At 39.3% G+C, this 53,382-nt stretch overlaps 1 protein-coding gene and 1 pseudogene across 1 annotated transcript; one reads left to right on the top strand and one right to left on the bottom strand.

The window, feature by feature from the left end:
- Window positions 1-6,023: 6,023 nt before the first annotated feature.
- LOC100050933 (heterogeneous nuclear ribonucleoprotein A1-like) lies at window positions 6,024-7,181 on the top strand (annotated as a pseudogene).
- An 8,940-nt stretch (window positions 7,182-16,121) lies between these two features.
- Window positions 16,122-53,168, bottom strand: ABHD3 (abhydrolase domain containing 3, phospholipase). The gene is made up of 9 exons (XM_023647511.2): window positions 52,809-53,168; window positions 52,119-52,282; window positions 50,917-51,099; window positions 38,569-38,614; window positions 26,245-26,357; window positions 21,833-22,006; window positions 20,431-20,479; window positions 19,937-20,102; window positions 16,122-16,983 (listed from the first exon to the last, which is right to left on the bottom strand). Exons 1-9 carry the CDS (start codon window positions 52,968-52,970, stop codon window positions 16,805-16,807), a joined length of 1,236 nt encoding a protein of 411 aa, XP_023503279.1. The 5' UTR covers window positions 52,971-53,168; the 3' UTR covers window positions 16,122-16,804.
- Between the last annotated feature and the right edge of the window lie 214 nt (window positions 53,169-53,382).

Below are 53,382 nucleotides of genomic sequence, written 5' to 3'. Positions count from 1 at the left end.
TTTTCTAACATGTATTTTCTTCAAAAGGCGCATGACAGCCTTCTTGTGCCTAGGAACACTAAACAGCACAACACTCGGTGACCATTTTAAACCACAAAGTTAGCAACAAAAATAGAAAAACATAAATTATGGCACTAAATAGACCATGAAAAGGACATTTGTTTGCAGTAAGAGAGCTGAAAGGAGACAGAGTGACGCTTTGTTCAACCTCCGCTGGGAACATGCACATCAGGTGACATTTTTTGTTGCTCTCTGCATGTCCATGCATGACCATGAAAGCAGCATGAGTATTGATTTTGGAGTTACAAATAAATTTTAGCAAGAAAGTGACTTCCCAAGTACAGAATCCGAGATTAAAGAAGATTGACCATACTTAACATATTTTGGTAAGATTATACCAAAGTATTTTATGTATCTTGTTACTGTAGTGAAAGGATATTTTATCCCACTCTAATTGAATTCTATTTCACCTAAGATGGATTTTTAAAATATATTTTAATATCTGTGAAATTGAGATGCATCTTAAATGCTATAAATTTAGCTGTAGTATCAAACTTAAGTCAGGAAGCATTTTTCTTTGTTAGTAGTAGATAAAATAACAAGTGCATCTAAAAATTGATTTGATGAACTACGGAAATTGTAGTGTGATTCACATGGCTCTTAAGTAGAGCCATGTTACAACCATTTTGAAGGACGACATGCATTGTGAATCTGCAAGGAGTAAAGATTTTTCGTGGTTTCCAGAACTTTGTGATTTCCCCCTCTTTAAGCACTTGTGGAAAAGTGGCAAGAATCAATTCCAGCTTCCAGCTTTTTAATTCCTGAGTCATAAAACCAAGAATAATGCCATATTCCAGGGTGGGAAGACTGAACAGTGTAAAGATAAAAATTCTCCCAATTTATAGGTTTAATGCAATTGGTGAATTTTTAAGTAACTTTTTTATTGATCGTATGTCAACTAATAGGTATTTAATGCTCGTTCTGTGCCAGGTTTTTCTGATTATAATTTAGTACAATTGCCAAAAAAATATTTTTTAGTGGACAATATTAACTATGCCTGTCATTTGGAATGCTTACTCTCTGCTAGGTCCTATACTAAATCCTTTACATGTTATTTCTTTAAACCCTCAGAAGAAGACTGTAGCAGACGGTGTTTTCTGTTTTCAGAAAGAAAACTTAAGCCCAGAGAGGTTAGGAAACTTCCTAAAGTTCCACAGTTTCTAAGCAGCAACGCTGGGAATTGGATAACAAGTCTATGTCCAAGAACCCTATGTTCTTACTGGTAAATTGGCTCTGACGTTCATTCTGAAGAATGAAGAGGCTGTAGGAGATTCATCATTTTTCTAGCAAAGACTTAGAAAGGAGTGGGGGAACTTAACTTTATGACATAGCAAACATTGTAAAATATTAAAATCAGAGGAAATTATCTTGATAGTCATGCAATTTCAGCCAGATTTCATTTTTGATTTATCAAGTAACTTTTTAATAGTAATTACTGCTTTTGAAGGCAAGACCATTTGAAGTAGGTTAATGGGAAGGTAAATTTGAAAAACTAAGCAGTTTGTCAAGATGGCTCAAAAGTCTTAAAATTTTTTTCTCTACTTTGATCCAAGATTCCATTTGAGTCCAAGTGAAAAAATTGACAAAAGTTTAGTCATAAAGGTGCTCATCACATTTCTTAATTAAAAAGGAAAGCAACTCTGTATGTCCAAAATTAGAGGAATGGGTAAGTAAATTACTTACAGAATAGACCAACAGTCACCAAATTTTTTCTGTAAAGGGCCAGATAGTAATATTTTAGGCTTTGTAGCTCATATGGTCTCTCAACTATTCAACTCTGCTCAAAGCAACCATAGACCATAGGTGAATGAATGGGTATGCCTGTGTTCCAGCAAAACTTTGTTTACAAAAACAGGGGCAGGTCTGGTGGCGAAGCGGTTAAGTGCTCACGTTCTGCTTTGGTGGCCCGGGGTTCACCACTTTGGATCTTGGGTGTGGACATGCACCACTTGGCAAGCCATGCTGTGGGAGGCGTCCCACATATAAAGTGGAGGAAGATGGGTGTGGATGTTAGCTCAAGGCCACTCTTCCTCAGCAAAAAGTGGAGGATTGGCAGCAGATGTTAGCTCAGGGCTAATCTTCCTCAGGAAGAAAAAAATAAACAGGCCTGGGTTTGGCTTGCAGACCTATTTTGCCAGCTGCTGACATACACTAATGCAATTGTGGAAAAAAAAAAAAAGTGTTTCAGCAATTCACTGACTGAAAAAAGGTACTTGCAAAGCATATGACCAATAAAGAATTAATATCCAAAATAAAGTCAGTGAGAGACAATCCAATAGAAAAGTGACTAAACAACATAGACAGGCCATTCCCACAATAGGAAAGCCCAATGAAAGGGGAAAAAAGATATCTAGCATCCTTAGAATCGGTGAATGCAAAAATTAAAAATTTGCTGCACATTTACTCAAGGGGGTATATTCAAGGATGTTGCGGTATTCTTTATAATAGTAAAAAAAATTGCTATCTAAATGTCCAACAGTAAAAGTTAAGTAAATTGTTTATATATATAGTAAAATACATCAATGAAAATGAACTAGAGCTTCATGCCTCAACATGGATGAGTTTCAAACAATAGTGGGCAAATAATGCAAGTAGCAGAATACATATAGTATTATATAAAAATATATAAATAGGGAACATATAAAACTGTTGTTTAAGGATGCTGACGTGTGGTTAGAGATGTGCACAAGAATGGTTGGTAAATTCAGGAGAGTGGTCACTCCTGAGGGTGGGAGGAAGAGGGGGACACATGAGTTTTAACTGGGTAATGTTCTGTTTCTTAAGCTGGGTGATGGGTGTGCGTAAATTAATCCATATGAAATTGCTGACATTTGATTGTCTTGATCTATAAAAACATCAGTTTCATGTGGTGTAGCTTACTATTTCTGTGTACTTTTTAATATAAAATATAATTTTCAAAGCTGTGCTCTGTGCTATAATTTTTTTCCTGCAAATCTTGTTTGTTCAACTAACTTGATAGAGACAGGATGAATCAAGGTAATGATCCTGTGGCAATTAATAAAAGAAACCTTGACTAAACTGGAGTTGAGGAGGCCTGTAGGAAGAGCTCTCACACTCAATCATATTTTGTCAATTACTCCAAACAGGAAGAGATAGAATCTTGCATCTCCAGCAGGAAGCGCAACTACTTGACTACGGAAGGAAGATTTCTCTCCCCTCCCTGCAACAGCACAGTCAATGAAAAGCGCCACAGCTGAGCTAAGGAGAAGCTGGCGCCACCCTGAAGTGCTACTTTCCTCCAATGGACTTTCGTTTAGAACAGCCCCTCCCTGCTCCCCTTTAGCTGTATAAAGGCAAGACCCTTCCTTTGTCTCTCCTGATTTGCCTGTGGTTCGCCTTAGCACGTCCCCAATTGCGGTTCTTTGCTTATGCCAAATGAACCCATTTTTGCTGGAGAAATAAGGTTTCGCAAGCTTTTGTATATGTGTCAAAGAGCACGTGAGATTATAGCAGAGCAAGTTGGTTGCGACAGTGCATCCCCAGGACTTTAAGGAGTGAGGCGCCTGTGAACACCGGCAGTGTGCTTGTATCTACTGGATGAATAGTTTCATTGTCCTGCCGCAAGGACTGCTCTCAGCAGGATTTTGAAGTATTTTGGTAGATGGTGATTAATTACATTTGCCTTACAATAGGTATCCCCTAGGGGAATTATATGCCGGTTTTATTATTGCTATATCTTTCAAACGTATGCGAAGTAGAATGGTACATTGAACACCCATATAGCTATTACCCACCTTCAGTGGTTATCAACTTACAGCCAAACTTATTTCATCTATACTGTCACCCATCTCCCCACCCTTACCCCCCAACCATGAACCACTGGATTATTTTGAAGCAAATCTGAGATATTTCATCTATAAATATTTCGGTATGTATTTCTGAAAGATAAGAGCTGTTTTTAAGATATAATCACAATATTCTCATGCACAAAAATGCTATCAAATATCCAGGCAGTGTTCATATTTCTCCAATTGCCTTATAAATGATATTTTTGCAGTTTTGTTTTCTTACTCTGTTTTGGTTTTTTCCTCACAATTTATAGTTTCCTGACTTCATTTTGTTAATTGTACCCACATGTGATCTTTTAACATGTTCTTTGTCCCCTGAATTTCCTGTAAACTGAAAGTTCCATCAAGTTGGACTGATCTGCTTCAAGTTTAATGTTTTGTCAAAAATATTTCATAGGCGGCATTCATATTCTTTTTCATTCTTGTGTTCTTTACAGCTTCTTGTGTGTAACATAGTGATTAAAAAGGGGAGTCCTGGAGCCAGACTCTGAGTTTGAATACTGGCTCTTCCCTTCACCTTTTTTTTTTTTTGGTGAGGAAGATTTGCCCTGAGCGCACATCCATTGCCAATCTTCCTCTTTTTTCTGTTTGAGGAAGATTGATCCTGAGCTAATATCTGTGCCAATGTTCCTCTATTTTGTATATGGGTCGTCACTATAGCATGGCTTGATGAGTGGTGTAGGTCCACGCCCGGGCTCCAAACCCATGATCCTGGGCCACCAAAGCAGAGCATGCCAAACTTAACCACTATACCACCGGTCCGGTCCTGACTGCCCTCACTTTTTGAGTGACCTTGGAAAAGTTACCTAAACTTTCTCAGTTTCCTCATCTATCAAACATGAAAGGGAGGATTAAAATAACAAATACATGTGAAACACTTAACATAGTATTTGGCATGAAGTGAGAGGTCCATAGAAATTATTATAAATTCCCTTTTTTTTAACTGACCTTCAGAAAGCAAGGGTAATAAATATTAATTTTTGGAGTATTAATACTTCAATAAGAGTATTACGGGGCCAGCCCCCTGGCCGAGTGGTTAAGTTCACATGCTACACTTTGGCGGCTCAGGGTTTCACTGGTTTGGATCCTGAGCGCAGACATGGCACCACTCATCAGGTCATGCTGAGGCGGCATCCCACACAGCACAACCAGAAGGACTGACAACTAGAATATACAGCTATGTACTGGGGGGCTTTGGGGAAAAGAAAAAGAAGAAAAAAAGATTGGCAACAGATGTTAGCTCAGATGCCAATCTTTAAAAAAATAAAAAATAAATTTTGAAAAAGTATTAATTAATAAGTAACATTTTTAATAGCACTCTTCTGGTTAATAAAGATTTTCAAGTACTTGATATAATTTGATGCTCATAATAATTCTCAGGCCCACCCAGTGGCTCAGTGGTTAAGTTCAAAAGTTCTGCTTGGCGGCCTGAGGTTCACCAGTTCAGATCCCGGGTGCAGACATGGCACCACTTTGCAAGCCATGCTGTGGTAGGCATGCCACATATAAAGTAGAGGAAGATGGGCACAGATGTTAGCTCAGGGCCAATCTTCCTCAGCAAAAAGACGAGGATTGGTAGATGTTAGCTCAGGGCCAGTCTTCCTCAAAAAAACAAAAAAAAAATCACTGTTATTGTAAGAGCTATTTGTATTGTTGTACACATGTGTGTAAACTGTTTGTCCATGTCTTTGCCCATTTTTCTCACTGTGCTTTTGGTTTCTAAAATTCTAATATATATAGGGTCTTTTTCTAATTCTTTATTCTGTTTCAGTGATCTGACAAGGTTTGCACCAATACTTGTTTAAAGATATTGTGACCTAATTCACCTTTCAATATCTGGTAGTACAGGTACTCATTCTTTTAAAAATATTTTTGCCTATTGTTTCTTCTTATAGATGACTTTTAGAATTGCTTTATTGATTTCTAAAGAAATTCTACTTGGATTTTCACTGGGATTTCATTAAACCTGTAAATTAATTTGGAAATAATTGACAACATTCATTTTTTTTGCCATGCTGAAACGTGTTTTTTGGTTTATTCAAGTCTTTCTTTCTAGATCTTAGAAAGTTTTATAATTTTCATCACAAAATCATTCCATTTAACATTTATTTTCTTAGCATAGCTGAAGACCTATAAATAATTTCTTAAAACATAAGAGAATTTAGCTTTCTGCCCGTGGACACCGCCGAGTAAGCATCGTTAGTCTCCCCTCCCACTGCAGTCATGTCTAAGTCAGAGTCTCCCAAAGAGCCCGAACAGCTGTGGAAGCTCTTCATCGGAGGTTTGAGCTTTGAAACAACCGATGAGAGTCTCAGGAGCCATTTTGAGCAATGGGGAACGCTCACGGACTGTGGGGTAATGAGAGTCCAAACACCAAGCACTCCAGAGGCTTTGGCTTTGTCACGTAAGCCACTGTGGAGGAGGTGGATGCAGCTATGAATGCAAGGCCACACAAGGTGGATGGACGAGTTGTGGAACCAAAGAGGGCCGTCTCAAGAGAAGATTCTCAAAGACCTGGTGCCCACTTAACTGTGAAAAAGATTTTTGTTGGTGGCATTAAAGAAGACACTGAAGAACATCACCTAAGAGATTATTTTGAACAATATGGGAAAATTGAAGTGATTGAAATCATGACTGACAGAGGCAGTGGCAAGAAGAGAGGATTTGCTTTTGTAACTTTTGATGACCATGGCTCCGTAGACAAGATTGTCATTCAGAAATACCATACTGTGAATGGCCACAACTGTGAAGTAAGGAAAGCCCTATCTAAGCAAGAGATGGCTAGTGCTTCATCCAGCCAGAGAGGTCGAAGTGGTTCTGGAAATTTTGGCGGTGGTCGTGGAGGTGGTTTTGGTGGGAATGACAACTTTGGTCGCGGAGGAAACTTCCGTGGTCGAGGTGGCTTTGGTGGCAGCCGTGGTGGTGGTGGATATGGTGGCGTGGGGATGGCTATAATGGATTTGGTAATGATGGAAGCAATTTTGGAGGTGGCGGAAGCTACAATGATTTTGGAAATTACAACAATCAATCTTCAAATTTTGGACCCATGAAAGGAGGAAATTTTGGAGGCAGAAGCTCTGGCCCCTGTGGTGGTGGAGGCCAATACTTTTGCAAACCACAAAACCAAGGTGGCTATGGCGGTTCCAGCAGCAGCAGTAGCTATGGCAGTGGCAGAAGGTTTTAATTACTGCCAGGAAACAAAGCTTAGCAGGAGAGGAGAGCCAGAGAAGTGACAGGGAAGCTACAGGTTACAACAGATTTGTGAACTCAGCCAAGCACAGTGGTGGCAGGGCCTAGCTGCTACAAAGAAGACATGTTTTAGACAATACTCATATGTATGGGCAAAAAACTCCAGGACTGTATTTGCGACTAATTGTATAACAGGTTATTTTAGTTTCTGTTCTGTGGAAAGTGTAAAACATTCCAACGGGTTTTAATGTAGATTTTTTTTTTTTTTTTGCACCCATGCTGTTGATTGCTAAATGTAATAGTCTGCTCATGACGCTGAATAAATGTGTCTTTTTTAAATGTGCTGTGTAAAGTTAGTCTACTCTGAAGCCATCTTGGTAAACTATCCCAACGGTGTGAAGTTAGAATTCCTTCAGGATGATGCCAGGTTCCATTCGAAATTTATTTATAACCTGCTTGGGCACAGAAGCCATTGTCTTCAGAAACCTTGGTGTAGTTGAACTGACAGTTGCTGTGTTGTGACCTGGAGTTCACTGTTAGAAGGGTCACCCAAGCAAAGTCATGGAGTTCATTTGGTTATTAATATGATTGTTGGCACATCCTATGCAATATATCTAAATTGAATTATGGTATCAGATAAAGTTATAGATGGGAATGAAGCTTGTGATCATCCATTATCATGTGTAATCAATAAACGATTTAATAATAAAAAAATTAAAAAATTAAAAAAAAATAAGAGAATTTAACTTTCCTTTTAATTTAATTCCCGGCTGAAACCAAAGATGAAATAGAAACCAAGGACATAGTAGAAAGGAAGATCAGGCCCTCGGCAATAATTTCGCCTCAGCTCACCATTCTTAAGTGTCAGGAAGTTGGAATTTATATATGATTTTCAGTAAACATACATACAGAAAAGTATACAAACCATATGTGAACCATGTGCAATCAGATTAAGAGACAGCTCGTTAGCGGCAACTAGAGCCTTCTCGTGCTCCTCCCGGTCACTGCTCTCCCCACAGGATCATTGCTGTCCTGATAGCCAGCAGCACAGCTTATATTTGCCTGTTCTGAGAGTGGTGCAGCAATCCTCGGGTGATATGTCCCAAGACCCCCAGTGGACGCCTGAAACCAGATAGTACTGAGCCCTATATACAGTATGTTTTTTCCTGCACAGACATACCTATCATAAAGCTTACATTAGGCACAGTAAGAGATTAACAACAATAACTAATAATAAAATAAGACAACTATAACAATATACTGTGATAAAAGTTACCATAGATATTAGCAACCTCAACATATGATTGTTTTTCTTTCCTTATTGAGAACTTTCACCTTTTCACTTAAAGGAAGCACTTTATGACTTCTGTTTGGCATATCTGAATCGCCAGCATCACTACTCCTGCATTTTGGGGCCAATATTAAGTAAAGTAGGGGTTACTTGAACACAAGCACTGTAACACTGCAACAGTGATCCGATAACCGAGACAGCTACTAAGTGAAAAGCGGGCAGGTAGCATCTACAGCGTGGATCCGCTGGACAAAGGGATGACTCATGTCCCTGTGGGGACATCACAAGATTCCATCATGCTATTCAGAGCAGTGAGCAATTTAAAATTTATGAGTTATTTATTTCTGGAATTTTCCAATTAATATTTTCGGACCACAGTTGATCATGGGTAACTGGAACCACAGAAAACAAAACAGTGGACAAGGGGGACTACAGTATGCTCACTTTTGTTTTTCATACTTTGGGTATATCCACCCTTATTTGATAACAGAGACTGTATCTGTGGAGGGCCTCCCAACTGGGAGGTATCACTTATTGCTTACCTTTCATGAGTGGAAAGAGTCCAGTGATTGGTGTGGTGAGAAATTAGGTTAAATTTAGCCCTCCTGCTGTTGCTGAATGTATCAGATATTTGGGCAATTGGTTCAATTTTCTTATATTTTTATGCAGAGTGACTGTTGCCTATTATTTATTACAAAGATACCATTTATCCTTCCAGCAGTTTGAACAAGGAAAATGAAAGAAAAAGAAAATGAAACAATATAAAAATAACTATCTTAAATTAACTATTCCCATACCTTCCTCTGTCTCTCAGTTTCTATTTTTAATATTTTCACATTTTTCTTTGATGCATTTTGAGGTAATGGCAAAATTTACACATCTTCATAATTTGACTATCTTGAGCTGCCATTTCATTTTAATAGCTACCTGTTTAACACCTATTAGAATGACTAAAATAAAAAAAGAAAAGCAGAATGCTAAAGGCTGTGAGGATGCAGAGCAACTGGAACTCTCATAAATTCCTGGTGGGAACGCACATGGTACAGCCACTTTGGAACATGGTTGGTCAGTTTCTTATAGAGTTACACATACACCTACCATGTAACCCCACAGTCTCACTCTTGGTATCTACTGAAAAGAAATGAAAACTATTACTCACACAAAAACCTGTGTGCAAATGTTTGTAGTAGCTTTATTCATGGTCACCAAGAAGTGAAAACAACCCAGATGTCCTTCAACCAGTGAATGGGTAAACAAAGTGTGGTACATCCATACAGTGGAATACTACTCAGAAATAAAAAGGAATGAATGATTGAACCACACAGTATATGTGAATCTTAAATGGATTTTGCTAAGAGAAAGAACCAGCCCCAAAAGGGTTACACAATGATGAGTTCATTTATAGAACACTCTGGAAAAGGCAAAGTTATAGGGAGGAAAACAGATCATTGGTTGCCAAGGTCTGGGAGTGGAGGGAATAGTTTTCTATACATATGTATCATGGAGGAATCAGGTGAGTGACAGATTGCATACAGAACTGTGGTAGTGGACACACAACTTTATGCATTTTTTAAAACCCGTAGAACTGTTTGCCACAAAGTGTAAATTTAACATAAATTTTAAAAATCTACCAGGATGTGGAGAGCAGAATGGAAAGCAGGTAGTGACAAAAGACTGTTTTACAAATGAGTCATATAACCACACTGGAAGGAGTTAGTAATTTTAGTTAGTAAATTTTTCTCACAGGGGTGGAGGTTGGGAATTCTGCAACTACTTTGTTTGTACTCTTCAACAAGTAAGGGGCCAGCCCGTGGCCGAGTGGTTAAGTTCGTGCGCTCCGTTTTGGTGGCCCAGGGTTTCACAGGCTCAGATCCTGGGTGTAGACATGGCACGACTCATCAGGCCATGCTGAGGCAGCGTTCCACATGTCACAGCTAGAAGGACCCACTACTAAAAATATACAACTATGTACTGGGGGGATTTGGGGAGAAAGGAAAAAAAAAAAGATTAGCAACTAATGTTAGCTCAGGTGCCAATCTTAAAAAAAAAAGAGCCAGTTTTCTCAAAAATGCACAACTATGTACCAGGGGGGCTTTGGGGAGAAAAAGGAAAAAATTTTTAAAAATCTTAAAAAAAAATTACTAAGAACTATAATTAACGATTATAAAGAGCTCTAGGTGAATATAGAGAATACCAGGCATTTCTTACTTTATATATTTTTATATATAATATATATTTATATATTCCAGAATCTATATCATGAAAATATATATAATAGTTTATTCTACATCATGTTTCTGAAAGGGTCCCTTTAACTCTGGTAAAAAAAACCATAGTTTCAAAAGCCATGGTTTCAAAGGCCATACTGGAACAGTTCTTTGGCATTAAGAGAAATAAACTGTATTCAGGGTCCAGGTCCAAGTATGACACATGCTTCATTTTGAGCTTGGAAAAATAGAGAAAAGAATCTGAAATGCTTGTGTCTTCCCATAGGTAAAGTAAAGCTGATAAATGGTATATTTAAAATTTACAGACACCAATTAGTAGGTTGACAGGTTAAAACAGAATAATGCTCTTTTGTGGTCATTCAGATCTGTTAATAAATATACTGCTAGCCTGTCTATTCATAGCCAGCTGGTATTGATTCTTGAGTAATATGATCAACAATAAACATATGGAGTAGATATGATTATTATACTGCTTGCAAAATTTGGGTACCAGTGCATGTCTAACTCTGGGGAGAAGACAACCATCTATAAAAGACACAAATACACAATAGTTCAGTAATAAATTAACACTGAGTCACAGTCTTAACTGACAATGAAGTCTTTCTTATTTGATCCAAGTTATTATCTTTATTTAAAAACAGATATTCAGAGAGGTAAATTATTTTCTTGTCAAATTCTTGCCTTTCACTATTTTCAAAGTAATTCTCACATTTAGGTGGTTGAAAGATAGAGTCCGAATAAGTATTTCTTAGTTTCAGTATTGAGAAGAGGGATAAACAGCAGAGCTGAATAATTCACAGCTTTATAAAGCATTTGATGAAAGCAGAAGACATCACTGTTATCATCACAAGACCCATGAACATATAAATATCAATCTCTTCGCTTAGAAATAAAATTTAAAAGCAAAACAATAAAGGCAACTATATACAGCAATTTTTACTGCAGTAGGTGTCAACGTTGATGTCAATATTATATCGTAGGAGAAGGAACACCAGCTTCTATTATATATCTTGGCTTGTTTGTAGAAAAAGTTAGGGCTAAAATGTTGTCTTTTAAGTGAGAACTCGACTTAAAATAGCATATTTCCTAAGTACTGTATTTCTTATCACCTGACCTTGCAAATTGTCCTCTTGACTCCATATTAAGTTCTTTTAAAAAGCTGAGTGCTTACCTTGTGACTAGCGCTTTGTTAGGTTCAGAGCAACTGTGAGATTTAAAAATTTACCATTTTGACTGTGAAGTCTGCAGGGAAGCAGGCTGCTTTAGCAGCTGTTCTGATTCAGAGAGAGGGTGTGAAAATCCCCCTCTCCCCACTCTGGATTTGTGTGTAAGACCTACCATTCCATCAGGGTCAGGGCCTAAGGTTCAAGCATTATTAAGTATCATTAATTAATAATAAACTTAATATGAGGCAGACACTGTGGGGATAAAATGGAGAGCAAAGAAGATATGTTTCCTGTCTTCACTGTGCTTCCAGTCTGCTGGGGGAACGCAGATAAGAGGCCATTACAGCTAAGTATGACAACTGCCACAGACAAGAATGACTTCTTTCTTCAACTTCTAGTGACATCTAGAATTCCAGTGTTTTTCAAATTTCAGGTTGCAATCCATTATTAGGTCTCAAAAGTGCATTTTTGGAGCAATTTTTAAAAAGTAATTTAAAAAATCTATGCACAAAAGTAGAGAGAATAATGCAGTAAATCCCTTAGCCACACCCCAGATTTAAGAATTAACAAAACTTTTCACTTTAAAAATGAAAATGGGATAGTTAAAAGAATAAAATAGACCAGATTAGAATAGCATGGGCTACAAAATATGAGAGTGTATTGCACTAGGAGTACTGCACACAGTAAGTATTGTTCTATAAAACTTGTGTGTGTGTACTTACTGGGTTCAAGATATAAAATAATGTATAGGACTCCATCAAAAAGGAAAGAAAGAAAAGAAAACCAGTGTATCCATTTGTATCCTTATTGCCAATACAATGCTCCTTGAGAAGGCTCTGGATAAATGTTTGATGATGACAATAACCAACAGAGGCATGAGGAGATAGCTGGAGAAAATTCCAGGATATGCTTAAAATTAACTTTTCAAAACAGGGAGCTGGCTCATAAGGTAGTATTTTCATGCTCATATCACTATTACTCGGCTAATGTTGACTAAGGACCTACTCTGTCTGGGCAGTGTGCTAAGTGCGCGGGATGTAGAAATATTTAAAACACAGCCCTTCTTTCTCAGAGCTGCCTATTGTGTGGAGAAACAGCAGGGGAGAATAGTTTATCCTTCATGTAAAAGAATCAACACTTGAAAACGCTCACTTCACTATAACTAACACACACTAACACAACCACACGCACGTATGGCTGTATTTTATTTTTGTTTATACTGAGATCATATACATATGAATCAACAAATTGTCTTTTTCATTAAACAATCTATCAGATACATCTTTTTGAATCAATACATACAGCGCTGCCTCGTTCTTTTTGATGGCTATGTGATGTGAATGTGTCATCATTTATCCACTCCTCTACTAAACAGGAGCCTATCCTCAATGTCCAAAGCTGCAAGGAATCTCTGTATACACACCCTTACTAGCTTTTCTGTAGGATAGACTCTTCAAAATGAGATTGCTAAGCATAGTGGCTTTTGTACTTTAACACTGTCAAAATTTTTTGCCTTCCGGCGGCTGAGTGGTTAAGTTCTCGTGCTCTGCTTTGGCGGCCCAGGGTTTTCCTGGTTCGGATCCTGGGTGCGGACATGGCACTGCTCATCAGGCCATGTTGAGGTGGTGTCCCACATGCCACAATTAGAAGCACTCACAACTGAAAAAAATATACAGCTATATACTGGAGGGATTTGGGGAGAAAAAGCAGGAAAAAAAAAAAGGATTGGCAACAGTTGTTAGCTCAGGTGCCAATCTTTAAAAAAAAAAAATTTGTTTTACCTTCCAAAAAATAATTGCTAATTTACATACCTACCAAGAATATAAGCAGCTATTTCCCCACAGTATCACCAACACAGTATATTACCAATCTTGCTACTTGATGGTCACAAATATCTTCACTTTAAAATGTTTGCATTTCCTAGATTACTACTGAGATTGTCCATCTTTTTATATGCTTATTGGCTATTAATCTGTGAATGTCCTTTGTGTTTCCTTTGCCCATTTTTCTATCAGGTGTTTCATTACTATTTTTTAGGCGTTCTTCAGCTATTTGGGATTTAGCCTTTAATATACTGCGAATATTTTTCTCTGTCAATTTTTTTTTTTTTGAGGAAGATTAGCTCTGAGCTAACATCTGCTGCCCATCCTCCTCTTTTTGCTGAGGAAGACTGGCCCTGAGCTAACATACGTGCCCATCTTCCTCTACTTTATACATGGGACACCTGCCATAGCATGGCTTGGCAAGTGGTGCATAAGTCCACACCTGGGATCCGAAGAGGCTAACTCCAGGCCACCAAAGCAGAACGTCAGAATTTAACTGCTGCACCACCAGGCCAGCCCCTCTGTCATTTGTATTTTAATTTTTTTTTTCCTTAAAGATTGACACCTGAGCTAACAACTGTTGCCAATCTTTTTTTTCCTTTCTTTCTGCTTTTTTCTCCCCAAATCTCCCCAGTACATAGTTGTATATTTTAGTTGTGGGTCCTTATAGTTGTGGCACGTGGGATGCCGCCTCAGCGTGGCCTGATGAGTGGTGCCATGTCCACACCCAGGATCTGAACCAGCGAAACCCTGGGCCGCCACAGCGGAGCGCGTGAACTTAACCACTCGGCCTCGGGGCCGCCCCCTGTATTTTAATTTTCTGTATGGTGGTTTTGTATAACTGAAGCTTTTCATCTTTATGTAATCACATCTGTCGCTCTTTTTCTTTATGGCTTCTCATTTTTATATTTTGCTTAAGAAGGAATTTGTCACTCTAAAAAGATAAAAATAACCTCCAATATTTTCATCTAGTACTTTTATGGATTTAAAAAATGTTTATCTCTTTAAATTAGCTAGAATTAATTTTTGTGTATAGAGTGAAGTAAGAAGCCACCTCCCCTCATCTGGCACTGACCAACGGGTGGACAATATTCCTGAGACAAGTTGTTTAAAATCTAGAAGGTAATGCTGACGGGCAGGATCAGCCCCACCTGAACCACACAGACTGAAAGTAATCATTACTTTGAATCAGAACTACGAACAGACCAAAACAACACTGGTATTATCAGTGCTCTCATCTTAGACACAATTAAAGAGGAGTCCGCAGGACATTATCAGGAACTCTCCAAAAGGTGGTGTTTTTAGTAAACAATTTTGTGTTAATATGCTCTTTTGTACATGGTTCTCTTAATGTGATACCTGGGGCAAAAATATACATATTTTATAAAGAGGTAGAAACGGAAAAAAAGGAGAGAGAAGATGTTGAATGGTATGGAAGATATCGCTATTGGCTTGCTAGCCTAACAACCATTGCCGACCCGCTCTCCCTGGCTTGCCTCCCCTACAATCGGAAAAGGTTACATACTTGATGTCCCAACCGCCTACTCAATCAAGATGGTCATGTGACTCAGTTCTGCCCAATGGATGTAAGTGCAAGTCTTCTGGGGGCTGGCCTGGTGATGTAGTGGTTAAGTTCACATGCTCCGCTTTGGTGGCCCAGGGTTCACAGGTTGGGATCCTGGGTGCAGACCTAGTACTGCTCCTCAAGCCATGCTGTGGCGGCATCCCACATAACATAGAGGAAGATTATCACAAATGTTAGGTTAGCGACAATCTTCCTCAAGCAAAAAGAGGAAGATTGGCAACAAATGTTAGCTCAGAGCCAATCTTCCTTACAAAAAAAAAAAAAAGTGCAAGTCTTCTGGGAAAGCTTTCACTTTCCCAAAAGGGCAGATGTGTCTGGCCCCACTCCTTTCCCCTTTTCCTTCTCTGAACACAAATGTGATGTCTGGAGCTGCAGCAGCCATCTGGTGTCTAGGAGATAATTAGCTATCCTACTAAGGATGGAATGGAAACAGAAAGAGGCTGAGTCTTTAATGATACTGGTAAACCTCTAAACCAGCCCTGGCCTGCCTACCTAGAGACTTCTTGTGATGCAAGATAATTAAATATTGTTATTCTTTTTTTTTTTTTAAAGATTTTATTTTTTCCTTTTTCTCCCCAAAGCCCCCCAGTACATAGTTGTATATTCTTCGTTGTGGGTCCTTCTAGTTGTAGCATGTGGGACGCTGCCTCAGCATGGTTTGATGAGCAGTGCCATGTCCGTGCCCAGGATTCGAACCAACGAAACACTGGGCCGCCTGCAGCGGAGCGCACAGACTTAACCACTCGGCCACGGGGCCAGCCCCTAAATATTGTTATTCTGAAGTCATTGTTAGACAAGTTTCCTGCAGCTGAAAGTATTTTTAATTGGTACCAATGGTGTGAGCCCAATATTCTGGAAATAGTGAAACAAAAGAGTTTTAATGTTTCTTACTAATAATGCCTTCATAAAATTATCAGAAACTACTTTCTAGGGATTACTTTTTTTTAGATAAAAACTCATAAAGAAACAATTTAAAATGGTAGAATTTATTTTAATATAATGATATACATGTACACACATATACTATTTTAAAAATAAGCTTGTAAACTATAATCATTATAAAACATAAATTAGCCTTAATTTAATATTATCAGAGTAAAAGAGTACGTATAGAAGTCATTCTAACATTGCTGCATTTGCCTTTTAAAGTTAGAATACATAAAATATTTAGCATATTGTATTTCATCTTGTTTCAGTTTTCATATTATCATCATTAGGTATAAATACCCTTAGGAAGGTGCCAACTTATAACTTATATTCAAATACCCAAAATCTCTTAACAGTTATTAAAGTACCATTAACTCACCTAAAATGAGTAATCTAAAAAAATACTAGCCTAAATTAAAACCCTGAGGAATTAAAATCTTTTTACACAATAGTTTTGGTTAAGTGCAATTCCATGTTCATACTACTTTATTTAAGGTCATACTTGGTAAGGCATAGTAAAAATAAAATCTACATAAGTTACAATCTAAATCTATATTTCATTTCTTGCTACAAAGTTGTTTTGATTCCTCAAAAAGTAGTTTTTGCATGTCATTCTGGACCTCTTCACCACTTGCTGGTTTATTGGCTTTATACACAGTAGTTGAAATCTGTGCACTCCGCTGAGCTGCCTTTACACGGTCGTTCAGACAAAATGCACCTGCAGAACTACATGCTAGAGAGTTCGTGTCCGTGCTCAACCATGGCCTGCATGAATTGCTTGAAGACTCGATCCATGTAAGTGGACTGCCTTGGCCAGATTCCCTCCAGAAAACCAATATGGCCTCCATAAGAAGTAAGGACCAAAGCAACGTTAGGATTTTGCTTAGCAGTTTCTATTGGAATAGCTTGGGGAAAAAAGGGGGGAGGGGTAACAGAGAGGTAGGAGAGAGAAAAAACATAATTACTACCAGTTTTTGTTAGGAAAAGTGTATGCCTTTATCATTTCCAATCATTATAAACCAAAACACCACTAAACAAATAAATATTTTTAATGAGTATGGCTAATAGAATAAGTCTGACTAATTTATGTCAACCATCTTAGTCTTCTAATAGTTTATGTCTCCCGTTACATACTGGACCACCGTTTTTGGAAAAAATCAACCCAAGTGTTTAATCATAACATAGAAGTATAGGCCCAGTCTTATTTTGAGAAATTAAAGCAAGATAATTCAAGAAATGGTGAATATTTACATTTTGCTACAAGATTCCCACTTAGGTGTTACAGCAGGGAAAAAAATACAATTAATATTATTACCTTTGTGAGAGTCATAAATTCATTATGTAAGACTGGTTAACTTTACATGAAGTTAGATTTCTGGGGCCAACTGGTGGCTATATTAAGGATTCAGAATTATAAATATGATTTACACAGTAAAAACATACATAGATAGCGAAAAAGGATGGACTAAAATACTCCCAAGTGATAACAGTGTTTATCTTTGGGTGGTGAAACATTGATTACTTTTTCTTTTTCTTGCTTCTCTGTTTCTATTTATAGTCAGGAGAAAGAAAAACTTTATTTCGAAAATATAGTTGCTGTATTTAAATAATTCACCAGTAATGACAGTCTTTTCATTTGCTCTTCAAAATTTATCCGGAGTAAAAACTTTACTCTACAGGATATGAATTACAGTTGTTTTTTCTCCCATGCTTAGAGTTCAAACAGTGAAAATGTTTTGATTTAAGACCTATAATGGATCACAACTGCCATGTGAAGTGTTTTGATTTCAGATATGACTAAATCTTATCTCCCTGGTTCAGACAACACGCTTGATGTAATATCTTTGCCCGATATCTTGGGTAAAGTCTTAGGGGTGAATGAACTATTTAAAGGTAAGATCTCCCTACCCTACGCCCTTCTAAGGAAGGAAAGGAGGCTGACATGCTATCGGAGAACCGACCCCCTTCCAAGGCAGAGCGGCTGCCGTGCCCAAACCGCCCGTTGAGATGATGCTCTTCATCTGATCCTTCACAACGCTCCTTGAAGAATAAACTTAGAGATCCTAAAGAAAGGCCCAGCAAGTCAAGCCCTTGTCTAAAAGGAGTCCTGAACTCACCTCCTTAGCCAGCCACACCTAAAAATATACATCTCCTATCTTGGGATCAGGCGTGAGAGCTTAAGGGGGTTTGGGGGGAGTGGGCAGGTGAAATGACTGATGCTATTTTCGCTTTTCCTTTTTCACCTTACTTTAAGGGCTTAGATTTAGAGTGCTTCATTTTCCTCTAATGTAATTATGGAGAGCCCCGGTTTCACACTCTGGATACACTCAGGAACTTCTAACACTGATAGATAGAGTCACATCAGAAGAACAAACGGCTGCGCCACATTCGAGCCACGTGGAGGATGCCGGCTGCCCATGCTCTCAACGCAGACGATCGCCCCCTATTTCAGTGTAGTGAGACTGTCTTAAGGGCTTGAGAGAGAAAAGGAAATAAGGAATTTAAACTTCCATCAAGCGGGTCCAGTTAAATGCTGAGCAATTTTTGTTGGTAGGACAAGGGTCAGTGAAATGTAAAAATACATGAACGAATACTAGACTTCCTTAATCAATGAACATAGGCTAAACTGTGTAATTCAACTGATAGTAAAGTTCACAGTTTCATTTTCTGACTTGTGGTCAAAGGCAAAAAGTTCCAGCCACCACAATTACCCGGGATTAATCATAAATCACACAATAAAATGATAACCCCTAGGGAGATGATAGGTGATTTTTTTTTTTTTCCTTTTTCTCCCCAAAGCCCCCCGGTACATAGTTGTATGTCCTTCGTTGTGGGTCCTTCTAGTTGTGGCATGTGGGACGCTGCCTCAGCGTGGCTTGATGAGCAGTGCCATGTCCGCGCCCAGGATTCAAACTAGTGAAACACTGGGCCACCTGCAGCGGAGCGTGTGAACTTAACCACTTGGCCACGGTGCCAGCCCCTACGTGATTTTTTTTTTTTACATACTTTGGGGATTTTCTGAAATTTTGACAATCCATGTGTATTGTGTTTGTAGTTACAATAATTTTTTTTTTAATAAAGTACTTGGGGGAAAATGTTTCAAAAGTAGTTAGAAGGGAAATAAAGAGAACAGATTTATAAAAAGCTTTGTGAAACTTCAATAGAAAAAAATTAGAGGTGAAATCTACTGATCCTTAAGATAGCACAACTACGTCTAATCACCTTATATTGCTTCAAGGTACAAACACATGCATAAGTATTTTTGCTACCAAATTCCATATTTCTTGAATTAAGAGAGAAAGGAAGTTAATTTGGGCATAATTTTCCTTCATGCACTATCCAGGGGTAAAACAAAGACTGTCTCCCTTCAAATACGACCTTATAGTCCGACTGCGCCAAACTCATTGAGATATTCAAGGATCTCATGTTCACAAAGTCTCAAGTTCTCTTCTAGGTTAAAAGGGGAGAAAAATTCCAAAGCCTTCTGTATAGAAAGCTCAGGAAGAAAAGGCCAGTGAAGACAATGCTGCTGAGGCAAAGATACTGTAACAGAATCTGTCCAAAGAACGTCATTTGGTGTATTTGACAAGAAGGAAAGTTATAAAAATGAGAACAAGCAAAATATTGAGAGTCATAATTTGTTCTGAGGCTCTCACAGTTGATTAGATAAGGGCCTATGTAAACAATCTGAGACATTTAGATACTAGATTATGAGTATCTAGCTATTTTTTTCTGTTTATTACCATGGATAACATTATATGACTGACATTTCATTTCTTATTATTCTATTTTCTTAAAAAGGACAAGATTTTAAAACAGTTAATTCATGTCAAATGTATGCAAAGATGGTAATTTTACCATGACTGGGTGAAAAAACATCATCCTCAGAATTCAGACACAGCACTGGAATCCCCACTGATTTCAGCCTACGATTTGGACTGGCATCAGTGTAGTAATCGTCGATTGTTCGGTATCCAAACATGACTGAAGTGAATCGCTTATCAAACTCTCTGATGGATTTAGCCTGGAAAAGGAAAGCAGATTGTACCTATTCTTGGAATCAAAAGAGGAAATAGGGGCTGGCCCGCAGCGGTTAAGTTCGCACATTCCGCTTCTCAGCGTCCCAGAGTTTGTGGGTTCGGATCCCGGGTGTGGACATGGCACCACTTGGCAAAAGCCACGCTGTGGTAGGCATCCCACGTATAAAGCAGAGGAAGATGGACACGGACGTTAGTTCAGGGCCAGTCTTCCTCAGCAAAAAGAGGAGGATTGGCAATAGTTAGCTCAGAGCCAGTCTTCCTCAAAAAAAAAAAAAGAGGAAATAAAAGTATTACATAAATTTTCCCTCCTACCTTCATGACATGATCCATGTCAATCTGCTTTACAAACATATGCCGGTGCCTGGAAGAAAAAGATTTCAAAAGTTAAAAATCAAAGCCATTTCCACTCAAAGACTCCTAAAATACATAACAATAAATAACTTTGCCCAGCACAGGGCACAAAGTTGGTACTCAGTAAATATTTACTTAATCAGACATAGCAGGAGTACATTGATATTCATCCTTATGACTTTTTTTAATTACTTTTTTCTTAATTGAGAAATAACGAACCAGTTCTGTAATAATAAACATAAATGTTGTTTCATAACAAATCATACCTACGCACTGTTGCTATTAAACCAATTTGGCTAAAAGGCCTTACTTAAGTCAGAAGCTTACAATTGGATAAATCATCTGAAGACATTATTTTTTAAATTGCTATACTGAAAATTAGAACTTAGACTTTTATATACTTATTTTCCAAATGTTGACAATTTTTCTCGCATTTTAATTCTAATCATTCTCTTTACTTTTCTTGCTTTTGTCCCCCACTTCAGTGACCACAAGTAATTAATGATACGATGATTCTTTAGTATTTTTAGCAATATTGTATAATCACCACCTATAATTTAACAAATAGGTTAAGTTTAATCCAAGGTTTAATGTCAACTTTCAGGATAGCTACAAATTTCAATAAGTGATGCACAAATTAACTGCACTTTTAATTTAGTTTCTATTTAAATTTATCAATTCACTTAAAAATGCACGGTAACAATCATCAAAAAATAAACAGAAACAACTCTATGTTCTTTGCTACCACACCACGGAACTGTTAGAAAATACACAAACAAGTCCTGAAAAACTAATGCCAAGACAGTATTTTGGTAACACTAAGAATTGCTGGGGCTGAGAATACCCAAGTGAACTGCATTCTCCTAAGCCTCTAAAACATACTAAGCTCATAAGCCCATGCTTAAGGAACCATATTATTCAGCACTGAAAATACTTAACACGTACTACTTAGGAGAGAATTAGGTATTGATAAGATTAGCAACAAGTAGGAAATCCAGGCAAATAGCCCATAATATTACTCAACACATTCAATACTAACATTTTCAGTCTTTTAGAGTAATTTAGAACAGCAACAGAAGAGTGATCATCAAAGTGGGGGCACATACTCCAGGGGTTGTTCAAGATAAATCACTGGGGTACAGAAAGAAAACATTACAACTTTCATTTATATTTTTAGCTTATACTTAAAATCTTTTTATTTTTGTATATATTTACAATATAAAGAATATTTTGGTGCAGTAGTAAATGCATATAATGTAAACATAAATAGACACACACTAGCAGTGCTATGCTTTCACATTTTTTGCTGTTGGGGCATGTAATCCAAAAACTTTGGCAACATCGGGTTTCAGAGATGACTCACTTATTCACTGAAGACTGCAGGCACGTTGTCAGATAATAATTAAAAAGCAGCCAGTTGAGTGGTTTCTCCAACGACTCCGAGCAAGCAAAAGTGTTCCAGCCAACTGAAAAAGTTGCAGCTGCCTTCAAAGGAGTTTTTGGCCCAATTTTCCCAAGGTAATTTAAAAGCAGCATTCTAAAATGAGAAGAAGAAACAGGAAACTCAGTGATGAATTTGTTATCTCTCTCAAGATATCCCATTTCTTACTCTGGACTTCACATTAACTATGGAGAAGAAAAATATAAACCAAGTTTATGTCCTTTACCCCAGGAAAGCACACAGGTATCTTCATTTTTTACTTACATTCATATACTCATTTATCTTACAGTTGACTATTGTGAATGGGACAAAGCATACACATAACTATATGTGTACCCTTCTATGAAATAAAACATGAAAGAAATCCACTGTAAGAGTGGTTTTCTTTTTTCTTTTTTTCAAAATCATACTGGGGATTTATTAAAAATTCGCATATCCTTGGGCACCAGCCTACAGCTGAATGTTTAGTACGTGAGGAGTGTTTTTCTGCAAAGGGCCACACAGTAAATGTTTTCGGCTTTGCTGGCCATATAATTTCTGTTGCAACTACTCAACCCTACTGTAGTGTGAAAGCAGCTGTAGACAACACGCAAACGAATGGACATCACTATGTTCCAATAAAGACATTATATATGGATATTGAAATTTGAATTTCACATAATTTTCACGTCATGAAATATTATTCTCTTTTTGATTTTTTTCAAGTATTTAACAATATAATAACCATTCTTGGCTCTTGGACTGTACAAAAACAAACAGCTGGCCAGATCTGGCCTGCGGGCTGTGGTTTGCTAAGCCTTGGCATAGATGAAAGAGCACAGGACGAGCGGTTTCCAAACTTGGCTGTGCACTGGAATCACCTGGGGAGTTTCAAAAACTATCACGGATGTCTGGGTCTCACACCCAGAGATTCTGGATAACCGGCCTGAGGGGCTTTTCCAGTTGCCTAGCCTCTCTGCATCTACAGCAAGTCTCTAAAGGGCTTTGTAGTCTGAAGTTAGACTCTCTGAGTTGTGGCAGAGCAAGTGTCCCCTAAAGTCACTAGTTTTCTCTTCTACTCTTTCCTGTTATTTGTCCTTATCTTCTATCATATATTTTCCTCTTTTCCTATTGTTCTATCAATTTTCCTGATTCTAACCTAGTTCTATTTTGGTAAGAGTGACAAGAATGGAATATATCTAATCCCAATGTTAGAAATTCAAGTTTAACACTGCCAACTGAGAGAAAGGATGCTATCCTAAGTTCTGCTCCTCATTATATTTTCCGTTCTTCACTTCTCCACCTGCCCAGCTTCTGAAATAGGAGAAATGGGTAAAAATTCTCTCTCATTCTTTTTACCAAACCAAATGATTTGCAGGGTGAATATAATAACGTTTTAGATCAAAAGTAGAGATTTCATTTTTCAAAATGACTCTTCATAATGACTCTACTCCTTGTACACAGTACTGTGGTTCACTAAGCCATTTAAAGGATAGTACTATATACAACTATATACTGGAGCTTTGTGGGGGGAAAAAAAGGAGAATGCTTACTCTCCTGCAAAGAGTTCATTCTAGGGTCCTAGTTTTGGTGGTCCTATTCTTTGGCTGGAGGTCTGATATAATGGGAAAATTGGAAGGGTTGCAAGGGAAGCTCTCAGGAGTAGGAAGGACCAGGAGCAGCCATGACCAAGTAGGTGGTGATACTTCTTGAAGCAAAATCATGTCAAGACGTTATGCCAAAAAAGGTGGTTTTATTTTGAAAGGAAAAGGACTCTGTTTTTTCACCAAAAGAAGAAAATTACAAAAAAAAGAGTGGGGTAGATGGAGAAAGAACTCGTGGATTAAGAGACTTAAGAGGCATATCCCAACGTATGGTCCTTATCTGGCCCCTGACTCCAACAATCCAACCAACAATCCAATCCTCCTGTCAAATTCAACCAACCAATCATCACTTGGCAAAATGTGACACTGAGTGAATATTTGATGATATTTAGGAATTATTCTGAGTGTGTGTGATATGGTATTGTGATATGTGTGAGTGATACAGTGTTGTGGTATTTCTTTTTGTGAGGAAGACCGGCCCTGAGCTAACATCTGTGACAATCTTCCTCTATTTTATGTGGGATGCTGCCACAGTGTGGTTTGATGAGCAGTGCTAAGTCCACGCCAGGAATCCGAACCTGCGAACCCCAGGCCACTGAAGTGGAGCGCAGGAATTTAACTACTATGCCACTGGGCCGGCCTCTCTTTGTTTGTTTTTTTAAGAGACAACCTTTTAGTGACGACTACTCAAATATTTATGATATCTGAGATATATTTTAAAATAATTGGAATTGGGAGGGAATGGGGGCTGACACTGTAAACAAGATTATCCATGAGTTGGTAACTATTGAAGCTGCGTGATAAGAGTCACTATTGAAGCTAGGTGATCAGCATATACGGGGGATCATTATACTCCTCTCTGTACTTTTATATATACTTGGAATTTTCTATACATTTTTTTAAACTTGTTTACCAACTCACCGGGAGACTGGAATCTGGCTGGATCTAGAGCAGTGTGAGTTCCTTGGCTGGACTCAGTTCTGGCTCAAAGCCCCTACTTGGCCCCAGGCGTCACAGGTTTGAGGATAACCCCAGTCTACAGGGGGCACTGGACATAAGGAGACAGACTATGCTTCTGTCTGTTGCATCTCCAAAAGAAAAAAATGTGTCAAGCTGGACACATCCCCAAGAGGGAAACCTACTTGGGAACGTGTCACAGTGCTAGGCAACTAGAAAGGGTGCTTCCTTCAAACAATTTACAAGACATTAATATTCAACCAGCTGCAAAGCACAATGGTCAAGTTCTGCCTTCAGGCACTGAGGCTTCAATGTGACATGAATAGGCATTTCCATGAGCTTCTGAATAGAGAATCTGGGCCTGTTTATGTAAGGTCTGGCCTTAAAAAAGCCACGAATTTATATGATTAAGGGAAAACACTTCAGCTGGCAGCCTGTCCTTTAAGATTCACATCAAGGGGCAAAAGAAAGAGAAGTGAACTACTGTCCATTAAGTACAATTCAGAGATTCTGCCCGGGTTTTCTGCACTAATTCAGATTTCTTCCTTTAGTAGGTCAAATCAGACCTTCCATGCTAATGTGAGATACGTATTCTTTTCTTAGTTTTATGTTTATCAGAATCTAAAAACCTGTGGTTAAAGCTTATTTTTCAGAGTCTATCATTTGCAAAGGCTATTCATTTTCAAGTTAATATGCTCCTAAGATGTTTTGGAAATTGAAAAGACAGATAATAAATTATAAAATTAAGAAAAATTATCATTTTCTATCTCACATGTTTGCTGATTTTTAAAAAGTTTTGGAGGGCCAGCCCTGTGGCCGAGTGGTTAAGTTTGTGCGCTCTGCTTCAGTGGCCCAGGGTGTCGCAGGTTCGGATCCTGGGCACGCATATCACACCACTCATCAGGCCATGCTGAGGCGGCATCCCACATGCCACAACTGGAAGGACCCACAACTAAAATACACAACTATGTACTGGGGGGCTTTGGAGAGAAAAAGGAAAAATAAAATCTTAAAAACAAAAAAAAAAGCTTTGAACAGTAAAATGCCAGATAATAAAAATTTGGATTTTGTTAACCTCATTATTATTAGAATAAAAAATATAAACAATTATTAGTAGAAATGAGCCTAAATATATACATGGCATAAAAGTTCCAAATGAGGCCCAATGTAACTGCAAGCAGCATAAATTATAATAATATTCATATGCTTAAAATAGCAGCCAGAGTGGGTAGTTAACAACAAAATTTCACTGCTTCTAGAAGAGCATTCCAGAGCAAGTCCATTTGCCCAGCAACAAAACAAAAGGAAACAAACAAAAAAAAAACACCACCTGGGGAACACCACCTGAAGGCCTCTTCAGTTAGAAAGAGCAGTAAGTGATTATTTCTAGGATCGGAGTGATGGAAGACAGGCTACAAGCTCCGCTTCCTGAGTGGTCCAGGAGAGCAGTTACAGGGATGGCTGGGAGGAGTACATCAGGGAATCTGAAGGTCAACATGGCAGCCTCTGAGTGATAGAAATCAACTTCATGGTGTTGAGACAAGCCTTCAGGTTCACAAAATCCTGAGTACCCCAAGGAGGTACCTGTATCCTTTTCACCACAAAACCAGTAGTCAGGGAAACTATTAAAATTCACCTGAATTAATTAATTAATTCATTCAACCACATATGGTGAAATATGATACAAATAATCAAACATCTATTTTAAAATGTCTTTGTTGCTTATAGTCTTCTGAAAGAGTCAGTCAATAAGGTCACTTCCCTCTCAGACATTTTAGAAAGAAAAAACCTTACCCTCCCATTGAAACCCCTGCTGCCAGAAAAGGAGCAGAAGGGTACAGAGTGTGTACGTGGTGAATCACCGTCTCCAGGTCTTCAGTGTTAGCACAGCAGTACGTCCTTGGCGTCTGTAAGCAGTAACAGGTAAAGCACAAATATTCAAGTTATGAGGTTAACAATTGGTATAATGCACAAATGTAAAAAAGAGCAAGAGGTCATAAATATGAGGAAATAACCTTTGTCTGCACATACTGTTAGTAATAATAATTTATCATTTTCATATCCTGCAGTACACATATACACCATTTAAAGTCAACACTATTCGAGTTGGCGCTAACGAAATCATGCAAGGAAGGCTTGATGGAAATGGGGCAAGACCCACACAAACACCTTAAATTAAACAGACATGTAGTACCATACACAAATGTTTCTCTGACTTAACAAAACAGAGGCAATTTAAGAAGAAAACGTGGAGAATTACACTTTTTTATAGAAAAAAAAGGTTATGCTAGACAAAGCTACAGTGATTCTTTATTTTAAAAAAAAAGCAAGCAAGCAAACAAAAAAGGCTTTCCAATAATGCCACAAAAAATTTAAATTGTGGCTCCTTTCTACCCGGGGAACTGTTTTCTCTCCCCTGAGTGCTATCTACCAATGAAGGGCTGTGGTTTTCTGGCACCGCCTTCATTTTTGATACAGCAATATCCAGTCTTATTTATTAATTAGATATTTTCTTTTACAATAATATATCCATATAGTTCTAGCTGTGCTATACTGCAACAGACTCTTAAAATGCTAAAATATGCACAGCTGATTATGCCTCAATACATAATACATTAAAACAAGTGATTTTCACGTGAACTTCTTCAATAAGGGCTCTGTTCCTAGCAGAAGAGCTTCACAGATGCTGCATCTGAGAGCTGGGAGGAGAGGCAATGCCCTCTGCAGATATATGTGAGTGTGGGCATGAATAAAGCACATGCGGGAAAAATAACCAGAAATTTAATAACAAGGAGAGGAGTCTGGTCACTTTAATAAAAACACTGAAACTAGTTACCTGCACTACCCTAATTTTAATATTCCAATAAATCATGATTACAATAGGAAGGTTATCTGTCACCCACCATTGAATCACTAATGAGTAGCTTGAGAAAATAACAATTTTCAAGGATCCCTCCAATAAAACTCAAGCCTAAAACACTACCTATTGCCTACAGTCATCTTTTTGAGATCTGCAAATATGAAGCTCTTCAAAAGACAAATGTTAACCTGACAACATTCACAATGGCTAATGTTTATCGAATAATTAAATTTGTGTTCACAAAACTCTGAAGAAGATCCTATTATTATATCTATTTTATAAATGGGAAACTGAGTATAGAGAGGTTAAATGACTCCTGCAACACCATAACAGCTAGTAGGTGACTAAGCTAAGATACTCTTAAAAATATTTCATGATTAAGGGGCACAAATTCAATATAAAATCTAAATAGAACAATATCTACTACCAAGCTCATCCATAGTGACTGCAGAATTTGTCACAAGAATTCAGGTGAAGAAATCATCCTTACTCAGCATTTTTATTACATGTGAGTCTATTCACACTATCTAGCTCTAAAATTTCTCAATTATTTATGAATAGTCACCAACACGTACTCTTCTAAGGCATGCTTAAAGTGAAGTATGTATGCACATGTATGTACACATGCATAAACACACACACATACACACAGAGTTAGGGTACAAGAAAAACGGCCCATGGAAAATTATTAGGATCAGAGAATCCTAGTGCGAGGAAGGACCATAACAGCACCTGGTTCCTTATTTACACATGAGAAAACTGAGGCTTAGCAAAGCTGAGTAATTTGTCAAAGATCACAAAAAAGCAGAGCCCGGGTTATATGTAAACTATTTCTTGAAAAGCACTGGGATTCCATGAGGGATTCAGCAAATAAATCAATATCTGGTACCTTAAGATATAGGAACTGATTTTTCCTTAAACGTTTTTATCTAAATGGATTACATTACGATCAAACTGTAAATACTGGTGTGGATCAAAGTTGCCAGAACGCTGAAACTCAGAAAATCTAGAGTCTTTTCAGCCTGTTCTCCTCCTGCTTCTGGCTTTCCATTTCCTGCCCAGCTCCTGTCACTCTGCCCACAACCCCAAATGTGGGTATTCATTACCAGAAGTTTTGTCTTAGGCCTGCATCTGCTTCTCTGGTCAATATCCAATTCCTGAAGGTCCTATCCACCTCCACAGCTTCATCAACAACCTCTATGCACACACTAAATAACATCTCCACTGTTACCTTCACCTTGAGCTCCAGATCCAAATTTCCAAGTTCTAGCAGGCAGCTTCACTGTACCGTTAATGTAATCCGCCACTGTAACGTTCTGTCAGTACTTCAAACTCAAAATGCCCCAAAGTAAATAATTTTCTCTTCATGAAAACTCCTAACGCTGCTCCGAACTTCCCATTTTTCTATAAATGACACCTATATTTCCCTAGTAGGTGTAGGTGATAGTGCCTTCTCTCTCTCCCTTAACCTCATAGCCAATCCACTGCCAAGTCCTGTAGCTTCTTCCTCCTCAGTATCTCGTGCAAGAAACCCAGGAAACGCCTTCTTTCCATTGTAGTAAAGGCCTGGTACCTTAGATTGGAAGGGCAAGGATGTGACTGCAAGGAGTTCATTTGGAAGGTGATACCAAGAAGCGCCAGTATGAGAGTGGTGAAGTGAGTCAGGAAGGGCAGGAAGTCAACAAAGTGCATCTTATCAAGCAGTTTGCGGCTGTGGGCGACTGGGAATCAATTGCGTTGGGCCACTTTGGGAGACTGTGCTGAACGTGACTCAAAATTATCCCAGCCAAGTGGCAAGGGAGCTGGGTTACTGATCCACCAGTTCCCTTCAGCCATTGACTGAAGGCTGTTCCTGAAGGACATTACTCCCTGGCATTTCTGGTCTGCCCTGAGCACAGGTCCAGCAGGTTCCAGTGGCTAGAGAAGGCCCCCGGCAAACAGATGCAGGTGCTTGCCACTAGACATCATCAGGTAGGCGTGTGTGGGAACGGGAAGTGCCAAGAGGTAAGGTATCAACTCCCTCACAACCAGGCCTTTTTACCTCTCACATGGACAGCCACAATAACCTGTTAATCTGGTTAACTCCTAGCCTTTCCTTATAACCATTCATAGTCATACCTCCCACTCACTGTCAGATTAATCTTCCTAAAGAACACTTCCAGCTCTAATCACGACAGTCTTTCTGCTTAAAAGGCTTCATTAGCTTTCCATTGCTGACTGAATTAAGTACAAATTCCTCTGCCAAGTGTTCAAAGCCCTCCACAATATGCCAAGCAACCTTTCCAGTTCTGTATTTTATTATTTCTCCACGTGTATAGATTCAGGCCAATGGGACACTGCCCTTCTCTTGTCTTCTGGGCCTCTTAATATCCTTGCCACTGGGGAACATCATCTGTCAAATGTCCTTCACTGTCAACTCTGCCTGTCAAAATCAGGCCTTCAAAAAATGTCAGACGAAAGGTAAGACTTGGGGCCAGCCTGGTGGCACAGTAGTTAGTTCAGTGGCCCAGGGATCGCCGGTTCGGATCCCGGGTGTGAACATGGCACTGCTTGTCAAACCATGCTGTGGTAGGCTTCCCACATACAAAAGTAGAGGAAGACGGGTACAGATGTTCACTCAGGGCCAGTCTTCCTCAGCAAAAGGAGGAGGATTGGTGGCAGATGTTAGCTCAGGGCTAATCTTCCTCAGGAAAAAAAAAAAAAAAAAGGTAAGCCTTGGTCTCTGTTCTCCAGGACCTCTACGCCTAATTGTCCTGGCCAGCCTGCTGCCTGACTTTACTCTCTAGGTGAATCTCTGTTACTATCTTACTCATCTCTGACTGTCAATAAATACTTATCAAATTGAACTGAAACACACAAGACTGAAAATGAGAAGACCTGATTAGTAACTTGTGATGTGCAAAGCTATGTGGTTCTATCACACAACCTCTGGCAACCTGATGGGCTCCAACAGGAAACATTATAGGCCTTCTTTTTTCACAGGACTTGAGTCCCATTAGAGAAAGGATTCACCTAGGACACACAGCAAAGACACCTAAGGGAGCAATACACTGAATCGGTTGGCCTGGCAGAAACTTTCTTCAGGTCTAAAGGTATAACTAGTAGCTTTTCAGACAAAAAATGTTGATTAATTCTCAGTTGCTAGGGCTACTAATGTAACCAGCAACTATCTTATTGCAGTAATTCCTGTCTTTTTCCACGCTTCCAGAACAGAGGTGGAGTAAGCCACACATAAAGAGAAAACAGGTGAAGGAGGATCTGACGGGATTCCGCGGGCCAGTGAAAACGCCTTTTAGAGGGAGACGAAGATGGGAAAGGTATTTTGGAAAAATGCAGAAAATCTAAAAGATAGATAACCTTCCAGCAGATGTTTGGGCATAAATATTTTATAAGTTAGATAGAATAATTTGATAATAATTACAAACCAAGATTGTTTAAATTGCTCAACTGTAACTATGATGAGACAGAAACAACAGTAATTTGTTTAATGGCTGTTAGGGTTAGTTTTTAAAAAATCATTACAGAGAATAATGAAGTAAAAATAATTCTTAATTATTCATACATAATAGATGGGAAAAGAATAAAGCATATATTTTATATTTATCTATGGACTGCATCTAATTTACCCTTCTTAGTCAGCTTCCAAAAAGTAGACAAACTGATTTCTCCCCAACCTGAAAGAGAATTTTCTTGTCCTCGTTTATAAGTTATTTGTTTGAAAATGCAAATTTCATTAAAAAATTTTTTTTGTCTATAAACAAATTAAAATTCTCCCTGTTGATCAGGTAGCCTGACTCCCTAGCTATTCTGGGAGCAGATTAATTTGCCAATCTGCAGTAGAAGCCATAACCCAGGACCCTTGTCTCAGTGCTAGGACTGCCTACCACATATCTGATACTGAACTGGGCTATCTAGTAAAAAGATTTTAGTTTTCTATCAAGAAAAAAAGAATTATTTAAATTTCACATCTACTTTATTGTAATACCTGATAATCAGCAAGAGTTTAGAATATTTCATCTTATAGTCTTCCTCTCTCAAATATTTAATGATCTGTACTTAAATACTTGATGAGATGCTGCTTAAATGTACTCTGTGATTCTTGTGTGGATGTAGGCCCCCCGAAAGAAATAATCCTTTTATAAGAGGACTAATTATGCTTTTTCACTGATCCCTACAGTGTGTTTTTGCTGTTATTGTTGTTTTGTCTCATTCTAGCCACCCCCAGTCCAGTACCTAGTAAGCTCCTCAAATAATTCTTAGGGAAATCGATCTATTTTCGGAAGAAGAGTCTGTGAAATAAGGAGCCAGAGAAAACGAAAGTATGTGTGCATAAATAAAACCAGCACTTTAATGAATAATCATTTCACCCAGTCATTGATAGACATATAAAATGACCAAGTCTCTAATTCTGGAATTTTGTTAATTATTTAAAGTAACCAATCACAAAGCAAAGGGTCCCAGGAAATATCCTGGCCAACGCTGAGGCCAAGATGGCCTATGTGCCATGCTCTCACTAATATTTTAGATGGTGATGGTACATGCTTATGCAGTCATGTTACACAAGCTACGCCAATAAATGAGCACAGTTTTGTTAGTGGCTTAGAGCAGGTCAGCCAGGCAGACAGGAGTTATCCTCAGCTAGGCTCCTAAGAAGCAAGTCTCATGCTCTCCTCTGCCTGGGTTTGAGGCCAGAGATAGCTCACCTGGGCCAGGGTCCTAAGGGAGCTGCCACATCCAGCACTACTCATCACCTCACGTGGTTTTCAGCCCCACCTGCACATTAGACTCACCAGAGTGTGTTAAGACAGATTACAGACCCTGGACTCCACTCAAAACCAAATGAATCAGAATCTTTGGGGGATTGGGTCCAGGGATCAGCATTTTTTAAAGCTTCCTAGAGGATTCTAATGTGCAGCCAGGGTTGAGAACCTACTGCTTAAAGAGAATAAAGAAACAGGGTGAGAGCTGAGCCAAGACAGGAGGAGGCTGCAGTGACAAGAATGATAAAACCTATCTAGAGTGACTTGGGGCCAGAGAAATCTAGTTCTTTGGGGATTCCTTGCACTGCAGGGGGAAGTACTGCCAAGCAACTCATTCCTTATAGGATTGCCTGGTACATACGAGATATTCAATAAATGGTAGCTAGCTATTAAATCATTGTTATTATCATCCTAAAATTCTTTAATTATTTAAACATTCTTTTCCTTTTATTTGAAAATTGTTTAAATATAGAGAACTGTACAATCCTCAGTGTACTCACCACTTATAGCAGTTGATATTACTGAACTGGACCTATCAACGTTAGGAGAAAATTCTAAAGGATTCAGCACATTCAAATTAACATCTGGCTGAGATCAACCTTCCTGGGTTGTTCTGATGGGCGGACATGGAGGTGGGAGAGGTTATTTTTTGGAGCAAGTAGGAAAGGGTCACCTGGGTGGGAGACACGGGTTGTTGAATAGGAAGGTATTGGGTGTGGAAAAGGGGAGGCCTGAAGGCACAAGTTTGACAGCGGAATTGTGCCCAGGCTGAGCCTGCCCTAGATGCTCGTCCTCTCTCAGACCATAAGGGAGGTCCTTAATCCCTTCTGAACGCCTCCTGAAGGAAACAGGGCCCCTGAAGGGAAAGAGCCCTACATCCCTCCTACCCCATTAGCTTCCATGGAAAAGCTAAGGTGAAAAAGCTCAGTAGGAAACAAGAGCAGATTTCTCTAGATCTATGTCCTTAATTAAGCACCAAAGAATCTGAGGTTGAGGCAAGAACCCTCTCTTTGAAACCACTCCTTATCTCTACCCCCCGATTTCAGGCTGACTTGACTTAAAGCCAGTGCTGAAAGGTTAAGACATTCGGCTGGAGAGTCGGAGTGTCTGCCCTGAGACCACTAATCAGCTTTATGACCTCAGGCCAGGCACCCTACTCCTCCAGAGGAATCCTCAACTACCGAATGAGGGTTTTAGGATTAGAGGATCTCGGAGGCAGAGCTAATCAAAGTGCGAGTCCAGGGAGAGATAATGGGCTGGTGTCGAAATACGAATCAGCATGCTGCTTCTCTCACCAAGAGAGTATTGCTATGAGAAAAAAAATAGATCTGCTCACCTCAACAGGGTGCTTGGAACTGAAGCTGGTTCACATTCTGTCACACCCCTGCATCTTGTCAGCGACCGCTATCTAAGATTTGGAGATGTGGAAGCTGGTCCACAAACCACACTTGGAGCAACACTGCTTTAAAGTATCTTCTGCTTCACTCACCCTGTGGGCCCTCCTTTACCTGCTGAACCGGCTCTAACTTGAACTGGAAAGTTCCTGAAGGAGGCTTTTCTTTTTAACAGCTTTATGAGACGTGATTCGCATACCATACCATTCACCCATTTAAAACGTACAGTTCAATGATTTTAGGTATATTCAGAGTTGTGCAACCACCACCACAATTTTGGGACATTTTCATCACCCCACAAAGAAACTGCCTACCATCAGCAGTCATCCTCCCTCTGCCAGCCCTAGGCAACCACGAATCTTCTTTCTTTCTGTCTCCATAGATTTGCCTATTTTGAATATTTCATACAAATGGAATCATACAACATGTAATATTTTGTGACTGGCTTTTTTTCACTTAGCATAACGTTTTCAAGGTTTATCCATGTTGTAGCACGTATCAGTACTCCATTTCTTTTTTATTTATTTATATTTATTTATTTTTGGTGAGGAAGATTGGCTTTGAGCTAACATTTGTGCCAATCTTCCTCTATTTCATATGTGGGATGCCACCACAGCATGGCTTGATGAGCGATGTGTAGGTCCATGCCTGGGATCCGAACCTGCAAACCTGGGCCACCAAACTGAGGGCATGAACTTAACCACTAAGCCACTGGGCCAGCCCTTCCCTTTCTTTTTTAATGCTGAATAATATTCCATGATATGGATATACCACATTTTATTTATCCATTTGTCCATTGATGCATGTCTGGATTCTTTCTATTTTTTGGTTATTACCAATAATGCTGCCATAAATATTTGTGTATAAGTTATTGTGTGAACGTATATTTTCATTGCTCTTGGGTATATACCTAGGAACAGAATTACTGGATTACTGGTAACTCAATGCTTAATGTCTTGAGAAACTGCCAGACCATTTTCCAAAATGGCTAGGAGGGTTTTCTTTTTGGGCCCATGGACACAGAAGTGTGTAAGACTCTATAACCAAAAGGAAAGGGACCTCCATGTAAATTTCAATAAACTCAATTTTGGCTGAGTTCTTTATAAATCATCATTCCTAAACTAAGCTGGAAACACGACAGTTCACAAAGTAATCATTAATATTAGGGAGTTTGTGGGTAACTTGCATTCCTGGATTCCTATCCTTGAAACCAATCTGCAGAGAGAAAAAAAGGTACCATCTACTCTGAGGGCTCCAAAAACCCTGAGGATCAGTCTGCTGAGACCAGGACTATCTGTCTCCTACAGCTGACAGCCCCAGGGGGTGCAACTGCAGGCTTCTCATTTCTTGGTGAGCAAGGGTTTTTGGCTTTCAATCCTGCAATGACTAAGTGGAAATGAGGACAACATAGTGGTGGGAAATCTCTACTTTCTTATTCTGCTTCGCAGGAGCCATAGTAATCTGTATAAATTCTAAGTCTATCACCAACATATTTCAGCAAACCTTTTACTTTTGCATTTCTTCCACTCCTAGGAGAACTGCTCACCCTAAATCCCATTTCACGTTTGCTAGCTCTTTTAGGTTCATTTCAGTTAGAGGCAGTTCCTTCCTATATGATCTTTGCTGATCCATCTTTTGTTCTTTTTTATGCCTACCTAAGGTTTTACTTACTGTGGTTCTGAGCTACATTAAATCCTTTCTGGAACAAAGTGAGGTATAAACAGAGAGTTCCTCTAGTCCAATACGATAATTGTTCATAGCTCTAGGGCAGAAAGAAGGGTTATCAAGGGATCTAAACATCACAGGTAACTTTAATAATCAATATTGGCATCTCATTTTTGAGAAGCATATATTAAATTATAATTAATTTGCTCCCTTAAATTTATTTTTTAAAGCAGTTGTTCTAAAAGGATATAATTATAATTACATTTTGGCCATTTTACATTCTTATTCTTTGTTAAATTAGATCACATTAGTCTTTATGATACAGATATTTTCTGGGAGTACTAGTTCATCAGAATTCAATGCAGGGCACTGGAAAGGCTCCAGAGACCAAGCTACTCTCATGCCCTTAGAACTCAGTGAATTCTTTAAAATAATAATAATAAAAAAGTGTATCTATATGCTATCCCTTTGTAAGAACTCAAAGAGTTCTTGGAGATTTTTCAAAAATCCAATTAAAGGTTATGGCTAGGGGCTGCCCCGTGGCTGAGTGGTTAAGCTTGCATGCTCTGCTTCAGCAGCCCAGGGTTTCGCCGATTCGGATCCTGGGCGTGGACATGGCACTGCTCGTCAGGCCATGCTGAGGCAGCATCCCGCGTGCCACAACTAGAAGGACCCACAACTAAGATATACAACTAAGTACTGGGGGGATTCGGGAAGAAAAAGCAATATACAAAAAAAGAAGATTGGCAACAGTTGTTAGCTCAGGTGCCAATCTTTAAAAAAAAAAAAAAAAAGTTTTTGGCTAAAAGTTACTGGGTTGCTGCATTCTTTCAAAGTAAATTTCTGATCAACTTTAAATGGTAACGGTAGAAGGTTGTTCAAGCTTCCTCTTCCTCTTTTTCTGTCCTTCCTATTTGTTGTTTTCTAAGATTCTATCTACTGACCTCTCCCCTTACCTCTAACTCTCTCTAAGCAATCTCAACCATTCCTGAGCTCCAAGTACCACTTGCGCACTGACAATCCACTTCTTTCTCTAGCCTGCACATCTCTCCTGAGGGCCAGTCTAGCAGATCCACCTGTTTACTAGAAATTTCCACCTGGATGATCTAAAAGCACCCTAAAGATCTAAAACTGAATTTGCTATTTTTATTACACCAAAATATTGTAAATTCTTCTAAATTTCCTATTTCAGCAAGTATCACCTTTTACCATATTAGCCTTCTACAAGTTAGCAAAGTTAGAAATGTTAACCTCGACTCCCTTCTCTTCGCTTCCCACAATACAATTAATACTATTCTTTCTGCCCCATGAATACCCCTCATCTTTGTTCTCTCCTCCTCAGCCCCCCTGCATCTGCTTTCAAACTTTGGGTAGGTCTACAGTAACTGCCTTCTAACAGGTCTCCAGCCTCCAGCCTCCTTCCCCTCCAGCTCTTTTCTATACACCGCTGCCATGGTCCTCTTTCTAAAACATGACCAGGATCAAATTATTTTATATGTCAATTATACCTCAATAAAGCTGAAATTAAAGAAAAATGTCACTGGTTCAATACTAGGTCCTGGGGATTCTACACGATTCTTCACAATCTGGTCCTACCCCTTCTAGAAGAATTTCTGTCACTTCCTGAATCATGAGAGAGGGTACAAGAACATAAGCACATAGTCAGACTACCTGAGTCTGAATCTTGGCTCCGAATTTCTTGGCTAGAGCAAGTTCTTAACTTATTTGTGCCTCATTTTCTTCTTTTGCAAAATGGGGATGATGGTAGCTATGCTTAACTAAATCACGGGGTTGTTTCTACTGCTGAAATGTTAAGTATGAAAAGATATAACTGATAGTTTCTAAGGACTCAACAGATATTAAGTAGAATTATCATCATCATTATCCCTCCACAAGTAGGTACTTGCTATTCCATGCTCTTTAATACCTTGCTCTTTCTGCTGAGAAAGCTTCTCTATGCCCCCTCCTGGTCCAATACCACTGCCTTCAAGATCCAACTCAGATTCGCCTCCACTACAGTGTTCTCCCACCTCCCCAAGGCAGTTAGTTACTCCTTCCCTTTATGCTCTGGAGCCTTAAAAAGTCTTCCTACGGTTATACGTAGCACTGTATTGCACGTATTTTTATGTATCTGACGCTCTCCTACAACTTAAGTTAAAGCTCCTAAGGGTTAGGGTTGTGTCTAACAACATGTACACCCCTCACCCTACTCTCTGGTACAGGAGTACAAGGCAAGCTACCCTGTTGAGAGCATAGAACACGGCTTTGCTGAATGAACAGATCTTTGTCCCTCACTTTATGGGACCTAACAGAATTTACTTTGCAGCTGTTATTTTTCCTGAGAGCCTCAGACCATGTCTTCCCCATCTTTGGATTCTGGAAGCACGTAGAAGGATAGACAGCAAACAAGAGCTGCTCAAAAACAATTTGTTTGGTGACAAATTCAATCTTCCCCTTTAGAGTACCTCCCCTCTGTCCTTAAGATTCCTAAAGGCTGGACTAAATAAGGGAATGGGAACCTCCACATCAAACTATTATTATGAGGCACTTGAATGAGACTGTAAACACCTTATAACTTTAGCTTTTGAAATCATAGTGATCTTGATTCCCTGCAGGGCCTAAGTCACTGTAAAGCAAAACGCAAGCGCCCTTTTTATTACGAAGTTCTCATAAAGTACCAACATTGGTGACAGGATTGTAAATTTTTATTTCCAGCATGATTTAGTCATAGTCTTAATAGTCTCCATCAATGACTCAAAAATAAAGTTTCTTGCAATTCTAGTGGAATTGCCTTTGACTTGTTGAAATGGTGAGGAACTAAAAGTTTAAAAGCTTCAACAAAATTTCAGTGAGTGTAATAATAGTTCTCATTCCAACTCATAAGTTTAACATCAGATAGAGTAATGATTTTCTAAGAGGTGGACGAATTTCTATCCTAGCAAAAACTTTAGCGGCTAGAGAGAGAGAGAAAAGCTGATTTAAATAATATTTCCTCTATGTAAACTTTGGCTGGCAAATAGGTATAGAAGACATAGTCAATCTGTTTCACGGCAAAACTAAATTTCTTAAGTGAAAAAAAGTATCAATACACTGGTTAATTTGTTTTCTACTAGTTAATTTTTAAAGAAAAGGTGCTTTGCATTAGAAGGGATACAGATAAATATCTATTGATGTTAACCTCAATTTTTATAAAAATATAAATATATTACATATATTTTATTTGCATATAAGATCAGATGAACATGGACTAAGGGGATTTCCCTGGTTGTGTAATTATGGGTCTTGTACATTTCCTTTTTTTCCCTCATCTGTATTTTTCAACAATGAATTTGTGTTGTTTACATAATAAGAGTTATTTTAAATAAAAAAATGTACTTTTCGTTATAAAACTAGAAACAATTTTTTTAAAAATTAAGCTATTGTCATTAAGTTTACTTACCAAGAGATTCTCCCCCGCCATTCCTCTGTTGTTAAAAACCACACATCTAAAAACCAGGAAAGGAATTTTTGTTATTTTTACACACGATTCTTGCTCACAATATAATATTAAAATCATCTTAGTAGCGCTCTTTTAGAGCACTAAAAGATTTTTAAAAATCTGTTCCAAAGACATGAGAAAGTCTGACAATTTCATCTAAATGCACTAAAAATACCTTTCCAGTTCTCTAAATTCAACATGTGGGTTCAAATCAGAAAACCATATGTTGACATGATATTAAATTTTCCTGCCAAGTGCAGAATTTTTACAACTTCTATGCATACGTATAGGCCTCCAATAAGTGTTATTAAAACAATTCTAAATACAAGTCAAACTTAAATGTTTTGCCTCAAATAAAAAAAAAAATGTCCGCTACCTATTCTATTTGTAACATTAATAAATATCTATTCCTATCCTAAGAAATAGCTCTTGTTCTCTCAAGGCTCAGCAAACATGGAGACTGGAATTTTACCTGACGTGAAAACACTGCCACAGGCAGAGCTGCAAGGAGCCTGGCACCCGCGCTGGCAGGATGGGCCCCTCTAGGCTACTGCTTGGTGTTCAGGTGACCTAGAGGAGGAACACTCCCTGTGTGATCCTGTTTGCCACTCCCGGGTCAACGATCACATGTAAAGGGCTAGGGCAGTGTTGGCTCATAGTAAGTACACGACTGTTAGCTGTTAGTAGCAACGGTAATTGTAGCACCGTGCTAGCTCTAAAAAGTCATTCTGCATTTAAAATATTTCACTCTCATTTAACTTTCAGTCAACCACAACCCCAGATTTGTATTTGTTCCCATCCTCAAACAAAATCCCAACTTGTATCTGCACAGGTTCTCTTTGATTTACTCAATCTATATTCATGTTGATTCAAATCCATTCTGTTTTTCTCTGTTTACTTATCCAATCAATCAAGGCCACTAAAGGTTCTCACTCTCTGCTTTCATGGTGCTGCTGATCACCCCATAGGTTCACACACTGATGCACCGATTGCCCTACGGAACATTCACAACTCTGACCCTCCTGTCGGGGGTTTAGAACTCAACGTGGTATTCAGGATATGTTTCTGCAATGGAATTCTTTTTTGCATCTGAAAGGTCGTAGAGAGAATTTTATTAGGTCCAACAGAAAGAAGAGAAATGTTTACGAAGCTCAGAAACGTGATTTGAGAAAAAGCTAGAAATATTACAATTTATTGACTAGTCAAAGAAAGATCTTAAATATACTGTAAAAACAAGCAGAAAAGTTAGAGTAGAGTCAGTTAGTCCTTAATCTTTTCTTGCTAAAAAGAATGGCAAGACAGGCTAGACATAAGTAAAATTTAAGTCAGACACTTGTATTTACTCGCATAACACAGGAATCGGGAATAAAGTTAATTGTGACCTTGAACCTTGAAGATCTTAGTCTTTCAGAAAAGAACCACTTTTAGAGTGCAAACACTACCCAAGAATAAAAATGGCTTCTGTGGCAAGACATCATCATGTGACTGCCGCTGAGAGACAGGAACAGAACTGGTGGGGGGAAAGAAAACGATCATCTACAAATTCATGAAAAAGCAGCCTCTACACCTGGGATTTTCTTCCAAACTGCAGACTGGGATATTTGCACTTTCTTTTAGGCAACTTTGAAAAGTGGATCACAGCTCTGGTATCTCTTGCTGGAGGAAGAACTGCACTGACCTCTCCCTAGGCCTTTGTTCCTGACAATGTTCAACCAGCAGCAGTCATCACTGCATATACTTTCAGCCTTGGAAACAGGGCAGGGAGATAAGGAAGAATGAGGGAGCAAAGCAGCCAGAGAAGAAGGCAGAATGAGAGCTGTGTTCTGTCCCTTTCTCCCACTCCAGTTGGTGACAAGCAACCAACTTCTTCTTTCATTTAACCCCTTCTCTGCCCTGAGAGTCATCAGGGAGCACTACACATAAAACTAAAAGAGCTGCTGTGAAACAACTACTATTCCTAAGACATTGATAAGCCTCTGCTACCTTTGTAATAAGTGCTCTCCAAATTAATGTTTACAATTTCTCTCAAACAATTTCAAAGGGTATGTATGTGAGGAAAGTTGTTCTCCAAAACTTATTTTTCCTACGTATTTTAACTACTTAAATTTTCTTCTCAAAACAGGGAAAATATAAATAAAGAGAAAAAAATACCAAATAAAGAATAGATCTAGTACTAAGAACTTTCTGTGACAAGAGAACACGTTAACCAGGGAAGCAGGTGAGTCCCTTTTAATGAAAGTTGAATAAAAAGCTGAGGGTTACCTACAGCACAGGATTTCCCAACCTTTAGCACTATGGACAATTTGGAACAAATAATTCTTTGGGATTGGGGGCTGTCTACAGTCCCCTAGGTTGAGAACCACTGTTACAGGGAGATAGACCAGATAGCCTTGAATCTGCTCAAGCCCAGTGATTCACTAGAACAAAGTGACTTTATCAGACGACCGTAAATATTTTCCAGTTCTAAGACTCCACAAGTCTTTGAGCTAAGAACAGATATAAGAGTCAAAGGGTGGAGTGAGAGGAACATTCAGAGATTGCTACACAGATTTCAAATAACAATAACAGATAACACTTATCAGTCTTTTCTATGTGCCTGATCATGTTCTAAGCACTTTACATGAATATTAATATTGGATGATTCATTCATTCAAAAATTTATTATACAGAATATTTACTGAACTGAAGATTGAGTTAGAGCTTACAGGAATAAAACAAAATAAAAATTTAAGGTTCCTGGCCTCAAGGAGAGTACAATCTAGTTAGGTTGAAAAGATGCACCATATTTTCAGTTGAGTGACTACAACAAAAGTGATAGTACAAGGCAGTATATGATTCAATGTCCAATGAGTGGTATAGACAGTAAAGCCATATGAAGTCAGGATGGGCAAAATTGATTAGGAAAACATTATTGGAGAAGGCAGATAGATTTTATGCTGCGACTTGAAAACTAGTAAAGATTTCAGCAGAAGGAAAGTGTGGGATATATTATGAGTTGAAGGGAGCAATGTGAGCAAAGCTACAAGGCAGACACATATAAAATTTTCTAAGGTATGAGAAAATAGATTATCTTAGCTAAAACACTGTAAAACAGAGGGTAATGAAAGAAAGTAAGATAGAAACATAGGTTAGGACCAAAATAGACATAGAGTTCTCAACGCCAGATTAAGAAAAGATGACAAGGAGGTTCTGCTTCTGGAAATGTCAGAGTAGATTCTAGTGGGCCAACCATTCCTGGAATAAAAACTATAAACTCTTAAATTATAAAGTCAATGGAGAACAACCAAAGCAGGCAGAAACTGAATGAGAGTTGACACTTAGGAGAAGAAAATGGCATCGGGTAAGTTTTCTGTTCTTACAGGTTTCCGTCTGAGGGGAAGCACAGGGTGGTATTACTCAATGATGGATAAAAGTCAGATTGAAGTCCAATGGGCTTGAAAAACCAGAAAACAGAGTTTGGTGCAACTACAGCAGTTAGAAAATCAGGGGAAAATCTCAGAAAACAGAGAGAGACACAAGGGGAAAGTCCTAAATTCTGGATAAAAACTGGGCCCAAAGCTCTGGCTGACCCTTCATCTATACATATGTGAGGCAGACTCCAAGCAGCCCAATTAAAGATAAAAAACTAAACCAGCCCGGTGACATAGTGGTCAAGTTTGCACACTCCACTTCGGCAGCCCAGGGTTTGCCAGTTCGGATCCTGGTGCAGACCTACACACCACTTATCAAGCCATGCTGTGGCGGGCGTCCCACATATAAAGTAGAGGAAGATGGGCATGGATATTAGCTCAGAGCCAATATTCCTCAAAAAAACCCAAAAAAACAAAAAAACCCACCTGAACAGAGATTTTAGCTGCTGTCTACTACAGAGGAGACAAAGTTTGAACTTGAGTTTAGCCCAGTTATCTGCCTGATAAAACAAATAAACAAAAATCAGCACTCTGAGAAAATATAACAGAATCCAGAGCCTCTACAATGGATCATTCAAAATGTCCAGAACACAATCCAAAATTACTAGACCATGAAGAAACAGAAAAACATGACCTATGAGATGAGATAACATAATCAGGGTAACTGACTCTGAGATGGTCCAGATGTTAATTAATAGATGAGGAGGATTTAAAGCAGCTATTATAACTATGCTCAAGCTTGTAATGAATTTCAAAAATAGAAAATCTCAGCAGAGGAATAAAATCCATTAAAAAAATGTAAATTCTAGAACAGAAAAATACAATATCTGAAATAAAAAAGTCACTGGATTTGCACATTGCAGTTCCAGTCTAAAGATGAGAGAGAAAAAAAAAGATTTAAAAAAAGAATAGAATCTCAGTGATCTGTGGAACAATATCAAAATATCTAACATACATGTAATTTCAGTCCCAGAAGAAGAGGAGATAAAGAATGGGGCAGAAAAATATTTGAAGAAATAATGATCCCTAATTATTGAAATCTGATGAAAAGACAAAAAGTCATCGACACACGACACAAAAGACAAAGAAAAGTGGTGGTGGGACTAAAGGAACAAAAAACCAGAAAACAAATAATAAAATAGTAAACCTTACATCCACCATATCAATAATTATATTAAATGTAAATGGACTAAAAACCCCAATTAAAAGGCAGATTGTCAGACTGGATAAAAAAGCAAGACCCAAGCAATACACTTTAAGTATGAAAACACAGATACTTTGAAAATTAAAGTATGAAAAAAGATATATCATGTAAACAGTAAGCATAGGAATTCTCGAGTGGCTACAGTAATATCAGAGAAACATCACGACCGGAGACAAAGAAGTACATTTCATAAAGGTAAAAGAGTTAACGCAAAGGAAGACTAACAATCATAAACGTATATGTGACTAATAACAAAGCCTCCAATACATGAAGCAAAAATTGACAGAATTAAATGGAGACAGAAAATCCACAACATCCTTCTGTTGAGAGACAAAAAAATTAGTAAAGACGTAAACAGTCTGAATGACATTATCAACTATCTTAACCTAATTTACATTTACATAACATGACATCCAACGACATAATACACATTCTTTTAAAAAAAATGATAGTACCTGAATATTTCCAACCTCATTAAGGCCATAAAGATATTAAAACAGATTAACATAATTCATGTACCTTTTTCTAGAATATTAAGTGTCAGAAATAAAACACAATTAACAAGAATATATTACTGACTATATTACATACCCAACTCCTGATTATCACATGGTAATGAAGAACAGTAAAGGTTAATTCATAATTTAAGAATCTCATTCACTTGTTTCAACTCTTCGCCTACAAAATCTATTCTCTGAGTAGGAAACATGACTTGTTTGCCTATCATGTCGTCAATTTCCCTGATAAAACTGAGCCCTATGATATTATGGGTATACATTATCCTGAAAGGCAACAATCATGGGATTTGAGGAGCTGGTTGTTTCTAAGAGCCTGAGACATCCAAGGGTGTAAAAAGTAGTAAAGAAGAATTTTCAAAAATGATCACCATTTCAAAGAGCCCAACAGAAATCATACATTTATTTGTAGCAAAGCTGTACACTTGAATCTTAACCCTGTCTCACGCTAATTTTGGTGAAATTACTAACACTGTAGTTTTGTTTTGGTTTGTAAAATAGGGATAATAACATATATCTTAGAATTGGGTACATATTAAATAAGATAACTTATTTATAGCACCTAGTATGGGCCCTATCATGCGGCAGGCACTCAACAAAGCTAATTTTTTTTTTTTTTTTGAGGAAGATTAGCCCTGAGCTAACATCTGCCACCAATCCTCCTCTTTTTGCTGAGGAAGACTGGCCCTGAGCTAACATCCGTGCCCATCGTCCCCTACTTTATATGTGGGACACCTGCCACAGCATGGCTTCCCAAGCAGTGCTAGGTCCATACCTGGGATCTGAACTGGCAAACCCCAGGCCGCCGAGGTAGAACATGTGAACTTAACTGGTGTACCACCAGGCCTGCCCTAACAAAGCTATATTTAATTATAGTAAAGCAAAATTGCAATTCTGGTTATCTCTTACTGTTCATTAGTTCTAAGTGGCCCTAGGAATTAAAATTAAAAGAAGACCAACAAGTCTTTTTAATTGACCAACAAGTCAATATTTAATTATTGCAGTTTATTTTTTAGGCATAATATTTCAAAATCAGTGGCCACAAGGGGACAAAAGAGTCAAAGTGATCCTTAATGTGAGGAAGCTGAAAACCTTATTTTACAACTAGCAGCAAGAGCTCTCTTTCAGTGATCTCTTACAACATTTTATTGGAATCTTTTTTTCCCATTAGCTCTAATATTTTTCTCATTAGCTCTCCTGTTTTCTCTAACATTTACTTAGTTGCTCTCTGATTTTCTCATATTTTATCTGACTCATTTGAATTCTAGCTGGATCTCTTTGGTATTTTTGTGGAATCTGTCAACTAGAGACACAGTTGAACTAGCCTGCAGAAAACTCTATTTAATAACAAAAGTGTTCTACGTTAATAACAACATTTGTTATTAATTAATAACAAAAGTGCTCTGAACTAACAGGAATTATTCCAGTGTCACAGGTCACTGTTGGCAACTTGATTACCTAAAACCGAGTCAGACACACATATGTGTTCCAGATGTAGACCCCAACGACCACGTCCCCCAAGCAGGGCATTCCCTTTCTCCCCGTGGGACTCAGGCAGGAAGTATCTCATCTTCATCTGACCAGACTAAAAGCATGAGGCTTTTCCCTAAGCCAGACAATGGCCTCATTCACTCCTTTAAGTTTCATAGCTAATACTTTTTAAAATGTTCATTATGGGCCAACATTCTTCATATACGTTACATGCAATTCTCGAAACCCTATGAGGCACTGTTATCTTTACAGATGAGAAAACTCAGGGACAGAGCGATTACATAATTTGTCCACGGACACACAGGTAGCGTGTGACAGAGCTGGGATCTGAATCCAGGCAGAACTGACTCAAGGATCCACTTAACTACCTCCCTATGCTGCCTCAAGCTATTTAAGCTGGTAACATTAAAGTCTCTTTCTCCAAAGAAGATGGGTGCTCTGAACACAAAGCACCCTTTGAGTACATGCCAACTGTGATAAAAAGAGCTTTGTCCCAGAAACTTTGTTAATTGAAGTATTATTTCATAGTGGAACATCTAACAATTAGTTCCTTAGAGAAGGAGACCACTTGTCAGTATCCACCATAACTTTTTCCAGAAATATCTTCATTCAGTGCTTTCTAATACGCTTTATTTCATCTAGCCAATCTCATGAATAATCAGCTAACTGACTCATTCTCAAAATTTTAAAAAGCAAATTATTTTAACAACAAAAAAATGATAAAAATACTTTTAGATAAAAATATTCTGGTGTTAATTTAAAATGACTTCTTACCTAAGCTACTGTTTTTAGATTGGGGAGTAGGCAGAAGTGCCTTTTTGTTTCACTGCCTCATTTTCCCTAGAGCAGCCTCTCCTTCCTTCCTCCCTCAGGAAGGGTCTGTTGAGGACCTGCCAAAGCACTTCTAATGGTGCAGGAAAAGCTGAAAGTCACCTAGAGCTTAGTATCTGCTGGTGCCACTTCCCCTAAATCAAAAACGTGAAGGCACAATCTCCAAACTGGAAAGCAAAGGAACATTTAAAAGTAGTCAAATGTGTGATCCCCTCCTGCTCTTGTCTCCTGAGGTCGTCTTAACCCCCAGCATCCCTCGTTGCTACACTGACTCTTCTCAAATTTTGCTTTATCTGTCCTGTTCTCCTTGCCCTTTCAGTGTCATCTGACACTGGTGACCTATTCCTTCCCTCCATAAAATGTCTTATTTGGTTTTTCTGATATTCCAGAATCCTGGCACTTGTAACACTCTGACCACTCAACGTCAGAGGCAGCCAGTTATCTCCCAGTATCTTTTTTGTTTTGGGTGAGGAAAATTCACTCTGAGCTAACATCTATTGCCAATCTTCCTCTTTTTTTGCTTGAGGAAGATTATCCCTGAGCTAACATCTATGTCAATATTCCTCTATTTTCTACGTGGGTTGCCACCAAAGCATGGCTTGACAGTGGTCTAAGTCTGTGCCCGGGATTCGAACTTGCAAACCCAGGCCACCAAAGCAGAGCATGTTGGATTTAACCTCTACACCACAGGGCCAGCCCCCTATCTCCCAGTATCCTTTCTCCTCTTCTTTCTTGGTAACAGAAGCCTCCAATTTCAATTGGGTACATGGCTGCCCAAAATAAAGAATTCACTTTCAAGCCTCCTTTGCAGCTAAGAAACAGCAGGCCAAAGTGATACAAGTAAAAGTGGTGTGCACAAGTGCTGGAAAGCATCCTTAATGAAAGTTGACGTGTTCTCTAGTCTCCGTTTTTCCCCTTCTTGGGTGTTGGAATGCAGATGTGATGACTGAAGCTGAAGCAGCCACGGATTATGAAGTAACATGATAACAGAAACTTAGTTTCCTGACGCTACAGAACACTACACAAGCCCCTGTCCACCTTCTTGCATTGTTACAGGAGAAAGAAACTTGTATCTTGTTTAAGTCACTGTTACTTTGAATTTTCTGTCACTTGCAGCCAATCTTGGTCTTCTAATGCCTTTCTTCACTACTACTGCATACTCTGTCACTTCAACTAGACCATACGCTCTTTGGGAGTATAGGTTCTGATACTGTACAGTACCAAAATACTTAATGACGGACCTAAATTTCAATGAACTTATTACATATTTCTGGATGGGTCACTCTTTTTCGCATTAATTGAGGGTAGAATAAAATGGTAGATGAAGGCTTTCAACAAAAGACGTCAAAGTAAAAGATGATTTGGATGGTCTCAGAGTCACTGCTTTTCTCCTTGCTTTTAGTTGTAGTGCTGGAAATTAATTCAGAGACTGGGGAAAACATTTAAGAAAACAGGATATTATTCAGGTGCGGAAGATAATATCTATTAGGTTGTGTTACTGAATAGAGATTTTTTTAAAAAGAAATCTTGAATGAATGGGTAAGATTTCTAACTGATGTATCAGTCACATGGGTGTAACTTATTAGAGGAAACGACTATTTCTCTAGTCCTCTGGTTTCTATAAAGGCTTCTCTTTAAACACACTCCTGGCCTTTCTCACTTTACTCGCTCTCCAGAAGATGGAGAACTTATCTGATTGATAAAATTTGGAAGAACGCTAAAATCTGGAAGAATGACTGGGACTGCCTGGCTTAGCAATTCTCTTCTCTCAGGAGGAAGTTTATCCAGGGAGTACACACTGGCGCTCTGCCAATGCAGGCGAACAACATACAGGCGGGCCAAGTACTGCCCATTCAATTCTATTTACCTTTGACTTCTCAGTAAAACCTTTGCTCATAATTACCTTATACAACCTTTAGCTTAGTTTCCATCTCATCTATTATTAATTTTGAATTAATAACTCTTAACAGAAAAGTTTTGTCTCTTTGTTAGTATTCAGGTACAGGAAAAAAAACTTAATAGCAACAACTGTAGACCCTTGTGTTTCATTTGTCCACATGCCAGAAGTTAGGTTCTCTCTAATGTCCAAATCATTTCTCACCAGTAAAGCATCAACAGCTCCCTGATGACCTGACAGAATGCATGACTCTCCCTCAACACTCAACCTTTACACAAGATAGGAAGTGGGGCCTGCAGGCAAGTGCGCCCATGATACTGGGGTGTTCATGCTGACTGTGAAGCTATTGTACAAGAGATCACAAAAGTATCCAAGCGCTCCTGGAAGGAAGCTAGATGTTTACAGTCCCCAAGAGGTAGCTTTGCTTGTACCTGCTCTTTAAACTATAAAAAATGTTCTGTTTGATCAGGGAACAGAAAATCCGGGAAGGAAGACATAAACATTTCTAAAGACCCACTTCGTTCAGGGCACTAAACCAAGCACTTTATCCATTCTAATTCATTTAAACTGTCTGCAGTGAATAAGAAACTGTGATTGGGGAAGTTAAAAATTAATTTCCCAGGGTCACTCGGTAAGTGGCAGTTCCAACATGTGAACCCAGGCCTGGCTCCAAAGCCCACGCACATTCCCCATATTACATAGCCTTCCACAAGCTCTACTACCTACTAGATCCCATACTACAGTATCAGCAACTTGATCTGTTTTGTGACCTAAGGACTCAAACCAGCCTTGTGCCAAAATTCCAGATCCATTTTTTACCTCAGTGGCCTGTGAAAGTACCCGGCTGTCTGTAGCAGATTGCAAAAAATTATTTTATATCTCTTCCCATCAAGAAGTAGAGTCTATTTCCCAACCTTTTGTTCCTGGGCTGACCACGTAACTTGTTTTCACTAGAATGTGACTCGCTCTGATTGGAATGCAGCAGAAACAACACTGTGACAGTTCTCAGCTTGGGCCTCAAGAAGCCTTGCAGCTTTCACTTGTGCGCTCTTAGAACTCTCTGCCACCAAACGAACACGCTTGGGGCGAGCCCGATGGTGGATGAGAGACCACGTGGAGCTGAGATGAGTCATCCCTGCTGAGGGCCCCTAAAGCATGGAGTTGTTCTGGCTGCTGATCACAAATGCATGAATGATCCCCGACCAGATCAGAAGGACCACCCAGCTGAGCTCAGCCCAAATTGCTGACCTATGGAATCATGAACAAAATGGTTGTTTTTAGCCACTAAGTTTTGGGATAGTTTGTTATACAGCAAAAGCTAACTGATACACCCTCTCTTACCTAGATTCAGAGATTCCTTGCCGTTAAAAATAAATGCTGATAGGCCCAAAGACCATTGAGAAGTTTATTGACCATTGCTTATTCATGCATTCTGTTACCTTCAAGCCCAATCTGATTTAGTGTTAGAGTTCCCTAAACCCAAATAAGCTGGGTCTTCAAGCAGCTACCAGTGACTTGTCCAGCCTTCCCCTCTCATAGACTCCTTGAGGCACAGACAAATGCCCATGACTCTTTGTACGTCTTCATAGTACCTATCACAAAGCCTTCCTTATATCATACATTCTCAATAAAATTTTGGAATCAATAGATTTTAATTCTTAGGGAAGCTAGAACTTTCCAGTAGCTTTGAAGCACATTGTATTGATAGCCCTGGTAATACAGTTCGGCAACTTACACAAGTCATGAAAGGAAGTCATATGTGCTAGCAAATCCAAGGCTTATAAGATTTAGTCCTTGTGTTTCAACTTCATTGTTTTTAAAAAGCACTTTCTAAGTCTTGGGAGACAGCTCAGGCCAACCACAGAATCAGCAATTTAGATAGGTACAAAAGGCTTTATGATCTGTACTTTTTGAGCATGACTAAGTTTTAGCAAAAAATAGGAATCAAGCCTCATATCTAACAGGATGGTAGTTAAACATGGAATAACAATGAATTCCTGCTATTGCTTAGTGTAAATTTCATTGGAATCATAATTCTGGGACGCCATATCAAAGCTTCTGAGAGCCTGTCACTTCATGGACAAAATAAGCTTTTTCTGTAAAAGATCAGAGCTTACTTCTTAAAATTGAATGAGCTATTATGGCATTTTCCCCTTTATATCAAAATGTTTTTATTAATATAAACTCAACATTAATTTTTCACACAAACAAGTGTTTCCAGTTTAACAAGAATACAGCTCACTTCAAATGCAACTCAGAGTGTTCCATTATTATTACTATCAGCTAAAAAAACTGAGGCACAGAAAAGCAGTAACAATGACACTGCTTTAAGATTTTAGAGCTGAACCTGAAACTTAAAGTTGCTAAGTCACTTGCAAAACATTAAGTTGTACCTGGTGACCGAGTTGAATAATGGTTACTCAAAAATGCTGTGGCATCATCAACGGGACACTAACCATGTGCACCTGCAAACTCAGGAGGACAAAACAGGCATGAGTCACCTTGGAAAAATAAGCATGACCTACAAACTGATTCTGAATATTTTTTACACTTGGGATCTGAGTCAATGAGACAAGATTAGTGGATCCAGGGCCCAAACAAGGAATGTGACATGAGGGCCACTGTCTCAGGGGTTTGTAATTGCTATTTTCCATAGCACTCCCTTCAGTAGGGCCTAGTGCTTCTCACACCTGGTTCCTATGTCAATTCCTAGGTGATTCCAATTCCATTCATTCATTCAACCAAAATCTGTTGAGTGCCTACTACGCTAAGTGCTATTTTCTGTGAGATGATTCAGTTATGCATTTCCCTGAAAAAAGAGAGAAAGCAGAAAACATAATAATTTAGAGGATGGCTTAATTCAGGCAAGAAATAAGTATTTCTGACACACACATCGAGATATATTTGCGCTTCACTTAGAACAAATTAAGTGAAAAAACGGAAAGAATCTTTGACGGGTACCTGTATCCCAATTCTTCACTAAGTTGGATCATATGAAGGATATATGATTCTTTGCTTGTTCCAGTGAGGCCGGGCAACAATAAGATAGTCGGTCTGATGCTGGCATCCATAAAACACTTACTGTTATCATTATCAAACCAGTCCAGCAAAATCTGTCCTCCATCTGCAGTTTTAATAAGTTCACTGAAATAAATAATTCAAGACATATCATTAAGTGTTTCAAGTTGTCTTAATACTAGTGTCTTAATTCTATAAATAAATGACATTATTTGGTCATCTCAAAATAACTTTTTTCAGCATTCACTAACACATACACCTATATCATTTTCTTTCATTACAAGAATGTTATGAAATTAGTACCATAAAGTATCCCCAGCAACATCAGTAAAAGTCAGTATATAAAAATGAACTTCAAAGTACTTCAAATATTTATCTTAATCATTTCCTCATTATTCCAAAATATCCAACATTTAACCTCTATTTGATTGAGGTCACCCAAATAATTCAATAGGGAATTACGAACAAGTAAAATGCTGATCCGATCATTGCTCCAGATCTCTGACTCAATGAGGCTGTCTTTTGACAAAGTATATTACAAAATTTGCTTCTTGAATATCTCAAAGTACTTCTCACGTAGTATCTCTGAACTGAAGTCTCAGTCAACAAAAGGAACTCCAGAAGGACTAGATGACTCAGGGAAATTAATAACAGGCACCATTTAAATCTCCTGGCTACTGATATATTCTGGACCCTATCTCTAACACCTCAAGGACATTATCATCAAAAACCCATTTGCTTATCAAAATGAAGCGCTTTACACGAGTCCATCACACAAAATCCAAATTAATTAGCCTTCTCTCCTCCAGCCCTAATCCCAGCATCAATGAATTGGTGCATATCATTGAAGGATCTAGGTCCTCAGGGATAGACGCAGGACAAATTGGAAAAGAGTAACCCCCAAACACTTCTCTCATCCTAGAAATAAACCATTTACATCACAGTGCCCCCCCCCCCCCGCAAAAATGGTGAAAGGCCATACCTGAATATTTTCCTGCAGCTGAGGGTGAGGGACATACGTTCCATTTTCACACTCCCTTTGTTTTCCACATACTTACTAAACCAGAGGTTCTATTAACAAAGAACTGAGAGTATGCAAAAAACTATGTTTTTGAAGAAATGCCCGAAAACGGAAATTTACTTACTTCCTGTACTGCACCAGGGGCTTGGACGTGATGAAGGGTCTCAGCAGCGTCTGTCCTCGACTCTCCCAGCACCAGACCGTCGGGTAGTACGTTTCTGTCACCACCGGGCAGTGGTCCTGAAGGAAGCGGCTGAAACTCTCACCCCCCGTCACTAATTGGGGCTTCTGTGGGGAAAGCCAGCATCAGTGAAGGATCAAGAACAAAGTTTCTGCCAACCGTAAACTAGAAATGAGCAGCCTCGTCCCTCGCGCGCGCGAGCCCTCCGATTACATCTCCTTCTGGAAGCCCGGCGCAAATAATTCACAGTCACAACGGACTTAAAAAGTGGTTTATCAAACGTCCAGGGAAAGGCGCGAGTTGGAATAAGGCAATAATTCTCAAAAGTGCTACAGCACTGCCGAGCCGTTCTGCCGGGCTAGCGAACGGCGGCGGGCAGCGCCGCCCGCGCCGAGGTCAGCGGGTCCGGATGCGCAGGCAGGCGGCGGGGGCCGGCCGGCTTTCCCGCGAGCGCTCCAGGGGCGTCCGCCAGAAGCCGGGGAAAGGGCAATAACTAGGGAGCAGCGTGCTCGTCCCAGGACGGCCCCAGCTACCTGCCCCCACCAGAGGCAGCCTCCGGCTTCGCCCGATGCTGTCACTCCCGGCAACACCGCCCGCGGCCCGTTGCCTGGCGCTCGCGCCACCCTAGCTCACCTTGGCAATGCTGCTCAGGTAGTAGCAGGCATAAGCGGCGCTGAAGCCCAGAATCAGGGATAAGCCCACTCTCGAGCCGAAGAACCCAACCCGGACTTGATGCTCCAGGTAGAAGAAGAGCTCCCGGGAGAGCACCCGCAGGTCCATGGCCAGGCGCTGCATGGCCAGGGGAAGCGAAGCGCAGGTCCTGCGGCGCGGGGCCAGCCAGCCGGCGAGCCGGCGAAAGCAAGCGCAAGCGGGCGCGGCGTAGCGGCCACCACAGCTCAGAGCCCCTCCCGGCCCGCAGAGCGTGGCTTCCGCCGACGGGCGCCCCCGAGCGGCCCGGGGAGGCGTGGCTCGGCCGCCGGTCGCCGCCGGCTCCGCCCCGCTTCCCCCGAGCCGCTCCCACCTCCCGCCGCTCAGGAACGTTCCAGAGGCGCCGTTCCAAGGCCGGCCGCCGGGAGGGCGGACGGGGGTCTCCAAGCCAGGTCACAGCCAGTCCGAGTGAACCCCGAGAGTGGGGAGAGAGCCGGCGTCGACTTCGGAGAAGGAAATGGGCCTGGCAGCCCACCTTCAGGTCCTGGGGTGGGCACCT

The sequence above is a fragment of the Equus caballus genome, chromosome 8 (assembly GCF_041296265.1).
Source record: "Equus caballus isolate H_3958 breed thoroughbred chromosome 8, TB-T2T, whole genome shotgun sequence".
NCBI classification, from domain to species: domain Eukaryota; kingdom Metazoa; phylum Chordata; class Mammalia; order Perissodactyla; family Equidae; genus Equus; species Equus caballus.
This window is presented reverse-complemented; position numbering and strand designations above follow the sequence as displayed.

Excerpts from the sequence above, each read along its gene's own strand:
- ABHD3 (XM_023647511.2), bottom strand. The coding sequence starts at position 52,970 with ATGCAGCGCCTGGCCATGGACCTGCGGGTGCTCTCCCGGGAGCTCTTC. Across the intron at positions 38,615-50,916 it reads AGTGAAGAATTGGGATACAG|ATGTGTGGTTTTTAACAACA; the intron begins GTACCCGTCAAA and ends CCTGGTTTTTAG. Across the intron at positions 20,480-21,832 it reads CTGCAGTCTTCAGTGAATAA|GCACCGGCATATGTTTGTAA; the intron begins GTGAGTCATCTC and ends TTTTTCTTCCAG.